The following is a 60,516-nucleotide window of genomic DNA, read 5'->3' on the forward strand; positions in this document are numbered from 1 at the left end:
CAGGTTAAAACTCCAAACAGACGGTATGTTTATTTCTTATCTCGCGGTTGAAGATGGATTTGCATTTTAGCTATGAGTTTGCTAATTATCAATGACAACTACTCTCAAAGACATACTTGTATTTTGAAAATGGATGGAAAAATAAATTCATGATGTGATGACATAATGCATTACCCACAAAGCAGAAGACGTTAGCATTACTATTAATTTTTCTGAACCACAATGAGAACAGAGCGAAACTTGCGAAAAATTGCAATTCATAAAATATCTGCAAGAACCATGTTTTCAGGCAGACAATTCTATATTTTTGTTTATTATGCTAAATCACTATGAATTGCTGTTTAACTTCTTTTACGTTATCACCAAGATCCATCCGACCAGCTCGACCACCTAGATGTTAAGTCTCCATCTTCTTATTTAGCTCTACAACTTTTGCGATGGTGTATACCACGATATATTTCAAATGCCTGTTCTAGCAGAGCAAATTAGTATTTGGAAATTTTAACTAGTGTAACTCAGATATTACGTGAAGCTACTTACCTAATAGTTATATCTACTCATACTTTCTATGTGAGTCTTTACCATCAGGCATATGCATCCAGAAAAGCCGTTTATGTTTCAGTGAAATAATGTCAACTCGAGAGTAATTTTTTATAGACTTGAATTAGCTACTAGTGGGCCTATGCTTGATGATTGTTCCAAAAGGTGGTATTAATATTCTCAAAGGATTTACAGATTTGGGTGTTTTTTGGGGATAGCACTTTGCAAGCAAGGAGAAGAAAGTGAAGAAAATTAGCATAAATCTTTGTTATACCAATATCTAAAATACACATGCAAGGCAAGAGCATATGATAACAGCAATTAGGATAGTGGACCGCTGCCAAATCTAACAATAACTGTTTGTTCTATATTCTAAAGCAAAGATGCGTATTGTAAATAAAAATTGTACAATAATGTTTGGGGTGTATTCTATGTGGTAGAAAACATTAAATTTACACCCTGTTGTTTTTAATACAGAGCAATATATGATAATATGCATGCATTCGTTGTGGGATTTCACAATACAATTTTTGGTAAAACTGTTAGATTAATGAATCAACCGAGATATATGTATATAAATTAAGCATTCTTTCGCATAAATGAGCCGTCTAAAGTATTGTCTGAATTCATATGTGTCATAATTTCGCTCATTAGTCATCATCTTGATTGTCTTCTGTTTGTCAGCAAATCGCTACAATTTAAGTATTTCATTCTGAAGACAAGAGTAAAGGTGAGACATGAACATGGTATTTGCTGGAGACGAAATATTCCTCATATCTGTTTCTTGTTGTTTTCTTGACTTGAATCGGGAACCAGGCATGACTGGAAACAGCCTTTTGCAGAAAAGCTTTGCGACTGCAACACTCTTGGCTGCTGGAGGTATATTTACCAATTGTACCTGGGCTTGTTCTGAAACATGAACACATGAGTCAGTAATAGTATTAATGGCTGCTGTTAAAGTTTAGCTATTTCAAAACTACGTGTATTTATGAAGAGTTGATAGACAAAATCAGTTTCTTTTGTTGCTTGATACAAGTTGTTCATCATGTATGTAAGACTCAATATATGCATTTATCTTCATACTTTGGTTTATCATATAATGTAAGATTGTTGGATGAAACATCAACCACAATATCTCACGTCGATGGTGTTCTTTAAAATTGCTGCAGTTAGCTGCATTGCGTATGCTTTACATAATATTGAGAGTTTCTATTGTTACTATTTATTACCATTCAACTGTTGATGATTTGATGGCTTATTAATCTATTATTTGTTTCAAAGAACAAAACGAAAACAAGGCAAACCAGCCGTACAAGATATTCAAAGTGATATTTATGATAAGGTAAAATCTTTCTGCAAGGATTGCATCGAGCAATCAGAAGTTATTCTTGTTGAGTCAGAATGCGACTGGGACCGAGCTTACACACTGATATGTGAGGATCTCGCCACTCTCAAGGTGATAAAATTATTTCAAATGGTTTTACCCTTTTCCTTATTGGATACCCGCCTTTTTAACGCAATAGTAATTTTACTCTTTCGCCATACCTCGCCTATGCGTAAGAGTTGTTAATCAAATTACGTTGTCAAGAAAATTTGCCCAGTTCTGTTGATGTATTTATGCCTACACTTTTCTTCTATTTTAAAAATAAACACTCTCACATAGTTCATCAAATTTAAGCATTACATCAGCTAACCTTTGACAGAGTTATTTTTTGATGACAATGTTTGTTTTAATAAATACGTCTTTTTAGTATAGCAGTACAAATAATCATGCCATCGATGTAGGCGCAATTGGGTATAAGGTTCCATTGCTGGTCTAAAACAAGCTTTATGCCAAAATGCTTGCTGCCACCTGGTTCATTTGCGTTACAATATAGCAGCATGAGAAGCTACTGCAGAGCTTTTTTCAAGGCATTTTGCTTAGTGTTTGCAACAAGTGCCTCATACTGACATTTGTTCTTATTCGATTTAAAACTGCTGTTTAAGCTAAAGATCATCACTGAAAGTTTGTACCAAGGGTTTAAGCTGAATACACCAAGTTCTTAGTTTGGGTTAAACAGATGAAAAGTGGCATGAATGCCTATTGAATATATAAAATGTACATGCATTCATTTTAAAGGTTGACAAAAAATTCACATTACAGTTGTTTGGTATCAAAAGATTCACCATGTCTTACTCTGTTGTGTTGTAGGTGCAAAATATGTGGAAACGTGATTACAAGCTTTTAAAAGCTCAATAACAAACAGTTAATCACAGCCATCACGAAAACGCTGTAGATTGGAATCAATTTATTTCTCTGATGTACTCAAACAATTTGGTTATTGTTTTGACATGTGATGTTATCATGTGGATTGAAAGGCCATTGAAAGGCTTAATATAAAACTTCTCGTAGCACTAGTTTATGACAAACACTTTGGGTTCTACCGGAGAACCCGTATTAAATATAGATGCTCGCTCCTTTACAGTTTTGTTTCGACTTGGTCTAATCGTCTAGTCGTAATCTGATCATGTGGCCCATACTTCCTGCCAAACAGCGCGAATAATGTCTGCAGCATTTTTCGACTATCACAGGTGACCAACAGGCTCATCATGTTTATCAGAGGATGATATGCACTCCTTCGAGCTAAGGTTAAAAAATTAAACGAATTTTTACAGTGGGTTTTGAGATATCAGTGCTCAAAGTGACAGCATTACAACAATAATGAAACAGATGCGTAAGAACAATAGACATGGTTTTATTGAATGAATGAAGTATATTTGTGAAAATATTTTGACGAATGAGGTTGCATGAAAGTGTGAACAGAAGCCGTCGTGTTCAACTACGTCCCATTTGAGCCGTTTTGGAAACAGATTCCAATCTACGGCGTTTTTGTGATGGCTGTGATTAACTGTTCGTTTTTGAGCTTTTAAAAGCTTGTGATCACATTTTCACATATTTTGCACCTACGACGCAGCAGAGTAAGACATGGTGAATTTTTTTGATACCAAACAACTAAAATGTAAATTTTGTTGCAAGTCAACCTTTAAATATTTCTGTCATATTTTTAGAATCATATTTGTGTATCATTCTGCAAAACTCCCTTTCTTGTACCTTATTTATGCCATCGGCGCAATTAGTCTCTCTTTATTATGAAGTCATTGACGCTGTAAAATGGTATTTTTGCATGCTCCAAATTAATTTATTGCTGAGGATTAAAATGCTGGTGCAACCATCTTGCTGCCTTGCCAGTAATAATCTCACCATTACAATAATCAAAGATAAACTTAGTATCAACTTCATCATCTTATTTACGAATTTGGTTTGTTACATCGACAATGATTGTTCTGTTACATCTATCAGCCGTGCTAACACGGCGTAGATAATTTCAAGTGATACGTTAATGCTGTTCTGTCATCATTTCCTTTTAGATACTGCTCTACATTTCTAAAAATTTTCTTCCATCCTTTTTGTCAAATCATCTTGATAAAATTTGTGAATTCAATGTGATAGTATATAACTAATATTTTGATAAGCATGAGTATAGTTTATAGTGCAATTGTATTGACAAAGGGTAAGAGGAGGTAATTCCCCTCTATCATAAACTGGTCTGAAAAGAATGAGATAAAGTTATTGAATGAATATTTACATGCTACACCTGGTATTGAATGTCAATGTTTCAGAATAAATGTTAAATGATAAAGCTGCTGGTGTTCATTCTAGCAATGTTAACATTAACCCTTTGAAGTGTTTATGTTCATTCTAGCAATGTTAACATTAACCCTTTGAAGTGTTTATGTTCATTCCTTTAGCCTATCAGTGTATTATTATTATTATTATCAGTGTACAGTAATTCTTATTTGCTTTGAATATCGGTTGTCAAACATTTGTGAGAACATAGCTTAGATAGACTGGAGCACTTGCTTTGGTTGTGATGCAAATATTTTTAAAAATCCTGGAAATGAATATCTGTTACTATGTGACTAGATTCATGTTTAGATATAAAGTGTCCTTTTAATAATTTATCTTTTAATTAACTCATAAAAAACTACTAGGGAAATAAGCTCTGTTCCATTTTTTCACATAGTGAATACATTTCACACAACTTTTACCAGGTGATTGGAATGGATTGTGAGTGGGTCACAAAAGGAAAAAAAAGAAAACCTGTGTCAATGCTACAGTTGTCCACGTTGCATTGCACAGCCCTGGTTAGGTTGCACTTATTTACTCTACACATTCCTGGTTCTTTAATTGCTCTCATCGAAGACAAAACGTAAGACATTAATCTCTATCCATGTACATGTAAGTTAGGATAGTGTCTATTGAGTTTACCCCTATTTCTCTACGCTAGTTTGGGATCATCTACATTGATTTTAATTTTAGTACATTGCACCAACTACATCGCATTGACTACATCGTACTGACTACATCGTACTGACTACATCGTACATACTACATCGTACTGACTACATCGTACTGACTACATCGTACTGACTACATCGCACTGACTACATCGTACTGACTACGTCGCACTGACTACATTGACTGACTACATTGCACTGACTACATTGTACTGACTACATCGTACTGACTACATCGTACTGACTACATTGTACTGATTATATTGCACTGACTACATTGACTGACTACATCGCACTGACTACATTGTACTGACTACATTGACTGACTATATCGTACTGACTACATCGCACTGACTACATCGTACTGACTACATTGTACTGATTACATTGCACTGACTACATTGACTGATTACATTGCACTGACTACATTGACTGACTACATCGCACTGACTACATTGTACTGACTACATTGACTGACTACATTGCACTGACTACATCGTACTGACTACATCGTACTGACTACATTGCAATGATTACATCGTACTGACTACATTGTACTGACTACATTGCACTGACTACATCGCACTGACTACATCGTACTGACTACATCGTACTGACTACATTGCAATGATTACATCGTACTGACTACATTGTACTGACTACATTGCACTGACTACATCGCACTGACTACATCGTACTGACTGCATCGTACTGACTACATCGTACTGATTACATTGCACTGACTACATTGACTGACTACATCGCACTGACTACATTGACTGACTACATCGTACTGACTACATTGCACTGACTACATCGTAATGACTATATTGTACTGACTACATTGCAATGACTACATCGTACTGACTACATCGCACTGACTACATCGTACTGACTACATTGCACTGACTACATTGTACAGACTACATTGTACTGATTACATTGCACTGACTACATTGACTGACTACATCACACTGACTACATTGACTGACTACATCGTACTGACTACATTGTACTGACTACATCATACTGACTACATTGACTGACTACATCGTACTGACTACATCGTACTGACTACATTGCAATGATTACATCGTACTGACTACATTGTACTGACTACATTGCACTGACTACATCGCACTGACTACATCGTACTGACTACATCGTAATGACTACATCGTACTGACTACATCGTACTGACTACATCATACTGACTACATTGCAATGACTACATCGTACTGACTACATCGTACTGACTACATCGCACTGACTACATTGTACTGACTACATGGCAATGACTACATTGTACTGACTACATCGTACTGACTACATTGTACTGACTACATCTACTGACTACATCGTACTGACTACATTGACTGACTACATCGCACTGACTACATCGTACTGACTACATCGTTCTGACTACATTGACTGACTACATCGCACTGACTACATCGTACTGACTACATTGACTGACTACATTGACTGACTACATCGTACTGACTACATTGTACTGACTACATCGTAATGACTACATCGTACTGAATACATCGTACTGACTACGTCGTACTGACTACATCGTACTGATTACATCGTACTGACTACATTGTACTGACTACATCATACTGACTACATTGACTGACTACATCGTACTGACTACATCGTACTGACTACATTGCAATGATTACATCGTACTGACTACATTGTACTGACTACATCGCACTGACTACATCGCACTGACTACATCGTACTGACTACATCGTAATGACTACATCGTACTGACTACATCGTACTGACTACATCATACTGACTACATTGCAATGACTACATCGTACTGACTACATCGTACTGACTACATCGCACTGACTACATTGTACTGACTACATCTGCTGATTACATCGTAATGACTACATCGTACTGACTACATCGTACTGACTACATCGTAATGACTACATTGTACTGACTACATGGCAATGACTACATTGTACTGACTACATCGTACTGACTACATCTACTGATTACAACTACATGGCTGTGTTACCAGGTCATATTAGACATTTCAAATGTTTTCTGCAGACTCCAAGCTTGAGCAGAAGGCTTGCTGAATAGCCTCGATTCAAGATGTCTCATAGATTTGTATTGTTGTCATCAATATATTGTTATACAATTGTTTTATATCATAGATGCAACATTCATGACACCCGATAGCGCATTGCCTCCTTAAAAAAATATCTTTTGTCAGCTTTAGAAGTTATCCACCCTTTGCATGCATATTAGGAGCAACTAGCTTGTAGGAATTCTTGTGCATGAACAAATATATTTGTATTCTTGTCTTTCTGATACATATAAGCAGATTTTTAACAGATATTGTGCTGGTTTGTTTTTAGAATTCTCAAAGTAGGTGTGGGAGTCATGGATGACAGAGATAAGCTTTTCTCAGATTACCTGATGTCTATGTTTGGCTGTGTCGACCTCCGATATGTGGCTGGCAGGTATAAAAAATCCTGGTGAGTGGAATATGCTATTTGTTTTCATCGTTATTGTTCCTATTTGTTACGTCTTGGTTGAGAATAGTTTTTCCACAACTGTGTTCATGTAGGAACAAAGGTGGCCTTAAAGCCTAGCTCAAGAGGTTGCTGGAATCTCCTTGAACAAATCCAATCAGCTAAGATGCGGAGATTGGGAGCAAGAACAGCTACCACACAGCATGGTGACTCTCATAAGCAGAATGATATTTACTGTAGTTCATTCACTCTGTGTTATGAATTCCTTGGTACACTTTTAGTGCGATTGCAAGATGCGCTGTTATTAGTTTTTATAATGGCCTTCTCTGGTAGCTAATTTATAAGTGTTAGAAATCTCTAATGATCAGCACATCACTCGTTTTGAGAAATTGATTTTCCAACAGTTTGATCTTAAGGTAATAGTCAAATGCACCACTAGTTTAAATTTGCAGTGATTGCGTTCACCTCCTAATATACATGTATCTATTATATATATATATATATATATATATATATATATATATATATATATAAATATATATCTATTTTATATATACAGGTATATATATATACCGTAAGACCTCTAATTAACGCTACCTCTATTTGAACGCCACTTCCATTAGACGGCCGTTGACATTATTTGATCTTTACGAGCCCATTATATCAATTGATCAGTAGAATAGTGTCCACAAAATCGTATTAATAATTCATCGTTTACATTAATAACAGTTAATTCTCTCGTTGTCCAATTCCAAAACTTTTAGGATATCTTTTGCCAAAGTTTTAAAAAACAATACCATAGAAATAATCAATAACTGCCACAGGCTAATAGTAGTTCCTTGTTTAACGCCATCTTGATACTTCGAAGTACATGTATATAAAAAACAGTTTACATTTACGATGGTAGATGAATGACTAGTTTTAGGGTGAAGGTTGTGTTTAGCGAGCAAAACTTTTACGCGTTGCATTTGTGCTAATTACAACGGGTAAAAGTATTGCTCTGCCAAAAAATTGTTTGGACGCTAATATCGACTAGTTCAGTAGTGCAAAGGAAAAGTTGAGTTTAGAAGACATTGTAAAAGGCATTGGACAACCAGAAGAAACACATGCCATCGAAAGCAACAGTCAGAACGCAGCTATTTGATCAAACGATGCAAATATCTTTGTTTTAAAAATGTTAACTTTTGTTTCTGCATGTAATATAAGTATGGTTCATTTATGTCACGTGTTCATGAGTATATATGTTTGTAGCATTTGATCGATTATCGTTATATAATTTATAAATTCGCAGATTTATATCATATTATTTAATAAGCATTCTTGCAGTTATCTTAACACAGCTTACAATGGATTGACGCTCGTAGCACCTCTTCTATAGCATATAAAAAGCTAACGTTGGCTGCAAACTATAGCAAACATATTAATGAGTGCAATGAGATTTTATTCAACATTGGTAAATATAAATATAAAATAAAAATATGCCTTTAAATTTAGATCGGAACAAAAAATTGAAAGCGCCAACAAATCGCGAAGCAAGGCACAGGCTATAATATAGATCATAGATCACTTGCAAGCAATAGATAATAACTGGTAGAGATATCCTTCGGCTTCCCAATGCGTATTTTATTTAGAAATCTTTGGCAAGTTAAAGGTAAATTAGCAGATTTATTGCATCCAGAAGTTTTAACATTGCTCTACCGGAAGAAGAGGGCAAAATATAGGTGATATTTGTTTCGTCCGAAACAGAGCTAAATTTATCTTCCCAAAATTCTGAGGAGCCATTTGAGAAATAAAACGCCAGCCTCTATTTGAACGCCACTTTCAATTGACCACTACTAGAGAGGAAGGGTTGAAAAGTAGAGCGCCTTGTCGTTCAATTAGAGGTTTTATGGTATATATATATATACAATATATATACATATATACAATATAAATATATACCATAAAACCCATAAAAGTATATGCTCCCTTTGGTTCGGTTGAGCTTTCAGTAAGAAGTGCAGCACTATTAGCCTTCGTGCATAGCTCATCACCATTGTGATTTGAGCTTTTTGGTGTCAGCACATTGACTTTCTTCAAGTCTGTGAGGCAGCTCACTTGTTTCATGGCAGAAAGTCAACTCTCATTAGTAATGGGATTTGTGTCCCTTGCCTGCACTGAGTTGCACTGATGAGGCTTCATTAGCCGAGACAGTACTGTCTGTAGCATGAGTATATATATATATATATATATTAGCTGTGCTATCCGGCGTTGCCCGGTATTAAAAATCAGCTTATAAACAATGAGAGGTAATGAGAGTTGCCTGCCACTTGCTATTAGCCTGGTACATTGTCAATGGATAATTTGAGTAAGCTTACTAATAAGAGCTAACTACTTGCTCTCTAATGATTGAGTATGCATAAAATTACACTAGCTACTGCTCTCCTTGATGTTGCGTCGTAACGGAAAGCTGTAGTGTATTTGCATTCATATAACGACTTATATTGCTCAATAAGTCCATCAGGCTCGTGTGGCTTAATTGGTAAGGAATTGGACTGGTGATTGAGTAGTCCGAGATCCAATCATCTGTGATAAGGATTCTTTATTCCAAGATTTTAATAGCTATAGCTTGACAAACACAAAGACAAACTTTGAGAAATATATAGATTGGCAATAATTTTATTTCAAACAAATTTTTGTTCAAATTAGGCCATACAACAATCTTAAATCAAAACAAAAAACCAGCAACAGTTAGCCAATATAATCAAGTAAATGTTTGACGTAGAGTGTTTAAAATACTTTTCTCTGATATAGTATATATATATACATGCGTAAAACATCTTTCACTGTCTTAACTTGTAAAGAAAAAACTGAGCAAGACTAGACTTGTCTCAATTTTGACGTTTCCGTGCCACACCTTAATACTCTTCAGTTTTGGTGTTGTTAGTTGTATGTATATGCACTAGCAAAAGTCATATGAATTCACACAGGCCGCATCCTCCTTGACCTTGTAGAGTTGCTATGCAGCCAAAGACTCTCAATCAGGACTCGCCATATTCATGTGTCTCGTGGCATTGAAGCTTACATCTCTCATGTGGGAAAATGAGGCCAAAGCAATTTGCGCAATACAGACACGAGCCCTGCCCATGTGCCATGGCATCATAGACCTCCGCTACAAGGCCGGCAGCGTGAGTATTCTTCATTTGGTCATTCAGTGCTCACAGATGTCTGCAGGATAAATAGTCATTAAATTACTTATCAATATTTTATTTTATTTACAACATCTTGCAGTCAAATAGTCGAGTTAAATTTTGTTACATTTCTGAGCATGTTTTATATTTTTATATAATTACGTTACCTGATTCATAATAATTCAATTTGTATTAAAATATATAAAGCTGATAATTCAAACATACAGAAATATTGTGAATAATGAATAGTCTTCCATGTTAACTGATGACAAGGTATGCGAAAAGAGAATATGACTTTGCGCCGCATTTTGTAGCTAGTTTTTCTTTTGAATAAAATATATTGTCGATTGTATTACGTAGCAGATGTAATATTTACTTTTATGTATGGTATGTTTATGGTTCAGATTCACATTGGTAGTTGTCTTGATATCAGCTTCTTTTACTTTATCTGCTTAGTCATTTCCTTGATGCTGTCAGCTGAACTAGAATAATACCGGTGTGTTTACGGCGGTTTAGCTGTTCAGGAAGAAAGCAGCAGAGTGGTTTGTCTATCTTGAAATTGGCTAGCTACTCAACACATCTTATCAAGCCATATACAGTGGTGATACAAATTATGGAACCGCCTTTGAGTTTTACTAAATAATGCGCTATAATAGTTCTCATATTAGTTATATTCAGTCCAGATATTAAAAGTTACATATCATTAGAAAGGGAATTTTATCAGCTGTCGCAATGTTTAATTTTTTTCTGCATCCAAACATAATTCCATCGCTAGTGCAGTTAAAAGTGCAACTAGTCAGGGTGTCTCATAACAAGTCAATTTTTTCAAAAACAGTAGTCTGGTGAATGATGTCTAGAATTTCCGAATTCTTTGATCTGCTCAGTTTAACAATCATCTAAGACAACAATTGCATTAAGTGAGACGCCGTGCATTACGCAACGTAACCCAAGTAGTATTGAAAAGTCCTGCTCTCGGTAAAAGTCATTTTAACAACTTCATCATCATGCCTCAACATCTCACGAAAGAAAAGCGTGCTGTAATAATTCACTTTCATCAGCAAGGGAAATCGCAGAGGGAAATTGCAAGGCAGGTAGATTGCTCTAAGAAAGGTGTGTTTACAACAATCTGCAGATGGAAGGAAACTGGTCAAGTTGAAGAAAGGGCTGGTAGGGAAAGGAGAAAGCTAGCAACAGATCGAGTGACCAGACGCCTAGTGAGACTTTCTTTGGTTGATAGACATCTAACCAGTCCTCTGCTAGCCAGTGAGTTAAAAGAATCAACAGGTACAGAGTTAGCACCAGCAACTGTTCGCAAATCATTGAGAAATAATGGCTTACAAGGCTGTAAAGCTCGTAGAAAACCTTTGTTATCATCTCGGCAAAAAAAGGCTCGTCTACAATGGGCAAAAGATCATGTGAATTGGTCACCAGAAGACTGGAGAGCAGTATTATTCAGCGATGAGGGCACATTTACTGTGCAAAATCACTCTGGCAACAATTATGTAAGAAGGAAACCTGGTGAAGAGTTTAAACCAGAATGTATTTTACCTACGATAAAGCATCCCACCTCAGTGATGGTGTGGGGTTGTTTCTCCGCTGCTGGTCCTGGTAGATTAGGTTTTGTTGATGGTTTGATGAATGCAGAAAAATATTGTGGAGTACTACAAAGTGTGATGATACCATCTGCTTGAAGTCTGTTTGATAAAGAGTGGCTGTTTCAGCAAGATCATGTTCCATGCCACACAGCCAGAAGAGTAAAAAAGTGGTTTGCTGACAATAACGTTAACACTCTGACTTAGCCTTCTCAGTCACCAGACCTTAACCCAATGAAAAATTTGTGGAGCAGAATAGGCAATCTTGTAACTAAAGACAAACCAACTAATAAAAGAAGATTGATGGAGCTTATTGTGCAATCCTGGCATCGAATAGTGGCACCTGAAGAGCTTCAGACACTGACAGATAGTATGCCCAGGCGCTGCCGAGCAGTGATTGACAACAAAGGCTGGCCAACCAAGTATTGATCATTTTCAGGACTAAAACAGCTCTTTTTAAAGCTACTATACCTTGTCTTTAAGTTAATTCACAATAAAAGCCATTTCAAAGAAAAGAAATATGTTATTTTATGACTTTTGGTCAGGCACTATTTAATAGAAATGACAACTGTACAGTGACTCTCTAACAGCTTTCAAAAAACCTCTAATAATATTTTTATAGAAAATACGATGTGGTTTTAATTTAAGTTTATCAAAAAGCCAACATTGTGACGATTCAAATGATATATAATTTTTTGTAGTTATGTAAAATTTTGATTGTAGAAAAAACAAACACAACTCAGAATTCATTGCTATGTAACGAAAATTAGAGGCGGTTCCATAATTTGTATCACCACTGTATATATAACACGTGTATTCAATGGTCAATTGTTAAATACGTGAAACTGTATGTATAGCAACACAACAGAGTTGGTCTGGTGTTAAATCTAAATGAGTTGATTGGCTGAAAGGAAGTGTAAATGAGTTGATTGGCTGAAAGAAAATCTAAATGAGTTGATTGGTTGAAAGGAAGTGTAAATGAGTTGATTGGCTGAAAGAAAATCTAAATGAATTGATTGGCTGAAAGGAACTGTAAATGAGTTGATTGGCTGAAAGGAAATGTAAATGAGTTGATTGGCTGAAAGGAAATCTAATTGAGTTGATTGGCTGAAAGGAAATTTAGATGAGTTGGTTGACTGAAAGAAAATGTAAATGAGTTGATTGGCTGTAAGGAAATGTAAATAAGTTGATTGGCTAATAGGATTTTGTTGGTTCACTTCAGCCTACACCTGGCACTGCAGCCATATCAGTTGTATCAACACCTTCCATTCGGGCTTCGTCCAAGTGCATCTCTTCTAACGCTCTCCGCTCTAAGGCTATGTACAGTAATTGTGTGATGCAAGCTCCAGATGGTCAGGTGCTCTGCGTTTGTGACGTGAGGAAGGCGCAGTGGTATTGTGACAAGGAGCTCGCAGGTAACCTATTATAATTGCTTCGAAATGCTAACTGCTGCGCAATACATCAGCCAGCAATCTGTAGTGTGTTGTAATGTCTAGATAAAGTGTCGGAGGAGGGAGCAGAGGAGCTGGTCATCAGGCTAAGGTTTGAGCCAAGAGGAAGGCCGACCACTGAGAGAGACTACTACCGATCTCGTAAGGAAAACATCTGCGTTGTATGCGGAGCTGATGAATCTTTTCTCAGAAAGAATATTGTGCCTAGAGAGTATAGGAAGTAAGTGTATTATTTTAATAAATTCTCATAAAATAAATAAGTGGATTTCAAGTTTCCTGAAAGCAGTTTCTAAGATGAATTTGCGGTATTCTCACATAGTAAACTTTGTACTGCCTTAGTGTCTTAAGTTGTGTTTATTATGGTGTCGAGCGCTGCTACAGGCTTAGTCCAACTGCAGCGGGTAAGAGTGATAACTACCGACTGTCCATGCACTCTATTCATGTAATGTAATTTCTCTATGCTCTTTCTCATTCTGTAGACATTTCCCTGAAATTCTAAAGTCGCATTCTTCTCACGATGTGGTGCTCCTGTGCGCTTTATGCCATCAAAAGTCTGGTATCTCAGATCAGCGGTATAAGATGCACTTTGCCGATCTCTGTAATGCTCCCTATACGACTGGAGCAGTAACTGTCAATCAAGAATTGAAGAAAGTTAAAAGTGCGGCGAGGTAAGTGCCCTCAATTAAATTCACAGTGGTTGAGACTGTTCAGATGGCCCAGTGAAGCAAAAGTTGCATGAACTGGAAACCTTGAGGGCATCATAAACTGTATGCTTTAATTAAGAGTTGCCTTGTAATTGGATATCATGTGGGCGTGTTATATACTGGATGCCATGCAGAGGTGTTGTACTCTGTATAGCATGTGGATGTGTTGTGAACTGGATACCATGTGGGCATGCTTTAAAGTGGATACCATGTGGACGTGTTTAAACCTGATGTTATGTGAACTTGTTGTAAACTGTATGCTTTGAGAGCTGTCTGTGAATTGAAAGGTATGGTGAACACGGGTTAGAATTTGGAATTACATGTCGATGGGATTGAATAGCATAATGTGGCTATGTTCATTAGTATGAATGTACGCATTATATAAATATACCGGGTAGGTAACGGAAGGGATGGCCAATCACTACTATATCATGACTGCACTAACTAGCCTCTCAACAAACCGTTTCTTACTGCACACTGTAACTGAGAGTAGTTTCTCGTCAAATGTTTACTTGATTTTGTTTGTAAAGAGCACATACATGTACTTACCTGGAACATGGCCAATTGATTATCGGCATTTCAAGGAGCCTGCGTGGTGAAGTCTCGTGTTAACACTAACATATTGCTATGGGTCTTTCTAGAATCTGACCTGTCAGTCACATCGGTTCATGTGCACCAATGCATCTGTTGTTGTTCTGTTAATCATAACAGATTTTTTATGCAGAGTCCTTCATTCAGGCTTACATGGTGTCACGCCGTATCGTATAATACAATTGGTCCAGTGGGCTCAGCTTCTTTTAGAACTCTGAATGGATATATGGATAAAATTCCAGCCAGTAGAGTTGAGGAGTGCAGAAGCATATTGAGAGAGTTTTACAAGACGGATGATATTTCTCGTGAGCACATAGAGTCAGCGTCATCTCTCGATGAGCGGTGAGCAGATGAAAGACTTACTTTGGCTCCTTTTTAGGCCTATTCATTCAGACATCTATGACGTTAAGAACCTTTTGCTTTTAGAGTGATAGCGAGAGACGTTCCCTCTCACGGATATTTAGTTGTACAGTATATGGGTCAGAGAGGGCAACTCCAGCATTTTGAGAAGCTCTGGAGACAGAGGTTCATTGACAAAATGAAGCCAGAAAACCTCCATGAACTCTGGCGTGTAGATTATGATCATCTGAAAATGACAATCCCTTGCTGTGGAGAAGATTTTGTATGAAAAATTTGAGAGGTAAAGAATCTCACAATTTGTTATTTTTTCGTGCGAACAAAATAATATTTTCTTTTGCTGTTTTCAAAATTGTTGTTCAAATGTACAATTGCTGATATTACACCAGTCTACGCCTGTATTAGCTGAGTCCAGAGGGTAATTGTTGAAAGCCTATTTCATTACCATAGCTTAGGCCTGACTAGTTAAACATACAAGCAATACCTTTTCACTCCCTTGTCCACCTTATTTAAAGGGATCTCAAGAGCTGCGGACATACAGATCTTCTTCTACACTGCGTTCTAATGTTTATGGGCTGACACATAGTTGAAGTTGTAGTGTCCCAACTAAACAGCAGATGCAAAAAATTAATAGCGTTTTATTAATTGGCAGAACCTTTCAAAATTTAATGCGTTGTAAGTACTTGATTAAATATTTTGCGCGAAAAATATTGTGTTAATTTGTCTCCAAAAATTCTTTGTCTGTATTTTCATATCTTTTGTAGGATTTTCATATTATTTCAGAACCAAAATAATTAGCCCCTGGCCAGTTTGTTTATATTTTATATAAATATGTAATAAATATGAAAATATTTTGGTTTTTTGATTACTTCTGTATATAATAGGTAAATCAGAATGTTAGCCAAAAAATTCATTTTGATCTAGTTGTGTTTTCTTATGGATCTGTTTTCATTCAACTCTCTCAATTCTCTTACATAATTGCCAAATCACATCCGAAATGGTTCTTTGCACCGATGCCTCTCTGGAGCCATCGCCTTTGCTGCACTGTATTAAACAGAACTGATTAGCTTTATTGACCTAATAGAAGGTAGTCTCATGTTTGTGAAAGTGCTTTTCTAGTCTCTATTCGTTCTTGTGCCATGAAGTTGAAATAATGTAAAATTAATTGAAATCGTTGCACTACAGTGATTCCACTCCTCAAGATCATGGGAGGATGGTGGTGCAGTATTTTATGGACAACTCGAGTGTGCAAGAGTTCCAGAGATTGTGGAGAATGAGATTTCTAGAGGTAATGTCACCCAAACACTTAGGAGAGTACTGGCATGTTGACTACAATCATCTAGATTATCTCTGGGTTAAAACAGACAGGGAGATGGATGGCTCTGACACCGACCCCTCTTAGACTTCTATAGCCACTGGCTAGTTTACGTAACTTAAAGCCAGTGTATTCCTTGCTTCAAATGACTTGACATTCCTGTGGCTGTGATGATCATTTTTAGAGTAGTCTGTTTTATGAAAATATTGTTGTGCATTGGTAACCGACTAAAGTTGGTTTGACAGGACTGATAACAAGGTCTTAACACTTTCCAGATGCAGGTTTTAATAATGTTATACGAAACAAGGCACTTTCTTATAAAATTTTGTAATTGACACTTGTGAATTACCAACGGCAGTTCATTATAATCGAACTTGAATCTGAGTATTGCAGGTTTTAGGGACAAGCTCAACTTAACTTAAATGTTTTGGCATATTTGTTTACATTGCAATGATTTCACATGTTATGAAAGTAATACTACTACATTCTGATTGATGGAAGCTCTTACTTATCTTAGAGTATTGTTATTCCCTAGTAGTTTGATTAGGTTTTGTGAGCTTTAGGATAACAGTTTCTGAGCGTAGATAAAGTTTTATAAGCTGACAAGAATCTTTTATCAGCATATATTAGCCCTGTCAATGATAGTTTCGCTAGTTCAGAATTATTAGTGAGAGCATCAAATCATTTTTATTAATAAATCAATTAAAAGTAGAAATAGTTTTAAATGACTAAAACAATAAACAAGTCATACAAATAATAGTAACAGAAATTCAGCTATATAGAATATAATGATCTAAATAGAAGATGAAATGTATCCTTAATATCAGTAGGAAAGAATCCCTCACTTATAAAAAGCTACTTGCCTGCAGTCAAGTCAATACTACAATACAAGGAGGAAACTGTTAACAAATATACTGTCAATAAGATAAAACAACATTAAACTTCTTAAGCCACCTGCTCATGTGTAAATCGAGAAAATTTGCACATATAATGTACAATGGCATTACAGCATCATTGAGTTAGTACCTGCGACGGTAGTATTGGCAGAAATAATCATTGTTATATGTCCTGATCGTATTTTTGCCATGCTTTGCAATATGTGCCTGTTGATGGATCCTTTCAGCAAGCTGTATTGCCTTATCATAGTAGAACAGCGCATGAGAAAAATCTTTTGTGACTTCGTAGTACCGACCAAACTTTTCAAGTGCATTTATGCAATCACGGGTAGGATTCGCCCCTGAGTCCATCTTCAGCTCTTGGAGAGACTTTTCAAAGGTTGAGATGATCGTTGCAGGATGTTCAGCCAGTAAATGCCTTACCCTTGCCAGTTTGACTCCATGCGTTACCCAGCCTTTTAAACCTCGCTTAACAATCAGTTCAAGATGCTTTTTGGCTTCTGTGAGATACTCTACGCGTGAACAGTTTCTAATCGTTGCATATTTGTAGTACTCGTTCATGAGGAATCTCAGAACTTCAAATGGATACCGTGGACGTGTACCTGTTCATCAAACAATAATTATTAGTATTAAAATATGTGTACACCAGCTGAATGCCGGATGTTGCACGCGTAATAAAAAACAGCTTATAAACAGTGGCAGGTAATGTAGTTGCCATTGGCTAATTTGGGTAACTTAAAGCTAGTATATTGCTAGACCTACTATAATAAGAGCCGTGATTCGGGAGGCCAACTCTAGTGACACTATGTGCATATTTGATGTAATGACTGTGCACGATTACTCCATTGTATTGCAAGTAGCCTGTGTGGCTTAATGGGTTAGCTCGGTGCCTCTAAAACTGGCGCTTACGAGTTTCAATCCAGTGTGATGTGGATTGTCTGCTGCTAGATTTCAATTGTTATAGCTGGATACACACCTGAGAGATGGAAATTCATATAATCAAAATGTATATACAAGTATATACGCGTGCGTGTGTTTATAGATAGACCAATTGCAAATATAAATAATTCCTATATATATATCGTACGTGCTCGAATTTAAATCTAACAAATTTAAGGTGGTATGCATTTTTTTAAAAACCTGAAATGTATTGTTGAAAGATTTATATCCTATACAGTCATACCTTGACATACGAGCTTAATACATTCTAGGACTAAGCTTGTATGTCAATTTACTTGTGTCCGAAGGCTGTCACCTGTCTCCTTGTCCCTTTCAGGACAGACATCGTGGATACGGGCAGTTTGAGAGATTTGACATGAACATGTTCGGTGCACTAAACGTGTGACGCTACGTAACAGAAACTTTGAATTAATCTTATTTTAATTTTGCCTACTAAACACACACTTGAAACTAAGTTTTAATCTTATACTTAATCTTAATCTTAACGCACATGTAAAGCTAAGTTTTAATCTTTGACTAAGCTTACTTTAATTTTGTTGTCCTATTTTTATCATTCGTTTCTGGTTTGGTGCTTTTTGCCTCGTATTCTCTATAACCCTTAGCCAACCTTTTAAAAACTTTTTTTTCAAACAGTTTTGTGGAGAAAGACTGACCGATGCTATTCTTGAAAGCGGCCTGTCGCATACTTGGCCATTTAATGGCCATCGAGAACTGCCTTGTATGCTCATATCTCAAAAATTACCCGTATCACATGAAAGGAACTTGCTCAAAAGTCTGTTCATATCTTATTTCTTGAATGTTGAGGCACTCGTATGTAGAGGTATGATTGTCCTAGCACCTTAGAATACTTATCGGCAACTTATTATATCCATCTTCACAATCCCACAAACCCCTGCCACTCGTATTGCGATAACATACCTGTGCGAGCCCGGTACTGTTTCTCCACAGCTGTTTTGTCGCGGTTGTACAAGTCAATTGCCCATAAATTCAGAAGAGCCTGCGAAATGTTGGATGAGCACATGAAATACCAATCTGGACTCTCACTGGCTTCCCGACTGAGATTAAGCGCTTTCGTGAACCACCATGTTTTATTCTGTAGGTCTTCAGCCTCATACGCAATCTCAAGGCTAAGCTTTGCAACCCTCATTTTGAATTTTCTGTCATATTTGTATTCACGCTGCCACTTTTCAGCTTCACCTATGCATGTTTCAAGTGAATACTCACTACAGCCAAGGTCATTTTTACATGCTTCCACGAGTTGGGCAAGTTCACGTTCCAGAGCAGTTTCAGTACGTTTCCACACAATTGATGTTCGCACTTCTGCGATCCACAAGAAAAGGTCTCCGCGATATTTATTTTTGCAGGCTTTGGATAATGTAAGGAAGTTAAAAAAGGTTTTTTTAAGGATTTCTGTGAAGAAATCTTGGTTGCGAAGAGAGGTTTTTTCCTTGAGTATTCTCACTAATATTTTAGTGTGAAAGTAACAGCAGTACGCTACAAGGTCGTCATCCTTAGTGAACGATTGTGCTTCCTCTGTACATTCTTCAAATATCTGACAGCTTTTATCTCTAGCCTTCTCTGAGCGATCTGTCTCAGCTAACCAATAGGCATAGTCTACTTTGGCGTAAAACCGTGCTTTTCCACTTCGATTAGAATACAATTTCAAGACCTTTGTTGCTATTTCTTCTAGCTCATCTCGATGGGCACCTGTTTTCAGCAGATGTGCACCTTTGTTACAGAGAGCCTGAATGCAATCGGGATCCTTATCCAGTGCAGTGCGAATTAACTGATCCGCGTGTGCATATTTTTCGTACAGTAGACATGTAGCAGCATCATAGTTAATGCATCGCTTATATCCTAACTCTAACGGAGTTCTTGTTTCAATCAAACCGTACTTGTTCTTAATCGTTGTCGGAGAAAGCTCTATGTTCAAGAGTGAGAACGCAAAACTATAGAAGAACTTGTGGAAATTATTCTCCGAAATCCAATGATCAACTACAAGCAATACAACAGTGATTTATTTGGAAAGTAAAATTTCCCATCTGATTATATAGTGAGCAGTTTGTAACATCAAATACGCTTCATTTGAAGAATGAATGTATAAAATAGTACAAATAGGCCTGAGGTGTTCTAGAATAGTTATCATAAGCTCTTTGTGCCTTAAGTTCAAGCCAACTCTGAAAACGTAATTCAAGTCTACCTATATAAAATGTGAGTTTCATGCCAAATCAAGTCCATCTACTCAGTCTGGTATCTAACATCGAAGATAAGCTAATTTTTATGGCTGTTTATTTCTGCTATGTAAAAGACTGCTCTCGCCTACTGGCAGAACCACTTTACAATAATCTGTTCCGCTATCAATGTTTTATGTAAAATAACAGCTTCTACATAAAACATTGATAGTGTATGTCAACACCTTGACATACACTATGAATGACAGCCTGACAACACCTCCAGCTGTTGACTAGCTGGTGACAGCAAAATTGTACCTGAGCTGAAGCATTTGTTTTAGATTTTCCAGGGCTGACTAACGAGATAAAGAAGAAAATTTCTCTTATGTACGTTCCTTCGCAAGAACACTTATTTAATAGTTAATTATGTGTGAGCTTATAAACAATTGTACATGTTTACGTTTAAATAGAAAATAAAATGCAGTCTGATCCGTCAAACATTGCAAGAAGCTTGCATTAATAGTATACTATATGGTCTACTAGTGTAGATGGAATTCAAAGATTAACTTTAATGTAAAAGGAAAAACAAGAAGCAAACCTGATGATACTCACTATGAAATTCTTCTAGACAAATAATACAGGCAGAAACTATCACTGTCAAAAATCTGAAACCTGACTGTAATCCTAACTGTAGATACATGAAAAAGATAAAGCCTAACTCCTTAAATACGCTCTGAAAAAGATAAAATAAATTTTGTGAAACCTTACGCTAATTCTCTATAGCTTCCGTGTGTTCAGTGTGGCTAACTGCATCCTAGTGTACATTATACTTACACTTTAGTAGGTCCTCAATAAAATTTTGTTGTCCTCCAATGCAATAAACAGATTCTGCCTTATCATTTCTTTTACAGAGAAACTTCTTTCTGTTTTCCCGCTTGATTTCATTAAGGAGCATCCACAGGACCATCGGACAGTTTGATTGAGCAGCAAGATGTAGTGCGGTATCTCCATCTGGTGTTGGTTTTAGAATGCATCTCATTAACTCCTCATGGGACAGCGACTGAAAGAAAACTTCCAAGACCTCGATGCTTATCGTTTTTACAGCAACATGCAGTGCTGTCATCCCTTGCTCGTCCTTCTTAGTAATTTCAGCCTCAGGCGTCGTATTACACAAATTATCTAATCGCAAACCTACCAAATGTCTGTCACCCTTTTTAGCCAGTTCATGCAGGCTTGAGCTGTTTACCGTTCGGACAGTTATAAGTAGTTGCTGAAGCAAAGATGAGTCTGTTGTGTAGTTCGCAGGGTAACAATTATCGTTATCTCTGGCATCAAGAAGACTAGTACAGTCATCAGCTGCCTCATCTAGCAAGATGATAACCGTTTTAACATCTCCTTCAGCTACAGCGATGTGCAATGCTGTCTTCCCATCAGCTGCCTGACATAACAAATAATGCCATTTTTTCTCTTTCGGGAACTTATCCATTAGAGTTTTGACAGTTTTGGATGAATTTCCACCAGCTGCTGCACAATGAAGCAGAGTCCAACCTCTACTATCTGAAGTTCTCGTCTGAGCAACATCCAATTGCTGTTTCAATGACAATTTGTTCATCATAGATGTCACGCGTTCTTCATCATCCATATAACACAACCAAGACAACGAGTTCCAGCCCATTTCATCGACTTGAGTGCAAAAGTCAGGCCTGTTTTCAGGAGGAACCATCTCTAATATAAAGGAGATGATTTCAGAGCTGTTATGAATACGTTGCACTGAAATGGAGCTCCATGGCTCCGCTGCATTGCTTTCGTTTAACAATACAAGATCGCCATCAAGTGAAGCATTAGTTGCCAGTAGATTATCCCCTGTGCGATCTACTTCAACAAGTATTTGCCCAGTTTCATCATTAACCAGTGAAAAGCTATTCACAGAGTTGATCGCTACACGCCTCACACCTCGGCTTGGGCAGTCTATCTTGCTGCTATCCATGATAGCAAAGGTCAGTTCTACTCCATTATATTTCATCGAGAATATTGAATTGCTTATATCAGCGAGTCCAATAAAATGACTTGATCTGGCTACACCTGAATTTGCAGCTCTGTCATTTTGTTGATGCTGTGAAAATGATGTAGCTTGTCTAACAAAACAAATCATCGAGGTGCCATCACCCGCAATCGGACATCCAGGAATATACATTCCTTTGTGTCGTTGCTCATGTAAATAACGCTTGATATCAAGTGTGTCATTTCTTGCAACAGCTCTTCTAATTCTTGTGGTATCTTCATGGGCAACGTGTTGTATGACTAACCCTGAATCGAAAAATGATCAGAAAATTAAGCGATGTTAGTAGGGAGAAGGAAAATGCACATATAATAAATGCCCTACAAAAACACAAGCGAATATCTACACATAATGATTTGATACATTTAGCGTAATAATCAGCAGACAGTATCGTGAAGGATATCAAATATTAAAATTCTGATGTACAAATCATTGAGCTCAAATTGAATCAGTGACATAAGTAAGTTTGATGGTTGTGTACCACAATAGTTAGTTTAGTAAGCAGCATAAAAAGAGCAAAAAGTAAATTATTCTCATGACTCACCAGATGGTCGAGGCATGGCACTCAACAGTAAGTCTCTAACAACCTGTAAATACAAAATTGTTACAGTATAGTGAATTTCATGATTTTTTTAGCAAGAAACGCAAAGCATTAATTGGAAAATCACAATTCTCTAAATAACTAGCAAAATCCAAAGCAAACAAAGTAGGGGGTACTACATATAAAACCTGGTTGTCCCATGAAAAAACTTGCCTTACAACAGTAATTTTGTACTGATGATGGACTATTTCCATGCATTTTGAAGTTATAACTTCAACAGTAAAGCAAATCTACTAAATCTACATGTATAAGTTGCAAAACACTTGAACAAATAGCTGATGTCAAAATACCTTAAAGGTTGACTTGCAATAAAATTCACATTACAGTTATTTGATATCAAAAGATTCACCATGTCTTACTCTGTTGTGTTGTAGGTGCAAAATATGTGGGAATGTGATTACAAGCTCTTAAAAGCTAAAATACCAAATAACTGTAATGTGAATTTTGTTGCAAGTCAACCTTTAGGCCTGACAAATAAAAATTTTATGTTAACAGTTTCTGACGCTATGAACAGGCTTGCAATAGATTCACAAAATGGATTCCAAAAATTGATATATTTGCTGCATGTTGTCTGCCATAAAAAGAAAAACAGACTCTTAGATTTACAAATGTGTGAATGAGTCATTTAAAAGTGATTCGTTAATGCTTATTACAAACTATATGCTTATACTGCTATGTTTGTGTGTTACTAGTTGGAGTTACCTATTAGTATTAAGTTTTTACGTCTAACAAATCTATCATTGATTTAATAAATACAGCACAAAAGATATATACCGTAAAACCTCTATTTGAACGCCACCTCTCGTTGACTGCCACCTTTATTTAAACGCCACCTCTATTTAAACACCACCTCTATTTAAACGCCACCTCTATTTAAACACCACCTCTATTTGAACGTCACCTTTATTTAAACGCCACCTCTATTTGACTGTCACCCTCATTTGAACGCCACCTCTATTTGATCGCCACTATAGAAGAAGATTTGAAAAATACATGTGACAAATCTATCCTTGATTTAATAGAAACAGCAAAAAAATATATATCGTAAAACCTCTATTTGAGCGCCACCTTTATTTGAACGCCACCTTTATTTAAATGCCCCTTTTATTTGAACGCCACTATAGAAGAAGGGTTGAAAAATACATGTGACAAACCTATCATTGATTTAATAGATACGGCATAAAATATATGTATTTATATATGATAGTCACTTGAACTTAAACAAACTCAAGCCCGGCATAGGCTTCTTTAAAATAAATTTTAAAAAATAGAACTTTGTTCTTCGAAGGTTAAAATTGTTTATTGAAAGCATGGAGCAAGTTAATCATGATCCATAAAGCTTTGCGATAGTTCAATTTGAAACATAACATAGTAAAGCATGATAAAAAATCATACATTTAGATTATTATTTTAGCCTACATTGTAAAATGTTATCTGAAAGTGGCGATGTGCAAATTTTATTTATCAAACTACACAGGTTTAGCAACGCTCTAATTATCAAAAAAGTTTGTAACGTGCAATCGGAAAATGAAAAAATTAAGCTAAAAGCTACCTGGCAGACTGCCAGAAATTTTTATTTACAACCTTTTTGTCCACAAGGTAAATGTAAAGGTGAAGGTAAATTTCAGAGTGCTGTGAATAGATAACTTCTACAGGCCATTGAGAAATTATTTTTTGCAGTTTTGTGGTACTTTCTATACAGATAAGCGAATCTGCAAACGCATATGCAGGTGGTGTAGCTATTGAGCTATGTAGCTCAAAGCATGTTAACTTTACAAGGTAAGTAGCATATTTACTACATATCACATAAGCAATGTCAAGAGTTTTTTGTTAAGAGAATGGCCAGAATCCAACGCTCATGGGAGACTAACACAAATTATGCTTAGTATACTAGAAAAAACGACAATCATGAATAATGTTATCGATCGGTTAATATTCTCAAAATTTCTGATCCCTGCCCGAAAGTACAATATGCATTACAAATATGCCGCTTACTGTAATCGGTACATCGGTTATTGTTATCCACTTTTTTGCCAAACTAAGAAAAACAAAATATGGAAAAAATGATATTACGCTTTTAATTCTGAGTAAAACGAGAGTAACCGCTTTATTTTGTTGTGACGAAATGATAACCCAATTTTCAAAATTTGTTGGGGCAAAGTTTTAGGAGACTTGTTAATTCTGTGATCCATAATTAATCCTTTTGTAAAGGTACCATGTGAGCCGGTATAACGGCTTTACGTAGCGAAATACCAGTGCAATGCCGGGCATTTGACTAGTCTGTATATATAAATGTTAGTGTCTGTCCATCCATAAAGTTTTACTCACGAAAAAACCACCTAACAATGGATTAAGTCTCGCAACCTTCAGTTATGGAGGCTCGAGCTTACACATAACACTACACCTTCAACTGAGCATAGTAATCAGTAACAGTGAACATGTTCATTACATCGGTTAACATGTCGGTTAACATGTCGTTAGCAGCACATGTAACGATTACCAGCTGGCCTCACTTGATGAATTTCCGGCATTGCACGGGTAATAAAAACAGCCTATAAACAGTTGCAGCTTGTGTAGTGTCAAGGCATAGTAGGAGGTAAGGTAATGTAACATTTATAAGCTGTTTTTAGTACCTGTGCAACGCAGGGTATTCATCTAGTATCTTTTTAAAAACGAGACTGTGCATGGGTGCAAAGTGTCAAAGAATCTGCGTAACTGCTTTGTTGTGTAAACATGTGAGGCACGAAGCAAAGGCTTTTAGTGGTAGGAAAAAGCCACAACTCGCTTGCTTCAAAGGCATTATAAAATTACCTGTGGAATATTGCACAAATGCTAATGCGCGAATGATCAATGTCATATTTGAAGAATGGCTCATGAAGTGAGATAACCAGCTGATAAAAAATATTGTACCCCTCATTGACAACTGCACAGCGCATGCTGTTAGTGTTACCGTGAATCACATAAAGTTGATCTTTTTACCAGCCAATACAACATCAATATTACAGCCTTTGGATCAAAGAATCATTCGGTCATTACAGAAGAGAAATGCATGCCAATGTTTTATAACAAATTGAAGATATTATAAAAATGAATGCAAATAACTGGGCCAAAAAACTAATCTGCTCGAAGCCTTGCATTTGTTAGCCTTGTTGTGGAAGCGTGTTACGGAAGAAACAACTCAAAACTGTTTCAAGAAAGGTGGTTTCTCGTGTACCACTACAACCACAACAATAGAGGGTTTGTTGCTAAAAAAACCAAGTGACCCACCCACTTTGAGGAGTGGATGGTTGTGGACAATAACCTCCAGGCAGCTGTAAAGTTAACGGACGCTGTTACACAGGCCGGAGAGAATAAGTAGTCACTTACGATAAAGTAGAGGAAGCAGTGCACATTCCAACAAATAAGGAAATGCTGAAGCCCTTCGTATGTTTGGAATGCAAAATTAATCTCCTTAACATGAGCTACATTATGAATCCTTTATAAATGATTTGCTGCGAGAAGACATGAAGCAGACAAAGCTGGACGATTTCCTAAATAAATACTATTTAGGAAATCGTATTTATTTAGGAAATCTACGATTTCCTAAATAAATACTATTTAGGAAATCAAATAAATTGTACTATGTCTGTTGTATTACTGTTTATTAAACAACGTAGACACTCCTATAACGTAAATTTCACATAATGTAAATAATTTATGTAAAGATTTTACATAAATTTTACACAAATAATTTACATTTTACATAACAATTTTACTTAAATAAAAAATTCCATATAATGTCAAGTTATACAAGTTCTCAGATTCGATTTGAATAATGAGAATCTTGTAGTTAGCCTCAAAATATCGCTTTCTCTCTTGCCGCACTTGGGAGAGAAAATGACAAAGGGTTATACAGCATACAAGTGCTATGAAAATCTAGTTCACCGTGATAGATCGTCAGTGGTGTTATGTCGAAAGAGTTTGTAGAAAAAGTAGCAGTGCAATTATTCTAAGATGCCTGAAGGCAATCAATTGCTGCAGGCGTTAAAGCGTCGGTCAACCAATCTTAATGTTAAGAGTCAGAGTATCATCGAAAGCTATATTTTATTCTAACCTTGAATCATGGAGACAGATAGATGATAAACACTGAGCTTATTATAATAAAGATACATATTTGTTTTACTTTATCGTATTACTTTATTTTTAAAGCGCTTCAGCTATCCTCACCTTCTGTTAAATATGCAATGACAGTTTTAATATGTCTTCTGTCTGAGTTTTAGCATGCAATCATGAGATTGGATCCAGTCTTGATCAACACTGTGCTAAGTGTGGGTGCAAACACTGTGTGATCCACACTCATTACAAATGTCCATCGAATTAAGCCATCCGCCAATCATGAGCTGAGTTGTTGAATACTCGTTTTCCATTGGAACATCGCAGCAGCTACCACGATTAGCCTGCAAATTGGTGTTCATATTAAGGAGATCCTTAATAATCTGAACCGCTCGCTCATCCTGTCTATTGCTTAATTTTGTCAGCATTTTTATCACATATATAAACCGTCACTTTAGACCACAGTCTATTCAGAGGTGGAGATGTGTTAAGATGATCGCGTGAAACTTTCTGATATCCTGTGCACAGCAGACATGACCTGACTAACTTGTGTATCTCTGAACACATCCCAGGCCACCATGCACTTTTATTCCACGGCAAATGAAAGTGTGTGGTGTACCTGATGTACCGTACAGATGTAGTCAAGCGCTTTACACCTGTTCGCTTTCGAAACAAACACTATCCCAGAAGTAAATATTATCGTTAACTGTCGTCAAAAAGGCTCTGTTTATGTAGTGTTTCTAAACGAGGGGAACAAATTGATGGTAGGTCAGCCAGCATTGAATGTTATATTTCAACAGAGTAGCAAATTCTGTATCCATTAGAAGTGATGATTGCAGGTTAGCCAGTCTTCTTATGGAAAAGAGCCAAGAACCCTTGATTTCTGCAACCAGCAGCCAACCTCCATTTCAAATCGGCACATCGAGAAGAGGTGCCTGGGACAAAGCATGACAGTATCATAGAACCAGTTCCTCGTCTGAGATGTAGTGAATGATGTGAATGTGAAAATAGGCTAGAATCCTCAGCCTGAACCTCTGAACACTAATGCAATTTGGCCAAGTTTTTGTTACCTAGATGGGCTAACAAAGTTGCATGGTCCATCTCAATCTTGAACTGCTTTCCCGCAAGGTAATGAGAAAAGTTTTACATGATCAACAGAGCTGCAAGAGTTTTTTCTATCCGCGCATATCTATGTTTTTTAGCTGACAACGAGAACGAGAACTCCCGTCTTTCCCTTCTGTAACAGAGTGGCTCCCAGTCCAAAGGAGACTATATTTATGCTGACCATATTTTCAGCTTTTATGTTAAATGGTGAGAGCCTTACAACACTAGCTATAATTGTATAGACTTCAACTTTGGAAACTCTGTGTCCTTTTGAGGCAACTAGCATAAACAGCTCGACCCTGAAGCTAACTCTTCTGCACAAAAAGTTTCTCAAGTTATTGATCATGGCAAAGAACCTCGTCAATTCCTTCTGTTCTGTTGTTTTGTATTCACATATCCCCATAGTTTTTTTTGGATTGATATGGATCTCACTTTGTTTCAGAAGATCAACTGATGTCCTGTTGAATTTTCAAGGCTTTAAGGTAATGCCTGCATTTGCCAGTCTGAACAGCACTGCCTGCAGTCTCATATTGTATTCTTCTTGAGAAAACACACAAAACCAGGATATCATCCATTTGACATATCACCCCATCCATACCTTCAAATAGCTGCATCTTCTGCTAAAACACTTCTGGGTTAATTTGTGGCAAAAAATTTACCACACAAGGTTATGAGTACTCAGCTTCCGAGATATTTCTTTCAAAGGCATTTGCTAATAGCCACAATTAGCATCAAGCTTAGCCCATATCTTAGAGTAATTAAGTTCGACAAGAGCTCCTTCGGGAGAGGGAGACGGGTGATACACTTGTCATATCACCTGGTTTAGTGAAGTCAATATAAAATTGAATCTTCCCATTCGGCCTTAGAACAACGAGACAGGTTGAGTACCAATGTGTAGGTTCACCTACCTTCTGTATAACTCATAACTTGTCATACACAGCAACTCCTCTTTTAATGGTTGCTTCCTGGTGTTTTCTGGGTACTGTCAGGGAAAATGGCTTGCGGTTGTCCTTCAAAGCAATTTCTACCGCCATTTTCATAGACCACAAACATGAAAACAACTCCTTGTACATGTACATGGCTACCCATCGGTCAACACTTACATTACACATTAATTCTATCATGTGTAGTGGCAGCCAGCCGAGCACTAACACTGAGCATTCCAGGGCCACCTCGGTTGTTTTGGACAAAAGAATCAGCTCAGCTACCTCTGTGGCTATACTCGACTCGGCTAAAACGACTACATTATGGTCTAGATACAAGAGCCGAGTCATGTACGCAGGTTACATTATAAAAAAATGGTGGGAAGCGATAAGCGATAGGCAGGAGGTGGAGCCTATCATGAAAAAAAGCATATAAAAGGAGCCTGCCTAAATCGTTACAGCAGAGCTGTACTGCGTACACGCTTTAGCATGCATGCTCATTTGTTGTACAGTGACATACATACATGTATATTTATATATATTGCTTAAATATATATTATGGTGGCTCATACTCGGTGTGTTTATTGTTGGACTGTCTTGTGGAGAGTAAAGGAACGGGCAGTTTCCTTCACACATGTTCAGCTTAGATATTGCAGGCTTACTTACATGTAGTAGTGGGGTCATGAGCATTTTACAAAGTACACTGTTTCTCCCACCATCATTTTCTTTATCAACAAGTTACCACAGCTTTGCCTACAACCTTCAGCCTTTGATTATACAACCAGCTGACTGAACTTTATTTGTAGATAGTAAACTGATCTGGAGTGTTTTAATCATGCGCAATGGGATAACTAAAACAACTGCACCAGTATTCACTTTAAACCAGATGGGCAACTTATTTATTGATACGTAATAGTACAAACTTCCTCTGTTTTGATTATAGGGTCGACGTCTAGTCACGCACTATTCTCATAGAACAAGCTACCCATCTCATCAGCTGCGGACTCTACCTCATCAATTTGGCCAAACAGCTTGCATATTGGAGATCTTTCCCAATGTCTTCTAGTTTTGCGCTTATGGCACATTGAACCTACAGCTGGACATTTCTTGTTCTTACATAAAATCTTCATACAAAACTTGCAGGGTTCGCCTTAAAGAAGAGCTAGAGCTGTTGTGGTCTGTAAGCCTTCTGAACTTTTCTGACCACCGCATCTAAATTGTTTTCCACGGTGCCTTAAAGCCTGGCAGACTGTACATGATTGCTAATCCATAGCTAAACTTTTTGAATAATATGTTCGTGAAATTCCAAATCATCAGTATCAATCAAATATTCGCACATTTATTATCAATGACACCCATCACCATAAGATCCTGGGTAAGGTCAGCTTGAACTTCCCCATACTCGAACAGGTATGTTTTACCACAATCAATTAATGGATAGACGGCCTTTTCTGACTTAATGAAGTAAAATTCCCGCTGTTATACTGTAAATAACATTCTTAACAGATTCAAAATAGTGTAGTGAATTTTTGTGCTTGCCTCTCGCTAATATAGCGACTTACGGCACTTGCAATCACTACTAAGTGGGTTCTGGTTACAAGTTGTCTTATGCTGAATGAGTATTAGCTCTCATCAATGATATACAGCCCCCCCCCCCCTCCCCCAAGGATAGCCGACGGCTATCATATGGGCGGGGTTTAATGATGGAGCTCCGTTAGGATTGTGCTAGCCTGGGTTTCGGAGCAAACACAACTCTCGCGGGGCGGTCGCGTTGCCTTGTTATGTTTTAGAAAACACGACTCGCTGTTATCGTTTCATCAGCTCATTCAGTCAGTAGGCCCCCGCGGTTCACAGTAGCAAACACTGAATTTCTACAATGTAGGGGTGATACCTATTATATGCGTATAGAATGTTAACAGTCACTAATAAGCCTGGATGGCTTAGATTAAAAGTAATCAAGAAAGTTATTAAGCAACGCAACTTTTATTATTTTATCTTAAGCGTGTAACTCACTGCACATGCGTAACAGGACACATAATCTCAAAGTAATTAAAAGCAGTTAATCTCAAAGCAAACACAACATCCCTCCGGGACTATTATAAAAAGTTCGTAATAAAAACGTAAACTACTAAATGTATCGAACAATACAAAATTCCAAACCACGAGTAATCCTCGGTAAATGAGTATAATATATTTGAACTGTTAAGACCTAAACTACAGGCCAAGCACCGGAACTCAAAGCGACTCATTAAGACATTACAAACTCTTTGAACTTCGATGGGAGTTTCTGCTCTCGCGAGCTTACTCGAGGGGTAGTAGTTTCAGGGACTAACTCGACGGGAGTTTGGGGAGTATTCGAATCAATCTTCTTAGCTACAGACACATGCCGCCTGATGGCACGGCCATTAGGACTGGAACAAACCATGTCAGACCCTTGGACATCGATTACTTGATACGGTTCTGGGCTATAATTAGTATCAAGTTTACCTTTGACCTCACGTCTCATCACTACGGTATCACCTTGGCCAATTGACTGTTCTTTAGAATTTCTATCTGCATATTCTTTCATCTTTACTTTGTCCTGCGCATCCCGATCTCTGGCTTCATCGACAGTGCTGGGTGGATCACCAGTTAACATGGGTAGTGTTGTGCGCATTTCACGACCAAACATCAACGCAAACGGAGTTACACCCGCAGCGGTGGGTGGTGTGGCTTTATATGCCATTGAAAACTCTACTAGGGCTTTCCTCAAGTCTTTTCCTTCAGCCTTAGCAATTTTGAGAACTTTCAGAATAGTTCGATTTGCTCGCTCGACCTTGCCATTCGCTTGGGGCCAAAGGGGGTTGTAGAAATCCATTGAATACCACACTGACTGAGATATGACTGGAATTCGTGGGACACAAACTGGGGACCGTTATCAGACCTCAACAATTCAGGGTACCCGTATAAAGCGAAGATGCTTTCCAGAAACGAAACAATGGTGTCAGCTTTAGTACTCTTCAGAAACGATGTTTCAAACAACCGGCTAAAATAGTCAATCAACACAACGACAGAACGACCATCTGGAAGCAGGCCAAGAATATCTATGCTGCAAAACTTCCAGGGACCATCGGGCATTTTAGTGGGAGTGATTGGGACAGGGGGACCATTGGTGCTCACAAGTTGGCAGGGCATACACTGACGACACAAAATCTCCGCATCTTTATCGATTCCGGGCCACCAGACTTTAGGCCGAAGCTTCTGCTTAGTCTTAACTATCCCCTGGTGTCCCTCATGGGCTAAGCTGAGAACCTGCTGTCGAAGACTACTTGGGACAAAAATCCGATCACCTCTAAATACAACACCCTCACAACTACTCAATTCTGTTCTTACGGACTTGAAAATAGCCGAACACAACCTCCAATCACCTGATTTGGTAGCTAAATCTATCGCTTTCGTTTCATCACAGGACTTGGCAGCTTCCTGTATGTCCGTCCAATTCATGGCGCATGGGACAGCCATCTGAGCAACGGAACAGATAAACGAATCATCACTCAGAGGCCCTGAAGCATTACTTTTCGATACACTGAGACGAGAAAGGGGATCAGCAATATTGTGACAACCCGGCTTATATTCCAAAGTAAAATCAAAACTCTGAAGTCGCAAACTTATCCGCTCTAACCTCGGAGTAGGTTTCGACGTAGGCTTTCCAAAAATGCTTACTAACGGCTTATGATCCGTTATTAGCCTGAACTTGGTGCCTAACAGGTACATCTTAACCCTTTGACCGGGTATAAGCCCCCCCAAAAACAACCGAGACTCGTGTAATTTATTTTCGAAAATTCAAAAAAATCGATATTTTATGAACATGCATAGCTCAAATCTTAAATTTAGTTCAATGAACAAATTTTTTTGTACATATACATTCATTCACATATCTACTACTAAAAAAAAATTACAACCATGTGCAATTGTCCCTGTATGAAATGCTTGGAAGCATCTTTTTCGGTAGAGTCAAACGCTATAACGTAGCCGTGCGAGCCACCATAACGATCGTTTTCTCTTAATATTCCAAGTATATTAAAAGTCCAAAAAAGTTTACATCACTTCTATCATTTGAATTAATTTTATTCTGATCAGACAAAAAATCACTAACGATCGCAGGATAAAATAATCTTTTATTTTACCGTTTTGAAAGTCGAGCCGATGTCGGCTGGTTTTTCCAACTTTTAATCTTTTCCAAGGAATCGCGATTTGTTTAGCTTTTAGCACAAAGCAACGCCTCTCAGATAATCGTTTCATATTGTAAATCATCGACTGATATCTTGTTGATGATCTTTAAAACTTACTAGTGTTCATATCCTTTGTTTAACGTTACTAGACGACAGCTTTATAAACGTCTACCGAAATAGACATAAATGTCGTTTCCCCACGCAACCGGTAAACGACATTCTGGTCGTTTCCCCTGTCAAAGGGTTAAAATGCTCACAGGCAAACATCAAACCAAGAGCTTCCCTTTCTATTTGGGAGTATCGGGATTCAACATCCGATAGACGTCTATGACCATACGCGACAACTCGAGCATCACCACCTTGACTTTGACTCTGATACAGAACACAACCCAAACCTACAGGACTAGCATCCGCAACCACAGTAGTAAGGGCATACTTATCATAGTACGCTAGTGTATCAGCATTTCCCATTAGGCTTTTGACCTTATCAAACGACTCTTGGTGCACCTTAGACCACTTAAACGAGACAGATCGTTTGGTCAGACCCCACAATGGAGCTGAAATCGTGGCCAAGTCACGAACATATCTCCCAACAAATTGAACTAATCCTAGAAATCCTTTCAGCTCAGCCACTGTCTCAGGCTCTCTAGCTGACACGATTGACTCAACTTTCGCAGGATCAGGAGACACACCAGAGTGAGAAAGAACATGACCAAGAAACTTGATTGATGACAAACCGAAACTGCATTTGGCATCATTCAGAGTGAGACCGCACTCAGACAGGCACGTCATGACTCGCAGCAACCGTTCTCTATGTTCATCAGCGTCTTTACCATACACAACAATATCATCTGCCATGTTCAGAACACCATGTAAACCATTGAGAATCTTTTGTATCGTATACTGAAACACCTCGGGGGCGGCTGATACCCCCATACCCAGTCTTTTCATACGGAACAACCCAACATGGCTAACAAATGTAATAATATCTTGAGAACCAAGCTCAAGTTTGCACTGGAAAAACCCTTGTTCTAGATCCAACTTCGAAAACACTTTAGCCCCATTCAACTCTACCAACATCTCCTGTATTGTTGGGACAGGGTATCTTTCCCGAATAATCGCCGTATTAGCCCTCCGCCTTAGGAACTACAACTAAGGGGCTAACCCATGTGGAGGCAACACCTTGCACTGACTCGATGATGTCTTCCTCTAACAACTTTGTCAACACATCCTCCACCTTACTACGATAGCTGAACGGCAAACGCCTGACAGGTTGGGCCACAGGATCACAATGTGGGTCAATGTGCAACTTAACTTGCATGTCTCTAAGCTTACCAACACCATTGAAACACTCGGGATACTTGGCCTTTACAAAAGTCTCTAAGTTACCACTACCATGTTCAGTCAAACTACAGACGTTATGATTCACATTGATAACACTGAGCTTACTAGCAGCATGAGCACTAATTAGATTACAGGCATTACCGTTGAATACAAAAAATGTAGCATCAGTAGAAACAGACTTTACAGTAATCCTAGCACTAAATTGACCTAACAGATCTAAAGGTGTCGATTGACCTAACAGATCTAAAGGTGTCGATTGACCAAACGCGAACAGCCGTTTACTAGGGGGCTGTAGGTCTACATCGCCACTCATAGTATTGTAAGTGTGTTTATCTATAATGTTATCTACTGCTCCAGAGTCTACAAGAAACATTATTTTCCTACCGTTGAGTAGAGCACTACACTTAGGAGCTTTAAACTCGTGCTCATTGCTTACTGCGAACTCATGGTTAATACTGTCCAGAGATGAAGTCGACTGAGGCGTGTTATCAGAAACCGCAGGCTCTTCACTGATAGCATTTGCACTAGACTTCTTCGATTTACAGCAGTATCTAGCACCAGAATAATGTCCCTCTTTAATACAGTCACGGCAGGTTTTCTTGAGAGCAGGGCAGTTTTCATCATTAGCTTTATGCCCTTCCTTAGAGCACCGGAAACAGACTACTTTGGTACTACTAACAGCCGTACCCTTCGATTTACGATTGAAGCTTCTCTTCGGTTGTGATTGGGTAACTCGAGCAACCACATCAGTTGTGGTGGTACCAGGCCTAAGCAAAGCATTCTCTTTGTTTTCAAGCAGTTGTACTGTCCCGGCAACTCTCATAGCACCAGCTAAGGTTGTAACAGTAGCATCCTCAACAAGCTTGCGTGTGAGAACCTTATGATTTACTCCTGATATAAACTGTTCTAGCAAATTTTCTTCCAATCTACCTGCAAAGTTGCAATATTTAGCTCCTTTCCTGACACGAATTTGAAAGTCATTGATGGTTTCATTGTCAGCTCTAGAGATACTACGAAATTGAGTTCTTTCAAGGCGCTCATTTCTTGGAGTACCAAAGTGAGTGATTAATTGCTGCCGTACATCATCATATGTAACTTCTCGAGGTACTGTAGGTGAAACTAGATCCTTTAGAGTCTGATACTGGGTAGCACTGAGTCCCATTAAAAGTATAGGCACTTTATTTGCATCATCAGTAGCTGCTACAGTAAAATAACAATCCAGTCTCTCTAAATTGGACTCTATCTCTGTTCCCTCCTCAAAACTAGGAATCGACAACCCAGCTGCCATTATCCTTGTATCCTCGTCGCCAATATTATATGTGTATAGAATGTTAACAGTCACTAATAAGCCTGGATGGCTTAGATTAAAAATAATCAAGAAAGTTATTAAGCAACGCAACTTTTATTATTTTATCTCCAGCGTGTAACTCACTGCGCATGCGTAACAGGACACATAATCTCAAAGTAATTAAAAGCAGTTAATCTCAAAGCAAACACAACAATGCCTAACCAAAATAATGGATCCATGCAAAATAAAACATTTCAAATTACCTACTTTTAGTAATTTTAAAATTGGTAAAGGTCGTAGTATATGCCTAAAGTTGAATATAATTACCCGAACAACAGCATTTTTTTCTAGTTTTTGATTAATATTTTGTCACCCCTAATATAAAATGACAAAGTCTTTCATCGTTATCGCATTGTTTTACCTTGCCAATAAGATGGGACAGCAGGCAAAGCTGTGCAGTGTAGTTTTCATACTCAAAATCTAAATGCAAAATCGAATTTGAGCTATTTTACGATTGTGACTATTAATATCGGTCAGGTAAAATTGCAGTGGCTCAAAACCTGGTCAGTTTCTGGGTCGTTTGGTAGCTTAATCCGGAAATACAAAAGCTTTAAAGTTAGTCTAACCACTGCGAACGTTTAGTTGTTGAGAAATCGAGTAGTTATCTTTTGTTTAACAAAATATCATAAAGCAACTTTTCCAAGCAAATTTTTAATTACAATTATGATTTCTTTTAGCAAAATAACATAAAGTATTTACATAGCTGTTTATCGTAGTTTTTTCTTGTTAAGAATAAATGGTAACACGCTCACAAAACGGAAAAAATCTTCTCAAAAATACACCATTAATTATTCTGTATTCGTTTATATTTGAAAAATAGTTTTATATTTTTTTTAATATGAGTACACTTTTGTAAAGCGGTATTACATAAAATATTGAAAAGTTACGATTATGTTCTGAACAAATAAAATGCACGGTTGTCCACTTTGTTACTATTCTGAGAGCCTAAAATGATTCTATTTTATTTCACTGTAAATATTAATATTAGCATCTTGTTAGGCATTGATTGTAAAAATGAAGGCAACAGAAGACATCAGTTTCTTATCTTTACTGTATTTGCTGCAAGCACACACTTTTTTAACAAGTAACTTTATATTACTACCAAGTCTCAACTGTAGCACATTTTGAAACAACGACAGTATGTAGCTACCTAAGGAACAACCATTTAATTGTGTATCTCAAATTTTATTTGAACTTGTTACTACAATGGTGCGCTGTCAGTAGCACCGCCAGGCCTAGGCTGTATCTCATCTGTTTGGTTCACAAAAAGTGTAGGAGAGGAGGCAAAGTAAAGCAAGTTTTTGTAGTCTTCTGCAATGCAGAGCAGTTATATTTTCAGACTAGACAGCCTGCCTGTGATCAGTAGTCCTCAGTAGTCAGAGTCGCTTACTGCTTGCAATTTGTCTTAAAAAATTAATTGAAATGCACTGCATATTCATATTGCTTCAACCCTAAAAGAAGACCTCAGTGAGTCATCATGTATTCATGACTGACTTTTTGTATTCGTCATTTCATCTTCTATATAGGCCTACCTACAGGCCTCCCGTGCCTGTAGTCGGCAATCGTGTCGGTAGGTTATCGAAGCCTCGATAGCTGAATGACATGATCGCTGACGACAGTCAACTTCTACGAGGAGCCTGAGGGCCTACCAAATATATTTTTTAATTGCAGTGCATTTAAGCATTATGCCGCTCCTTCTTGCCTCATTGTTAGACAAGGCTGAGCAAGCCATCAAAGCCCATGAAATCGAATATGGCAACAAGTTTTACACATACCATGAGGACGGCATATTCAACAAGCATGAAAGACTTTTTGAAGGTAATCTCATATCCTTAAAGCACTTTTTCTCCACTGCCTAATTTGTGATCTTGTGTTGAAAATGAACATTTTATACCTCGGATATTTTAGCGTAACCTTGATTGTGAAGTGTAACCTTGATTGTAAAATGTAGGCCTATGCTTGGTTGTGCAATAGAAGTACATGTCAATAGTAAGTAGCTTATATGTTTTTATGCAGCAGTTTTATAAAGCCCTTTTTGGTTTGTTTTTGTACCATGTCATCTATGACGTCACAGGCCCTACTTGAAGCAGAGTTGACACAATTTTCATCAGTTCACTAGCAACTCACACTGGATACACACCATCTACCTCTCAGCAATAAAGGATTACTCTCTATAGACACTCAACTCTTAAGCTTAATTTGACGAAGTGGATATTCGTGTATATACAAACATGCAGTGGATCACAATCAAGCTTATGGTGCAGCCTTGATTAGAAGATATATATGTACATGGGCTTCAGTGTACAAGCATTGGCATGCAATTGAAATGACATTAAAAATCATTGTATATATTAATAACTACAATCAAGCAAGCAATAAATGTATCAAGCATCGTATACATGCAGCAGTTAGTTCTCAATTGAGTGTTAGCAATCAAGTAAGGCTAAAAACCTACAACGTCTTCAGCCAATGAATCTAAAAGATCTGTACCATGTTTCTTAATTTTAAAACTTTATCTGCTCTAATTTAGCAAGGTGAAGATATTTGGAGAGGTAAGAACGTCATTCATGACAGTCAAGGCTATTTATGTATGTATGGCGAAGAAAAAGAGTATGGCGAAAAAAAAGAGTATGGCTGCATGTGCGGCCCTGAAAGACAGCAAACCCAGAAGGAAAAGTACAAAGAACAGCGGAGGGTAAGTTACCAGTACACCAAGAATATTTTACTCAGCCTATTATAAGGGATATTTTTGGACAGCAAAACTCGGTCATTGTATGTCCAATATATTTAGACAGGGCTATCCTTCCATGTCTTTGCAAATGCACAGATAGTATATTATGGATTTTACATAGAGATGATAAATAATATTTATTACTTTTATGGATTTTGATTTGTCTTATTTCTGAAATAGCTATCTTGTAACAAAAGCACGCGTGCACATTCATATTCTTGTAAGCCCGAAATCAGAAAATCCAGTAAATCTAAGTCTACACTACTGTGAGGGTTGGGACATGTCTAAGCTGTATTCAATACTTTGCTTTCGGTCTCACAGTACATCAAAGTTCAAAAACATTTTCTCTTATTTAAATTCATCTACACTCTCATAGAAATTTGGTAGAATTGCAAAGAAACAAGGACTTGATTGGAATGCTCAGATACCATATCCTTGACCCAATAGCCAGTGAAGTTCATGGCAATCTGTCTCATTTTTCTTGAGAATTTCTCATCTCGAGGCCTCACACATGCGCCAGATAGTATTATATCGCAGTTCACACCTTTGGTTAAACTTGGACGTAATATTTTATTTTACATTTAATATTTCACACCTAAAATTTGCAAAAACAATCATTAAAAGCAAGATAAAATGAATGCTTATTTTGGAGCCCTGGCAACAAGGCCTCTGTTTGGACTCTTTTGCCAATTTGAATTTAGTTAGATTGTGCTCACAAATATAAATATGCTATACATGTGCATAAATTCATATATGTTGTCACATGGTGTCGATATACATAATTTACGTATTGTTTACATTTTTAGTCACAGAATCCAACAAAGAGACCGCATCATCAAGACAATACATCTGATAGTAACACGGAGGTACTCACTCACATAGCCAGCAATAAAATTTTAGGCAAATCGTGCAATATGGTTAAATGTGGAATTTCATTGGCAGGCGGATCTTCAAGCCATTTATAGCCCTAGATTAGTAGCTAGAAAAACGTGAAGTTATAGTAGGATAATGCAGAAGAACCTCTTGTGTAGGCAGGATTAGGTTTTAGAAACAAATTATTTGCTGCCAACTGCGATATTTGTTAAGTAGCCTGTTCACACCCAGCCAAACGTTCAATGCCTCGTACATTCTGATTTATAGCTCAAGATAAGGAGGAAACGCAGTGCTTGCTCAAGACGGGTAGGAGTAAGAGCAGAGGCTATGTGAGTTTCCATAGATGTGGGGAGCATCTACGAAACGCCACAAACGACAGCATTATAGATGTAACTCAGACACCTGATGTTACTTTCATACCTAACAGTCCGGTGGGTGGTAATATTCAGTAACTCAGTTTTAAAATTAGAACCCTGTTGCATGATGCTTTCGTGTCACTTTAGTGTAAGTGCTCAGTGTCTGAATTGGAGAGAGTTGTGCAGCGATGCTCCCAAATCTTTGATTCCAGATTTGTAAAGCATATCAAATCGCTGGCATGTGTTTTGCTCCAAATCAAATCACTTAGAAGGGTGACTGCTCAGCTTTCAAATAAAATGAAATTAAAACCATCATCCACTATGTAATTGATGGTTTTAATTTGATTTAATTTACAAGCTGGTTAATCCATTTTTATGGTGCTTTGATGCCAATCTCATGATTGGTGATTTGATGTGATTTGCAAATCTCTAATCAGGATTTGGGAGCATCTCTGGAGTTGTTATCAACTCTTTGAGAAATTGATAACAAGGTGCCACAACACCATCCGATTCATAGACTGAGTACTTGGACTAATGTCGCTGTTGTCTTCTACAAGTCAACTCTATGGGCTAAGTCGGTTGAGCAATGTAGGATCGGAGAAGATATATGAAGCCAAGAAATAATTGTGAAATAAAACTACTGTAAAAACAGTAATAAAGTCAGGAACTAGCAAAAGCGGATTTGCCTGGATCTTTGAGATCGCCAAATTAACTTCCAGCTAATCACAATGTCCAATGTAACTTTCCAATCTACTTCATTAAATTAACAAATAATATTCCTGTCAAAGTAAAAAATCCTCGCAAATAATGCCACTTGAATACTGCATTCACAGTACTTTACAAGTTCAAGGAGATGTAAATACACATGCTATGATTGTTTTTATTTTAGATCAAGGATTTCCAAGAGGAGTTTGCAGGGAGTAAGAAATGATAGAGCAAAAATGCTTCCTGAGGCTTTCTAATACATGCAATATCTAGATAGGCATAGAACAAGTTTGTTCCCTATAGCTGTGGGTGAACTGGCAATGAAGGGAGGGCACGCCAGAGGGCATGTGGCATGCCCTCCACCTCATTGCCAATTCATCTGCAGCCATAGAGAACAAACTTGTTCTAGATAGGAATACTTTTATATGCAAAAACTCGAACTGTTTCAGCTTGTACTGTGCTCAATTTTGAGTGAATATATTGATCAAATTAAAACATACCTGCATACATAAAACATTCAAGATTTTCAACACTGATTTTTTTTAAATAACCCAGACTTATATTCACTTATTTTCACATATCTACATGTAGTATATGTAGCCCTTTTCTACTGTGTTATTCTGTTCTCATTTAAGCTTGTTAAAGGCCTTTTATGGCTTTGGCGCTGATGTGGTAGTAATTAAGTTATTTGCAACATTTTTTTTATATCAAATAAAGTAAAATTATTAAACTTTCCAATTTATCATGATAGATTCGTTCGATAACTGAAACAACCTACTTCCCATCATTGTTCCAGTGGTCCATCACCAGACATTTTGTCATTGAGCATCGACTTTTCAAACAATGTATGCTGTACAACGTCAGCAATGCCATTAGACATACATCATGCTAAAGGTTTTGTGTGTGCTGCCCTCTGATTTTCCATAATTGGCTACATTGTGCTTGTGGAGGTAACGGGAAAGCTGCTAACAATGATGCACAACAATTGCCACATGCATTATTTATATTGGAGCAAGAAAATTCATCATCATGCCAACAGTAAGAAAATATTTTTTGCCCAACAAATCAAGAAAATTTTTTTGGTCACACAATGCTGTACATAAATAATAAATATATAAGCAAATTGACAAATGAATACCTACAGAGTGCGGTAGTGTTCAAAATCTAAATAAAGTTAGTTGCTGGAGAAGTCGGTGTTTGCAGTAAAGATACGATAGATTAATGTCTTCTGTTGCCTTTTCACAATCTTTGTCTTACGATACGCTAACATAAATAGTTACACTAAAATGAAATAGAATCTTCTTTAGCTCTCAGAATGGTAGCAAAGTAGCCAATTGTTTCAATGTGCATTTTATTTGGTTAGAACATAATCACAAATATTCAATAACTTATGTAATACCGCGTTACATACATGTAAGTGCAATCATATTACAACGTATGTAAGATATTTCTCAGACACACTGTATAAACGAATACAGAATAATTAATGATGTATTTTTGAGAAGATTTTTTTCCGTTTCGTGAGCATGTTACTATTTCGTCTTAACACGACAAAACTACGATAAACAACTATGTGAATACGTTATGCTAGTTTGATGAAAGATCTCATATTTTTGATTAAAGATTTGCCTAAAACGATGTTTATGCTTTATTTTGTTACAAAAATTAAAAAGATTACAGACTCAGTTTCTAACCGACTAAACATTGGCACTTGCTTAAAACCTCGTCGCTTAGTGCCGACAAAACATTTGCATTTCCAAATTAAGCTCCACCTCTACAAAACGACCCAGAAACTGACCAGGTTTGAGCCACTGCAATTATACCTGACCATTAATATCACGAATGCTTGTGAATGGCCACTGACTGATCATAACGGTGACAATATTGGATACTATATTTATTTGACAACAAAATGAATTCAACAGATAAGTAAAATAACCACTATAGTTCATAATATTTGTAAATTTACAAGGTGCTTTATTCAGCATATTTGTTTGTTCGGGTGCCTTGTTCGGGTTAATCCCAACAGAGCTCCATCATTAAACCCCGCCCATATGAGCGCCATCGGCTATCCTTGGGGGCTGTATATCATTGCTCTCATGCACAAATATAGTTGTTGCAAGCAAGATGACTGGTGAATGAGTATGGCTCTTTATTACGCAAGCTAAAACTGCACAGAGATGAGTTAATGTTCAAACAATCCACAAATGTCCATATATAGTTTCGTAGCTTGTAGACTGTATCTCGTGCTCTTTGTTCTTCTGTCTCACTAGTGTATCTTCCCTCGTTACTTATTCTTACCCATCCTGTTATACACTGGCTTTCATATCCTTATATACAGTGGTATGTGATAGTCCATTAGCTTTCCATGAAAGCTTGCATTGCATATTACTACACTAATCCCAGGATAGCTTGATGCATATGGCTATTAGAAATAGCTGAGTTTAGCAAATCCACAACAATAGTCATCAAACCCTCGTGTAGTGTTAGTTAATTTTCTGGCGCAATCCTCAGCAGATGCCAGCCATCGCGAAACACAAACTGAGTTTATGTTGGAATACAATCATGGCCCGTTTGAATCAACATATTTGCTATCTGTGCTTCCTTGAACATTGCTGTGTATATTTTCGCAACATTTGGAAAGTCTTCTAAACCGATCTAAGATTATTAAAAAAAATCATTACGCTTGCAAAATTGATCTCCTTTAGCGCTATCAGTCATTATTAATTACAACTTTTCAATAAGCAAATATGAATGGCCATGAATATAGTCTGGAATGTGCTGCTCATTTTCCGAATTATTAAACACATTAGCACAATGCGGCTATAGCCGCATGGGATGACCATCGGAACTTTTGTTTACTTCTTATACCATTTAATGTATTATCTACCTTTTAGAATGATCGTAAGCGTTCTTCCTCTCCGGGATACACCGTAGCGCTATTAGTCGTCAGTGACGCTTGGCTTCCTTGTCTACAGTTTTATCTACAAGAACCTAGTCACGTTATCATCACGTGACTTGTTACGTTTCATGCTCTCGATGCTCGACGGTGCTCGTGGACTAGCCGGATGGTCAACGCTACACGTCTCTCACCGCGACGCACTGCACCTGATGATCCAGCTGCATTGAAAGGGAGTTGTTCTCTTCCGTCTATGCGGCTTGACTGCGATGATATGTCGGTCGCTCCATTGGTAATCATAATGGATTTCGCGAAAAAAATTTATGTAGAAAAAAGAAAGATAAAAACGTTAAACCAAAGACCAGTCTTTGCAATAAACTTTAGTAATACTCTTAAATTCTACTTAAGTTTACTGCAGAGACTGGTCTCTGGTTAAACGTTCTAATCCTAATTTTTTTACATAAATCTTTGTGCGAAATCCTTTATGATTACCAATGGAGCGACCGACATAACATCGCAGCCGAGCCGCATAGACGCAAGAGAACAACTCCTTTTCAGTGCAAGCTGATGAATCAGGTACAGTGCGATCTGCCCGCGATCTGACCGTCAGATTAACCTGAAGGGAGCTAAGGGATGCCTTTGCAACACGTCGAGTCTGACAGAGCCAGGTAGCCATTTTATTTGCCCAATGTGCGAAGAACAGAGATGGATCTTTAATGTGCTCACAATGTCAGTGTGGTACACGGGGCCTCCAAGTTATGGTCTAGATCTGAAAGAACCAGCAATTTAGGGTTGAAAGCTTACTGAGAGCTTTTTGTCAGATCGGCATTAAGCAGGACTCAAACTACCAGCCTGATGGTTGATAGTCAGAGGCACTACCACTAGGCCACCTTGACACCTGGTTATACCAAGGAATAAATTGGGCAAATACTTGAGACAAGCGCCAGTCTTTCATGGCTTTACATTAAACACTGCAGCTTGTATTATTGGTAAAACCATACCAGAAGAAAATTCCGTGAAGAAAAATGCATGCCAATACGTGAAAAAAATGGTTAAACTCATATAGCCAACAAAACTATTGCAATGAGTATAGATCTCTAGAAGGCACTGCTGCCGTTACAGCATGAATTACACAGAAATAAACACAGTTAACATAAATAGCACAGCACACAGAAATTAACAAACACCTTCTTTTCTAAGTTAGAATGGTAAATCTTTTTGTAAATTAAAAGCAAATTTTTTGTACAAAAGCTTTTTTATTGCCCATGCAATGTTGGGCAAATACACAATTAATAAAATTGTAAAACAATAATATTTACGCCAAAAAGTTGAAATAGCCAAAAAAATTACACCCTTACTCGAACAGTTGTACTTGGTCTTTGCTCTGTTCTATAATATGGCTGTGAATCTCGACAGTCAAACATGAGTCATGCCAGTATGTACATAGATAGAGAGACTCAGCAGTTAAGATAGTGAGGGAGAGAAGACTCAGCTGATGATGGAGGAAGAGTCTTCAAATGCAGGACAAAGAGGTTCGGCAGGCGCAAGGGGAAAAGAGCTCAGCAAATGGTGGGAGAAGAAGCTTTACAGGCAGGGAGAGAGAAAGGCTCTATAGGCAGAGGAAGAGCCTCAGCAGGTAGAAGAGAAAAATGGAGGTTCAGCAGGCCCTTGGGAAAGAGGCTAAGTCATTGAAGCTGTTCTCTTTTATAGATGTCTCTGTTAGCCTGTGAGAAGGTGTTTAGGTGCTCAAGTTCTGTTCTTTGCAGGGAGTTAGCAATTGAGTAGACTGGTCTTAAATATGTCATAGGAGTGTAATGATTAGAAATGGTGATGAATTCCAATTGTTTTGGCCTTGATGCTTGTCTGATGCCTTGATTGATGATGAAAATTTATGTCTTTTTCCTCTTGGGTTACTTTCACTGAAGGTTTCTAGTTCGCTGGTAGATGGATATATGATGGTTGTTTTGTCTGCTGGTTTTCTGATGTACTAGGTGTTTTTTGTTTGTTGTAATAATGTGTATATCTCCTGTGGTTTAGACAATTCTCCATTATGTTATGCTAATACTTCCATATCATATAATTTAGAAGTAGTAGTGGTGGGTGTAGTTGAGAGAAGAAAGCAATGGCAGCCAGCGCAGGACTGCCAACCCAAGAGTGAAGCAATGCTTGAGATTTGGTTTTGGGGCAGTTGATGTATCAATGATAGTATATATAAAATTGTGGATATTGGGGCAAAAATCTCACACATTTTCATTTTTTCCTTAGTGTGATTGCGTGAGTCTCACACCCAATGCATGAGAGTTGGCAGGCCTGAGCCAGTGGTGGTAGCGGTGAGTGTGTAGTAATTAGTACTATTAGTAGTAACAGTAGTAATGTCATAATACTGAAGTGGCAGCCATACCAGTACCACTAAAACCTCTTATAAAATAGTGAATAGATGGCAAATGAAAATAACGGATTTTTGCAATGACATTTAATTACATTCTGCAATAAGTAGGACATGTATTGAAGCATTCTGAATCCGGAAACAAACTAAAACAACCGAAAAATGACGACATCATACTTCCAACAAAAGGATTAAGTGGGTTCAGATCGGCCCACTTACACGCGTATCTACCGATCTACCTATACGACCATTGAACTTAAAACCACTGGAATGGCAATCACGTGACTTTTACGTTGATAGTGATATGTAACGTATGCGCCATATTGAAGAGCTAATCGTATGCTAGTTCTGTTTGTAAACAAACGGTGAAAAATGACAGAAATGTACATAATGAATAGTTATTTTCCAGCTGGGTGTTAATGAAAACTCCTCCTACACAACGTTCAGAGTGCCCTGATAGAAGAAAACCTACTTATAACACATGGAGTGGGATATATCAAACGATAAGAAGATGTAAAATAGATTTTCGTGGACCATGTTATTCATACAAACTGTTGTATTACAAATGCATAAACCCAGCAAATGATATATTCAGGCAAATAACAACTGTTCCATTATATTAAAATTTATATTACATATGCATAAATGCATATGGAAAAACAGCACATGAAGTATTTCGATAAAAACAACACATAGGTATGCTGCCAAAACAGAAACTGTTTTCAAGATTTAAGTGATAATAGCTTATGAATGTATGATACAGTGTATGTATAATACAGTATCTGTAAAAGATGGAATGAACTACTGCAACAACTAAACAGAAATTAAAAACAGTTGTAATAGAGGATAATCACAATAATGCAAACAAGGAAATGCAGGATTTAGTGGAATCAGATGATTAAACTTATCCATACACGTTACAGAAACTGTGTAAAAGGAGGTTTGGATAGCATTGGATATCGAGCCAAGGTGCATCAGAGTTTCTTAGAACTAAATCAGATTAGGAATAACAGCACAACAACAGCTGCAGATGAATATTACAGTGATTACATTGTTACTGGCCTTTAAAAAGTACTACTTTAGTATTGTATGTCACAAAGATGCACCTTGCAGTTTGAGCGTAGGATTATAGCATAATGATGCTGTCGGAGATCATAAAACAACTGAATAAGGTTTTTCATCAATGCAGTGGTTGGACATGTCATCTGCCGTATCCGTAAGGTGTTTCCCAAGGCATAACACATCACTAGATCTTACACTACTGATAAAATACACCACACAAAGAAGTGGATCTGGCTTTGTATTAATACGAAAGTATTGATCTGCAACTAGCCGGATCCTGATGACACCGTCTGATGGACGCACCAATCCTCCATTGTTTTGTGGCTCGAGTAAAGTATAGAGATGTCGGTACTGGATACTTGACTTAGTGGTAACCAGCGACTGACGGCCAATGTCACGACAGCACTTTAGTTAGCTTTTGCACAATGTAGCAAGCTATATAGACTATACTGTTACCTATAACAGAAATTTGACACCTGAAATCATTGAGTTCCACAAACTGATCAACTTCTGGAAAAGCCTGTATGATGAGAATCTCGTTTTGAGCAGTAACATTACCTGTCTTACCAGCATCTGATTTTGCACCTTATTTGCTGATAAGTTTGCGAAAGGTAGCCTTAAACTGAGTAACAGTAGGATTATTATTCCAACCACCTAAACAAAAGCATCAATTATAACAATTACATAAAATCAACAAAAATGAATGTCTTATTCACATAAACATAGTACCCTTAATATACAACAATACAACTAATAAAATAAGCGAAAATAAAACAGCTCAAAATGCTACCATATCGCTATGTAAAATGAAAATGTGGCAATTTTCACTGGAAGTCATTCACACACATCTTAGGCATAAAGCTTAAAGGTTGACTTGCAACAAAATTGACATTACAGTTATTTGGTATCAAAAGATTCACCATGTCTTACTCTGTTGTGTTGTAGATGCCAAATATGTGGAAATGTGATTACAAGCTCTTAAAAGCTCAAAAACGAAAAGCCACCGTAGACTGGAATCTGTTTATTTATCTGATGTAGTCATTACAGTTTGGTTAAACTACTTTAAGTTGAACAACCTTGCAGCACTGTGCTTGACAATATGGTTTTAAATTCAATCATTGAAAAGCATCATTCAACATTGAAAAATATTACCCTTAAATGACTTCAGTTGAACGTTTTAACCTGTTGTCAAAACATGGATCATTAAAATGTTCGCTGTAGATAAGTGCTCAAGGATCAGGCTTATTCACTCTTCTGCGGTTGCGATACCATTGTAAATAGCGAGAGTTCTCAGTTGCTTTGTTTGGAAATCTAAAAATTAAAATGAAACTGTAGTAGTTAGTTAGCAACGGTAATAATAACAATAGTATTATTACTCTTATCTCCTTACTGCTAGCTATATCCAGGTACAACAATAAATAATATTATAGGCACTACAAACATTTTTTTCAAATATAAATATTTAGAAATAACGTAATGGTTTGTAGTTTCAAAATATTAATATAAAAAAAGGTAACTGGACTTTTGGGCGACAGTCACTAGGGCGACAGACACTTAGGCGACACTCTCGGTTAGAAAGGCAACAACTTCAGACGGAAAGGCGACACGGCAGACAAACCGGCGACAATTCTAGACTGAAAGGCGATAAATTGGTTTGCTGTTTGGTTGAAGGCAAGGTAATGTGTACGTACTGACAAACTATGAGATGCTGTCGTCGTGTGCAATGCTTACATATATTTTTGAAACGTAGCATTGACAGTGTTATTGTTTTTTCTACAGACTATTTTATAAATCGAAATAGCAACATGTATTTTTAAACGCCATTGATGGGATTTTTTGATTATGCTAGCCCAGAAAATTAACAAAATATTAAGGTTTTTTTCTAAAAATGCATCTAGCTTATTCAATTAAAACACCAAAACTTTGTATCAGCATGTTTGTTCAAAACTGTTCGAAAAGTCACGTTCTCGGCTGAATTGTCGACAATCTTGTCTCTGATTGTTGAAACTTTAGAGTTATCTTGTTTCTGATTATTAAAACTTTAGAGTTATTTTGTCTCTGATTGTTGAAAATTTAGATTTATCTTACCTCGAGAAAAAATATTTATGGTTTCGATCGTCGAAATTCACAGTAGCTGGGAGAAGAGTTTGCTCTTTGTGTGAGATGAAAAGACAATTCCCTATTATTTTGATTTTTCATTTACTTGTGGAAATAATGATTTCCTTATCCTTGTTTCTTTACAATTATGATAATAATTCAATGTCATTATAATGCAGACTCAATAGGCTAAATTGCGGTTCACACTGATCTATGTTTGTTAAGATTTTATCTGAGTATGAAGAATGAAGGCTTTTTCTGACATAGGTGTCTAAGATATATCCATATTTTACTAACTTCTTCAGCTTTTGTTGCAAGAAGACTAAACAGCATCACAGAAAGCTTATGGACAAATGATCCATTCCAAAGCATAGAAATCAACCGGTCCTGACGCCATGTTACCTTTAGAGTCACTTGAGATATTTGACCAAATTACCGTTGTCACAGATCCCGATGGCACACACAACCTGTAGTTTGAGACAATGAGAAGTGATCAACACCTCAAAGACCTTTGTGATATATACTTAGTTGCAGGTTAATGCTGCCATGTGCCACATCATATACTATATTTTGCATTTTAACACGCACTATGCATCTTTTTTATACACAACTATTTTAACAAAGGACAGACTTCAAAAAATATGGGAAGATATTACATAGACAGCCATCGGCTTGAACTTTGATGACAACTTTATTAAATAGTGGTGTAGGGAATTTCCTACAATTATTTTTGTGTATGATTGGAAGTGCAAGTGCATTCGAGTACCTGCGAGTCACTGTGTATAATTATACTCCTGTAATTCAAATTATATTTTCATTTAAATTTTAGAACTAGTTGAAAGTAATATTCAGGAGCCAATTTATAACCGTGAACCTGATCTTGTCATTCTAGATAGGAAAGAGAAGTTCTATTGCTAGATGGGTTTATTTACATAGTATCAATCAGTATAAAGTCATTGTAAAAAAATTAATGCTGCAAACTATTGATATACGTATTTTTTAAAGTTGTATATGATAAAAATCAGCTTTACTATTTGTATAAATATACCAAAAAGCAAATTTATTAAAATGTATCAAGCTAAACTCATATGTATGTATTTATTTTCATACTGCCATCAGAACAAGAATATACATTAATTTGAGAGCTACTACTGAGGTTCCTAATACATGATACATGAGCCAAAGATAGTATAATGACTCATCAACAGCGGTGTGCTAGTGATTCAAGAATGCATCGCTTCAAAGGAGTTAAAAAAGTTGGTACCTCTATGATGTCATAAATTAGGCGGAAACGAATCTCAGACTCTTGCCACACTGATAAGCAACTACCCAGTTTTTTTCCAAGCATTCAAAGAAGGAAGTGAGAAAAAATATTGACTAGCTAAATGACTTCTGAGCGTGTGGAGTTGACAGACTCTAGAGCTAAATTTGTGGAAAAGGATGAACAGAAGAATAGTTGGGCGATTAAAGACAAATTAATCTCAGCCGTTTTTTTAATAATAACCATCTCAATTAAATAAATATTTGGTACATTCATTAATACAATATGAAATTCTACTGTGTGTAAAAGAATAATGTAATCAGATTAATGAGGATATAATCAGGTAATAGATGCCAAGGAAATCAGGTGGAGCAATGCGTAAAAAATATACTAATGCAAGATTTTTGATCTGGGCATCAATAAAGTTGGTGTCTTGTTAGTGTTCACTACTAATTCACATCAACATAACAGGCCATAACAGGACTTAATATTTTGAATTAATTCTGCCCTCAGAATTGTCTCCTCAATGTCCAGTATTATCGCCTTTTTGTCCGCTGTGTCGCTCTTCCGTCTAGAGTTGTCGCCTTTCGAACCGAAAGTGTCGCCTAAGTGTTTGTCGCCCTATAGACTGTCGCCCAACCGTTCATAATTCAAAAAAAATTCCAAGTTTGAATAATAAAAAACCTTCGTTATGAAGGAAGAACATTTCACTCACTAGCTTACCAACTAGTGGTAGTACTAACTAGTAGTAGCACAACTAGTAGTAGTAGTCGTAGACTTTAGCAATAGTAATAGAACTAGTAGTAGAAGTGACCCACTTGTGAAATGTCATGCCCTTTCCTTTGAAATTCCATTCTTGCGGTTTTTGCAGTTCATGGAATAGCAATAGCACTGTACACCTACACCCTTCTCGCTCTTACACAAATTATTAGTAGTAATCTCAGTAGTCTGTTTCTTTGAGTTAGCGGTGTATTCGTGATCTTCTATAGCTGTTAAATCTGAAATTAGATTTCTTTCTCACATTGAACACAATGAACTTAACTCAAACGGTAACTGAAAATGGCGTCGGCCGAATATCCGTAATCGCGAATGACCTCTGCCATTCTAGAGGTTTTGAGTTCAATGCATACGACCTATATGGTTTAATAACTCAGCCAGGCGTGCAGTGAAACAACAGCGAAAACTTTATGACAGAAGTAAGCACACTGGGTTAGAAGTAGATTTCTCCAAGTATAAACAAACTAGGCGTACCAACAGAAAGAGTTTTCGTAAAATGGAGCAGGAATATTACCACCGAGTGCTGTTTGAACCCTTGGAAAGGGGTGATAGCAAACCATTTTACTCTTTTTATAGGCGGAAAACTGGAAAAAACTCACAAGGCACTGCGGTTTTCAAAAATAAATCAGCCTTAGAATCATCTGAGATTTTTAACGAATTTTTTCAGGGTGTTTTTTCAAATAGTGACTGTTTTTCCACAACTCAAACTGAACTTTCTGCAGACAAATGCCCTATACAAGTAACAAGTGATGGAGTTCTCAAACTTCTAAATACTCTTAAGCGCGGGAAAGCCCCGGGCCCAGATAAGTTTAGAAAAGAAGATCTTTGCCTAGAACCTGAAATTATTAGTAAGATATTGGCGAGCATATTCCAGTACTCGTTGAACATTGGAAAACTTCCAGATATCTGGAAAGTGGCCAATGTAGTTCCGGTACATAAAAAAGGCAGTCGGGAAGATCCGGGAAATTTTAGGCCCATATCTCTGACATGCATTGCTTGCAAATTGTTAGAACATATTGTGCTTAGTAACATCAATAAAGATCTGGTAAATGTCATATATTCTAACCAACACGGTTTCAGAAAAGGCCTATCTTGCTCCACCCAGCTAGTCTCTACTGTGAATGAAATAATGAAATTAGTAGATAACAATAATATAGTACATGCAGCGGTACTGGATTTTTCTAAGGCATTTGACAAGGTGTCTCACGGCTTGTTGATCGACAAATTGATAAAATCAAACATAAACCCGTACATGGTAAATTGGATTAGGGACTTTCTGTCAAACAGACTCCAAAGAGTAGTGATAGAGGGTGCTGCATCTTCTGACCTGCTGGTTTCATCGGGCGTTCCACAAGGGTCTGTCCTCGGGCCCACCCTATTTTTGGTGTACATAAATGATATCTCCGATAATCTAAATTTTTCTACTATCAAGCTTTTTGCAGACGACGCTTTACTTTTTTCTCAGGTAAACACCCTTCAGGATTCAGTGAATTTCCAGGAGGATTTAAACATATTAGACCAGTGGGCCTATAACTGGAAAATGAATTTTAACACTGATAAATGCCAAATCGTTCGTTTTGCAAGGCAGAGTAGCGGAAACCCAGATGTGGTGTATTACCTAAGTGGCAGACCTTTATCTGTAGTAGACAGTTTTAAATACCTCGGAGTTTTTATATCAAATGATTTTAATTGGGATTTACATATAGACTCAATCATATCTAAGGCAAGTCAGCGATTGGGAATGATGAAGCATGTTTTGTTTGATGCGCCGTTGAGGGTTAGGAGGGTTGCATATCTCACTCTGTGTAGACCAATATTGGAATATGCGAGTGAAGTATGGGACCCTCATTTGATGCGACAGGTAGCATCATTGGAAGCAGTTCAAAGAAGGGCGGTTAGGTTTATATCTGGTTTGAAAGGTAGGCAGAGTGTTACAGAGGCAAGAACTTTTATAGATCTAGAACTTTTAGAACTAAGACGCAAACATGCAAGAATGTCTCTCATGCTAAAGATTTTGTCTGACGACTGCCATGAATCTCTTATCGAAAGTTTTAACCAAATACAAAATGTTCTTCACAGTCATGAAACAAGACTGGTTACGGGGGGTGCTCCTTCAGCTGTATGTGCAAACACCGGGTTTTATATGAATAGTTTTTTACCTAGAACATCGCGCAACTTGCGCGGCTTACCATAATTTTATGTTTTATTGACTATTTTTAAATAAAGTTCTCAACGGCCTTCTTTTGCCCGATTTCGGGATTTACGGGTTCTTAAAACACCTAGACCTAGACCTAGACCTTGACTGAAAATATTTCAACGGGAGTCGCTAATATGTTTGTTGCTTGTTCGATATTAAGATCGTCTGGGTAGAATGATAACACATCTTTGTGGCAATATTTCTACCCAAGCTACTACTCGCTGTCAAGGCAACTCTTCATAAATTGGAAAAGTGTATAATTTTATGGACAAATATGATTTTATTTGTTGGTACTTAGCATTTTGGTTTTGAAGGTTCGGCTCAATTGATATATTTTTTTAACTTAACACACTATTTTCATGTTTAAAGATCAGAATCGGCACAAATATTTTTATTTTAGACATTCATGCTTCAGTTTAAACTTAAACTTGTAATTAGAAAAATTTGATTTGAGAATGCACTAAGCATATATACAAGCGAGTAAGAATAATCACAAAACAACGTAATCGATTTCCAACATTTCCGTAACAGATGTACCACTTACCATTGTCTATAATTAAATCGAGCGCAGTTTTCATGGAAGAATGTATGGTCAACTCTAGCGCGAAGGTTTAACCTTCGTTAGAACATTCAAAGAAGGCTTTTTGCTCGTTGCAATTATATGTAATATAATCAATTATAGCAAATTTTAGATGGAATGCCTCATTCATTGTTGTCTCATAGATTATTGAGCTCTATATGTGATTTGTGGACAGCTCTTATTCAGGTTACCGCATGCATGGCAAAATATTTTGGTTTACATTTGTTGTGATTAATACTTTTTGACATTTGATTGCTTTACTTATTCAAACTTGGAATATGTTGCTGAGCAATTTTTAACGTAGTTTCGAAAAATGCGACAACAACAATCGGCTTTTGCGTCATTGCAGGTCTGTGTGTACAGTTATATAGGTATCCATTCTCAATGCAGCAAGTAAAAAAGAAAAATAATGCGAAAGTCACATTCTTCTGATAACATTGGGTTTCACATACTGTATAATATCTATTAGGCTATTATTGTTGTGGGTTTTGTATGTCTGAAGAATAATGTTGCATCAGTCAGGCGATTAGTTTTCATGAAAGGAATTCTACATTAAAAGAAGAACAAACATTAAATTTCTACTCCAATAAATCAATGCAAGATTATCATCTTTTTATAACATAAATTATTATTCACCATAATTCTAATCACTCAACATGTATTGTTCATAAATAAACCAGAGTTTAAACATTTTTGACTTGAGCATTGTGAATTGTTAAAAACTTTAAAATGTTATTGCTATTCTTGAGAAAAACTAAGCTGCAGATTTTCCAGCCTGTCACAATAATTCAGTTCATGAGGCATGCAAATGCATATTAATCTAACCACATTAAAAGCACATTGAACAGATACAAAACGGCAATCTAAGAGCTCCAGTTTTAGCTCAAAAAATTGGAGTAATTCTGGTGTCGCATATGAAATAGTTTGCAGCTTGGATACAGAGAGCTAAATCTTAGTGTGATAAAAAATTGGTGAGATAACTGTGCCTATTTGATAGGTTTATAGGCTATAGGTTTAATTTTTGGCAGTTTTATTTTCTAGCCTATATTGCTATACTAGTATTATCTTTGTTGATGCCTACAAATAGTTTTAAATGTTTTGATAATACATGTAGCTCATCCTTGTTATATCGGTATTGGACAAGATAGAGTGTAATCTCGTCTGATTACGCTCTATCTCGTCTCATACTAATCTAGTCTTGTCTGATTATAAAGCAAAACTCTTAGTATCGGAGGTCAATTTCTTCACAGCGGTAGCCAGATGGTTCATGATACTAGCTGGCATGGTTCATATCGATTGAGACAAAAATGTGTCTAGCATTCATATAGACATACTTTTTAATCAGATGGTAGCCTTAAGCATGCACGAGCTACAATAAGCCAAAACACATTAGTTTTTAACCCTAGTTGACAATTATCACCAGTTGACAGTTAGAACCAGACGGCTAGTTTCTCAGCTTCATCCATAAAAATAATAATAAAGCACGGGAATGATGCAATGAGGCGCATGATTTTTCTTACTACTGCGGCTTATTTTTTGGTTTTCATCACGAAAATGATGAATGCCTCTTATCAAAGCAGAAATGTTTCAGAGGTGTGGATCTGTCTAACATTCTCAAGAGGTGTATTCTGCAGCCTAATTTATAGTTCACTTGCCCACCTTTTGTGTCATGCTTGACAAGGTCGTGTACTTGGTCAAGTTGAACGCCAATTGTGTGATTTTTTTCCTCTCTTCACTAATGAAGTTAATAAAATAGTCATGGTTCACACACATGTTTTAGCCATGCACTGCTAGCCAACAATTTTCAGCTTGTTGTTTCCCGTTTTTTACTTCTCTGTCATTGCGCCATTCTTCATAAGCCATATCTGGCACAGCAAACTTCTCTTTTTTTTCAAATTCTTACTGCCAGAGCATCTCCAGATGCTCTAAATCACTTTTAAGGTCTGCTGCACAACCATTTTTACATCACCATATACTGCAGAGTTCGTATAGATGCTGATTGTAAGGTAGACATGAGGTACTTTTGATTGAGCTCTTTGACCTGTAGATCATTCTTTTTTGTAGGTCTTCATAAATTTGATGCTTATTCATCATTGTTTTAGAGCTTTGGTATGTATGTATTCATGTAGACATAAAAACTGTTCGGAATATATTTTTTTTTCAGATTTTGTACCATTGTTAGTAAATGTAACTTAGTTTCAGAGGCTGAGCTTATAGTCTCAAGTTGTGTGGAATCCCTTCAATTTAGAAGATGTTTATATATAGATGCATGTAGTACATGATTTGGATCGGCACCAGCTATTGATTTTCCTTTACATTTAGTTATTATGGGAAAGTTTTAGATTTCTCAATATACTGAATAAAAAAGTTTATATCATCTAGCAGTCAAGTCTTTTGCTCTGGGTTATTCATTCTCCAAAAATTTATCATTTTTGATTAATTGGAAATATAAAAACAAAACTCAATAATTTGGTCATTTGTGTTAAATGTTTAAAATGCTTTCATGCTTTGTACGGTGGATTTAATATGATTTATTCAATATAAAGAAAATTTGATGAATTTTAAATCTTCAACAGTGATATTATCAGAGATGCAGACTCAATGTAAAGGTTTTTCAACACTTTTATATAATGAAAATGTAAAGATAGTATTGATAGTAAAGATAGTACATGGTACTTCACTTAGTTCATAACACAGCCCAAATTATAGCGATAGATACTTCAGGTAATTACACATAGCATCATTCCAAATATAATAGACAAAAATATATAAAATCTAAACACGAACAAATTAAAAAGTAATAATGCTCAATAAAAATGGTTTTATTACTTAATTAAACAAACAGGAAAAAGTATAGGATCGCCCGGTGAGCATTGAATATGGAGCTGAATGTGCCGGAATAGAATTCTGTGGGTTTGTCAACAGTTACTTCCGAGGTTCTTTGATTGTGTACATTTATTACTGATCGGAAGAAGTTTGTGACTTAAACAGTAAATGAACTTATAAGAAACGTGAGACATAAAACAATGTATACATGTAAAACAATGAACAACGATAAATTAAACTACATATAAAACACAAAACATGAGCTAAATACATGATAGTTAAGAGAACATAAAAACTTACAAATAGTGAGGGAAGCGGAATCCTTCCGGCATAAAAGTATTAATATAGATATAAATTCGGCTTCTGGCGTGTGGGATAAAATCTAACAGTGATGCTTTAACGGTCGTCACTGTCAGCCAAAGCAGTTAAAAATGTTGCTGTTATAATCTCATGATGTTATAAAACTGATTGTTGCACACAGCCAAATAAAAACTTGGTCAGCCGACACCTTGGTTAAAACTAACTTGGGTGTTGTACAAGATACACGAATGCCTCAGCTTTATCTCTAATTGTATGACATAATTTGAAGGCTACAGATAGCTATATTTGTGCACACATATAATTAATAGATTTAAATAAAGTCAAGTGGTGTAGGTGCACCATTGGGGCAAGTGCACCAGCTGTTGATATTTTATCAGCCAATCCCTGCATAGCTGTCTATGAGTTGCAGGACTATTACCCATGATCCTCCACAGGAAGCTATAGTCCCTGCATTCTGGATTTCAAATTTTTTGTGAAGTGAGCAACAAAAACGTAAATGCGCTATTTAAGTAGTTGGCTTTAAATTTAGAGCTGTTCACTGATAATTTTATAACTTTCATTTTAGTGCATATTTGTTTTGGCTAACTATTGAGTGCAACTGGTGTCTGTCCATAGCATACTTTTTTTCTTGTTTTAATCCAAACAAATAATTTTGTATTATTTTAATTGGGGTGGTGCACTTGCCCATGATAATTTTAGAGACAGGGGCAAGTGCACCTATGTAGTACACATTAACATTAACCTATGTGCACCTTAATATATAACAAGGGCAGGGCAAGTACACCACCCAGCAAACATGTAGTTCTCCATCAAAAGAGACGATTCAATCTCATTTTAAGTTCTTCAATCTCTATAGTCTTTGTTGGTATACTTTTGAGTTAGTCTATGTCAAATTTGTGGTTCACCTGAGTAAAACTGGTCACTTGAATTGCAATGGTATAGAATTGCTAATTTTTAAATTTTTAATGTTCAATACGATCAACATTTCAGTGGTGCGGTACAAGCTCAAAAAAACTTTTTTTCTCATCTCTATTGAATTTTATATAATTTCAATATCAGCAATTTGGTGCATTTGCCTCTGTTTATCAACCAATGCATAACAATGGCAAAGAAGGCTAGGTGGTGCGCTTACCCCTGTATATGGGGTAAATGCACCACCTAGACACACATTTTTTAGCGCTTCATATAAAGCAATGATATTTAATTAACAGTCTTTTAGTGCTGATATTCTTGCTCAGAACATTCTGGAGTTTCACAATGACCAATATTATACTCAAATGTTTAGTTAAAGCAAAGCAGTAAGACTGCGAAATTGAATTACCCTTTTTCGATGGTGTACTTACCCCACTTGACCCTATCTCCTTCGCATTAATACACGCATTAATACACGTAGCTATAAAATTGGACAATAGACAAGACAAAAGTAAAAAGTATGACACATTCTAATACACTGAACATGCCAGAGAATGAATCAGACAATCAGACAATGTTGTAATTAATTTATTTTATGTAGACTCCTACCAATATTGCCTTGAAACTCTGCTGTTTTTAAAGGGCTCTGTTTCTTATCGGGTGTCTTTGAGACACTAATGTTTGGATGACAAAGTTAAAATGGACTAAACAGATGGCTCAAAGAGTGGATAGTGTATCCAAACGCTACATTTCTTAAAGTTAGCCTGCTATTATTAATAGACCACCTCTTGAGGTATTTAAATGTGTTTTGGTTTCTAAAATTTTCACATTGCCATTAAATTACAATTTAGTGATTACAAGTGAAATTTTGGTAAAAAGTCATCAAATTTTTCAATTGTTTAATGATATTGGGTCAAGGCTTACAGATGTAGAGCGTTCTTCGATTTTCCTTTTTTTTATTGCTAAATGATTTTCAACATTAAAAACTGGCCTCTTAATTAAGGAAAACCATTCCATTCTTTCTGTTTAGATAAAAAGGCCTGTAATGCTTTAGTTGTTTTTTTTTGTTATTGCTGGTTGTGTCTGTTCGTACTATTTTTTGTGGTTGGCCTCACAAGCAATACACATAAGTAACTGTTGTTTTATAAATTTTATTCAAGGTTGGAGAAACATCTAACAATTGAATTCTTGCAGTTAAGCCTTGTCTTTCTTTATCAGCAATTTTATTAAAACTTAACAAAGGATTTTAGAGTCTACTCATTGAGTTTGTGAATACAAGCAGGAGATTTGTTACACTCTGTGGTTATTATGTTAATATATAATGTTCATGTTGCTCTGTCTCTTGTATCCTTCACTGCTCTGACTCTACAGATACAAATAGCTCAGTACATCTTCTCTTCCTTTTCTCTCATTTTTCTCTCTCTTTTTCTCTTCACAGTGACTCTTATGGTTTAGGTTTTATTACTGACTTCCATGTAGCTCAGTTTTTCATCTTCTCTTGCCATATGTTTGGGTCTAGCTTTTTTAATTTCAAGTTACTCTTAGGTACATTGTTGTATCTCAGCCTGGGTCTGCCCCGATTCCTCCTTCCTTTCTGTCTTCGAAATTCGTAAAAGGCTATGTAACTGCCATTGCTTGACGTAAGCCTGTGATTATCATTTGTTTGTAGGTTTGCATTACTAACCACTCTGTCCTTATGCCTGGTATGAAAGATATAAGTTTACCAACTCGGGCGCGAAGTGCCACTACCAGACAACCTCCCTCAATTCCTAAAAAGCGGGTGCAAAGCGCGAAAGAGCGTCAACTTACCTATTCCGTGAACCATGTGGGTGACAGACACCTGCTAACAAGTGGTACTTCACAAAGTAGAGATAACAAAAAACAGTGAGTAGCCATTCTAGTTATTGAATTAAAGGAGATGTAACAAAATAATTTTACAAAGTATTTACAGTAGTAACTCTTTCATAATTTAGTTTATGTTGAAACCATTTTTAGACATGCCTTCCTTTATCTGATTTTATGTGATGATGAGTTCAAATGCCAATGACTACGTTTTGTTTGTCTCTGCTTACGCAATACATCATCCTATAGGTGAATATAGCGCAAATTTGGAACAAATTGGCTGTTGTTGTATTTTAATACAGTTCCAAATTGTAGAAGATTTTGCACGTGTTGTTTCTGTAGTATTTATACAAGCCGATCAAATAGCGAAACAAAATTTAAATAATATTAAACTTTGCTGCCTTCTGATCTATATGATGT

The 60,516-nt window shown here is 36.8% G+C and overlaps 2 protein-coding genes, 1 long non-coding RNA gene and 2 pseudogenes across 3 annotated transcripts in view; 3 read left to right on the forward strand and 2 right to left on the reverse strand.

Annotated features, from left to right (window-relative positions):
• The first annotated feature begins 629 nt into the window (after positions 1 to 629).
• LOC137393899 (exonuclease 3'-5' domain-containing protein 2-like) lies at positions 630 to 15,518 on the forward strand (annotated as a pseudogene).
• LOC137392942 (uncharacterized) lies at positions 6,138 to 6,883 on the forward strand (annotated as a pseudogene).
• A 1,718-nt stretch (positions 15,519 to 17,236) lies between the features above and the next one.
• On the reverse strand, positions 17,237 to 22,695 carry LOC137393640 (uncharacterized). Its single transcript, XM_068080280.1, has 3 exons — positions 21,424 to 22,695; positions 19,337 to 20,413; positions 17,237 to 18,060 (listed from the first exon to the last, which is right to left on the reverse strand). Exons 1-3 carry the CDS (start codon positions 22,610 to 22,612, stop codon positions 17,582 to 17,584), a joined length of 2,745 nt encoding a protein of 914 aa, XP_067936381.1. The 5' UTR covers positions 22,613 to 22,695; the 3' UTR covers positions 17,237 to 17,581.
• A 6-nt stretch (positions 22,696 to 22,701) lies between these two features.
• On the reverse strand, positions 22,702 to 43,904 carry LOC137393641 (uncharacterized). Its single transcript, XR_010978311.1, has 3 exons — positions 43,827 to 43,904; positions 23,193 to 23,235; positions 22,702 to 22,896 (listed from the first exon to the last, which is right to left on the reverse strand). It is a non-coding gene; the product is annotated as an uncharacterized lncRNA (long non-coding RNA).
• A 16,024-nt stretch (positions 43,905 to 59,928) lies between these two features.
• The window catches only part of LOC137394825 (uncharacterized), a 5,801-nt gene continuing 5,213 nt past the window's right edge, over positions 59,929 to 60,516 (forward strand). The window contains exon 1 of the mRNA XM_068081595.1: positions 59,929 to 60,138. Coding sequence (XP_067937696.1) covers positions 59,951 to 60,138 — 188 coding nt within the window. The 5' untranslated portion in view covers positions 59,929 to 59,950. The remainder of the gene's footprint in view (positions 60,139 to 60,516) is intronic.

The sequence above is a fragment of the Watersipora subatra genome, chromosome 4 (genome assembly GCF_963576615.1).
Source record: "Watersipora subatra chromosome 4, tzWatSuba1.1, whole genome shotgun sequence".
Taxonomy (NCBI): Eukaryota; Metazoa; Bryozoa; class Gymnolaemata; order Cheilostomatida; family Watersiporidae; genus Watersipora; species Watersipora subatra.

What these genes read in the sequence shown, in the direction of transcription:
- LOC137393640 (XM_068080280.1), bottom strand. Translation starts at nt 22,612, where the DNA reads ATGAAATATAATGGAGTAGAACTGACCTTTGCTATCATGGATAGCAGC. An exon ending in TATTGAGGACCTACTAAAGT is followed by an intron (nt 20,414 to 21,423) that starts GTAAGTATAATG and finishes TATTGCTTGTAG; the next exon opens with TTGATCATTGGATTTCGGAG. An exon ending in ACAGTACCGGGCTCGCACAG is followed by an intron (nt 18,061 to 19,336) that starts GTATGTTATCGC and finishes TTTGATGAACAG; the next exon opens with GTACACGTCCACGGTATCCA.